Genomic DNA, 72,089 nt, shown 5'->3' on the forward strand with positions numbered 1-72,089 from the left:
ATAGTGACTATATTCACCAGGTCAAAAGTAAATTGACTTCTGGGAACAACAGGACAATATGTTTGACTTAGTATTTACAGAAAATTTATAAGTGAAAATTTAAATAAAATGAAAAATAAATAAATAAATAAAATTTATTATTAACACTTGTGCCAACTTGAATTTAGTCATGTTCCATGTACTGAGATCCTGTCTTCATGCTAAACCTTTAAAATACTGCACACATTTACTTTCTCTGTAGGCACAGAGCATTAAGGCAATAGCTAACGCTATGCTAATGCAATCTGTTGGGTACTTTCCATATACTACTCCCTTTGGCCTTCAGAACAAATCTTTTCACATAGGTTCTTTTTCAAACACATCCTGCAGGTGAGGAAACAGAGTTTTAAGAGAAGTGATTTCACTTGTTCAATTCTCTTAGATACGAGTCGACAGAACTGGAATTTGCCCCCAGGTCTTCCTCCAGAGTTTATACAGAGCACTGTACTTCACAGAGTGTGCTAATCATTAGGAAGAGAGGGTCCTGATTATTACTACACCTGGAGGGTTCCTGGGCTGAGAGGGACTCTTCCACTTTTAACATGGTTCAGAACACCAAACCAAATATCTTCAGTCACCTTGTGAACACGTGTTTGCAAAAATCCTAAAAATCTCCTTAAATTCTATGTTGAAATCCAAATTCATCTGCTTCCTGCACAGAAGCAGCTTCATGTACAGAGTTAAAAGTCAGAAAATTGGGTTCTAATTCAGTTTCACCAGCTACTTTTGTGGGTATTTCCCCAAAAAACTCTATTCCCTCAGTTCTAGAGTGAAAATAATGATGTTATAAGCTTCCTAAAGTTGTTCTAAGTATTAAATAAGAATAATACATGTGGGGCTGGGGTTGTGGCTCAGCGGTAGAGTGCTTGTCTACCTTGGCCAAGGCCCTGGGTTCGATCCTCAGCACCACATAAAAATAAAATAAAGGTATTGTGTTTAACTACAACTAAAATAAAATATTTTTTTAAAAAAAGAATAATACATGTGAAAAATGTTGGGCAAAGTTCTTCTTATTGTCATGCTTTCTATTTATTTGTATGATTTTATGATAAGATGCAGCCTTCTAGAATATTTTCATATTTCCATCTTTTTATGGCTAAGTAACAACCATAACTCAACATCGAAGGAATTTTTAAAAGTTAATTCTCATGGTTTGACAAACAGACAATAAAACTGCTTAAACCATATTGCTATACCACTTCACCTGTTCTAACAAGTACAGAGAACAATACATTTAGCTCAGACTGATTTCAGATTAACCTCTCTAACACACAACAGTTGATTTTTATAATGTATGCAGAGCGGGTAATAAGCACAAAGTATGTAATTGCTTTCTAAGAAATATTTGTTTTCAGTATAAGTTTCAGAGCAATACGGAGGACTAAATTATATTATTTTAAATGGGCTTAGGTAAATCTCTCAATATCAGTAATAGATTGGGAAATGGAAGCATAGGCATAGAAAAAAGAAAATTAATTTTTAGAATCATTGGACCTTAAACTCTATCATTGCTCCATAAACCACAGTGAAGACAACAGTCTATTATTGAAATAAGATTATCAATCACATTTTGCATTATTTTGTATACTACTAGATGTACTCTATTATTATATTTTTAAATGTGTTTTAATTCAATGTTTTCTTTTTTATAATCAAAAAACAAAATGCAGATGTATTCAAATCGATGCCAACTTAAAATGGAATATCTTTCATCCTGTATCTTTTTTTCTTTATATCTGAAAAAAAAAGTTTATGTTTAAGAAATACTGGTTAGTTTATACCTGCGAAACCCTTTCCTGCCCTACATGTCTGACACCATGTGTGGGATCCCACCTCATTTCCTCTTCCGTTACACTAATACTAAACTATAATTTTGGAATTTCCTTACTCCAAAGTCTGCTATTATTGCTTTGCCCTCTCCTGCCAGTCCTTATACTACTCTAGTTGCACCCCAGCTGTTCACCATGTATGTCCATCTCCCTGCAAACCAAACACCTCCCTTCACTGAGCTTTGGAAAGGCTTAGCAGACAGGATATCAGCAATCTTTATCCTCAAAAGAAAACTATGGCTTTAAAAATAGGCTCAGAATGTTCTTTATCTAAAAGCAGGGATGCTGGGTGGTCTTAGAGCAATCGTCTGTGTATGCATTAATTCATTCAGAGGTGGAGTAGCCAAGTGGTGAAAGCCTGTTCTCTAGAACAAAACTCCACTCTCTACATTGCCACTCACTCACTACAGCTGTATGATCTTGGTTGATTTATTTAGCCCTTCTGTGCCTATTTCCACATCTATAAAATATGGAAAATCATGGTGCCCATCTCATGGAGTTATTATGAGTAGCAATTGAGTTAGCAGGTGTCAAGTATTTGGAGTGACTGGCACATAGCATATGCCCCATGTGCTTTCTATCACTATTACTATCATTTGCTTATTATTCATTCATTAAATATTCACTGACCTCTGCTAGGGCTGTTATGCTAGGCATTATAAAACAGCACTGAGCAGAGCAAGCAATGAAGAAACAGCCTTTGTGGAAGCTACAAAGAGAAAAGCATTCATCAAAAAAGCTCACAAATGTATAATTATCAACGTAAGATAAATGCATAAGAGACAACTACTTCCCCTAAAAATCTCAGGCCTATCTACTAGATTTCTGCAGTGCCTCTGTTTTTCCCAGGTGGACAGAAAAGAGTCAGTTCAGTTCAGTCAATGAATTAGTCCTGACTCGCTAGACAGATGCCACTAGGCCTCGTCTCCAAGAAAAGGCCTGCTTCCCACTCTTTCCTCTCTTCTTTCTGAACAGCTCTGTTAAATAACACAACCCACATCTCAGGCATCAGCATTGCAGCACTGTCCGGCCTCGATTGCTTTAAATGAGCCATCCTCGTGGACTCCTGATATGTGGGTGGCAGTGGGGTTCTCTCTGGTATATTACTCCAGCTTCCTCTTCCCCTGTGGCCACCACAGTCCTGTTCCCTTCCGGGACATACAACTTAGAATAAATGTCTCTGGCTTCAAGTGATTCAAATGCAGCCTCTACTTCTCATAGCTGTGTGAGCTTTACCAAGTGACTCAGCCTCTCTCAGACTTTGTCCTCTGATCTGTCAAATGGAAAGTAAAATATATGCACCACAGAAATGAGTGGTTTAAACAAGATTAAAATCTCTTAAACTACTTAAAATGCCTTCACACTCATATGTCATTCACATAAGAATATTGGTCCCTGAACACTGAAGATATTTAGCCAACAAGTACCCCTTAACATAAGGCAAAAATCACATAATTTAATTTCTTCATTTATAAGGATTATGTTCTATTGGGAAAGGCAGCTAGAATATAAAATAATATAAATTGTTATGATAACTATAAAAGAAACAATAAAGATCACAAAATAAAAAAATTAAAGACTTACTATAGGTAAAATGCTCACAAAAGAAAAATAAAAAGAAGCATCCAGAGGAAAGAGGATGGGCAAAGGTCCTACAGTAGGAAAGATTAGCAAGTTTAGGAACCTGAAAGACCACCATGGTTAGAGCCTGGTGAGCCATGCATGACAAGACACATGGTGAATTTGGAGAGGTGAACTTTCTAGGCCTCCATTGTAAATCATTTGGAGCTTGCTTATAGTCTGAGTCCTCTCCCTCCTACCACTATCTCCAGACCCTGGTTTTAGTTTTGAATACCAGAAATTGCTGCTGTACAAGAGTCTGGTAAATCTCCGGTTTAGAAATTTATCCTGTCACTGTGAACCTAACTCTTTTTAGAAGAAAGAGGGGCAAGGGAGAAATATTCTTTTATTTTCTTCTATCTCTTCCATTGTTGGTGACCCTGAGGACTGAATCCTGGTGATGTTCCTTAGTCCCAGGGCTTTCAGTAGCATTTACACTACAATGACTCCCAGTTCCTATCTCACTGAGCACCTCCAATTTGATATGACTGGAAGAAAACCCTTCAGTGTTCCCTGAAAACTTCTTCCCTGTCCCTACCATCATCCAGCATTTTGTTCAAATCAAAATTGTACATACATGCCTTGATCCCTCCCTTTCTTTACCCAATTTATCAAGTATCATCAACAATACATCTAAAATAGATCCTTTATCCACCTACCTCTCTATCTCAACAGCCCCTGCCCACAACCACTACTAGAGAGCATGCTTTACCATTTGGCTACGTCACCTACTGGTTCAACTACTAAATCATCAATTTCCTCAAAAATCAATTGTTGGTGATGATTAGCCCCAACAATCAATGCATCAAACACCAGCCAAAGTGATCTGTTGAGCACATAAATGTAGGTCACATCATGTTACTCCCCTGCTTAAAACCTCTGGAGGCTTTCCCACTGCACATAGAATACAGTCCAAACCCTTGGCCCGGACACTTCCAGCCCCATTGCTGATACCCTCCAACCTCAACTTGCATCACACAGGTCTTCAAACATGCCAAGAGTTTCCACATTCCTAGATCATGGCAGGTAGGGCTTTGTTTCTCCCTCAGCTTTTGCTTTGAAATACTTCTCCCTCAGAGAAGTTTCCTGAGCTGCTGATTATACAAAATCCCCTCAATTCCCATCACCCTGTGCAGTGGCACTGTCCAACAGAACTTCCTGTGATGACAGAAATGTCCTATAATCAGTGCTGTTCACACAAGAACCACAAGTCAAGACACATGCGGCTATTGAACTCTCAAAATGTGCCTTTTTTGGCTGGGGAGCTGAATTTTTAATCTTATTTAATTTTTAATTAAATTTTAAATTCCCCTGTATTGATGGGAGTTGCAGATTGGAAACTTGTAGATCATCACCATATTTGATTCCCCTCAGAACACTAATAACTGCCTGAAGTTATTGTGATCATGCCTTGTGTAAGTCCCATTAGGGCAAGGACCTGGTCTACCTAGAAAAAGAGTGAGACACATAGAAGTTATTATGTAGATTATGTATTTCTGCATAACAAATTGCTACACATTTAGCAGCTATAAACACCACTCATTTCTTACCTCTCAGTTTCTATGCATTAGGAGTCCTGGGCAAGGCTTAGCTGGATGTTCAGCTTCACTGGGTCTCACAGTTCTAGGACCAATGTTTCCTCCAAGACTGGGGAAGGATCCACTTACAAGCTTATGTAGTTGTTGATAGGAATGAAGTCCTCCATTCCTAGCTGGCTGTTGGCTGGAAGCTGCCTTCAGTTCCTTGTGACTCCAACATAGCAGCTCATCTCATGGCAGCTTGTTTTATTTAAATGTGCAAGCCAAGAAGGAAATAATTTGTTAGCAGGACAGAAGTTACAGTCTTGCCTGGCACGGTGGCACACACCTGTCATCCTAGTGACTTAGGAAGCTGAGGCAGGAGGATCACAATTTCAAAGCCAGCCTCAGCAATTTAGCGAGGCCCTAACCAACTTAGTGAAACAGTATCTCAAAATAAAAAATAAAAAGGGCTGAGGACATGATTCAGTGGTTAAGCACCCTTGAGTTTGATCCCTGGTATGGAAAAAAAAATTACAATCTTCTGTAAACTACTCATGCAAATGAATCTGATCGCTGATTGCTTTTGCTGCATTCATATGAAATAGCAGCTCCTCCACACACTATAGAAGGAGCCCCAGACACCAGGTTCAAGAACAAATGATTCTCTAAAAGGCCCGTACCATTTTACATGCCTCGTAACAAGTATATTTGTTGTAAAACTGGATTCAAGAAATTTGTTTTATTCTATTGTAATATTCTATTTCCAGTATTTAAGACTGAAATTTTTCTCCAAAGTCTTTTTCCTGGAGACCATAAATTTCCCCTCATACTCTTTCTTGACCATATGCATCTATAGATTGCCTAGTATGTATGTATTTAACCAATTGATCATATTGCTTTAAAAAATACAGTCTTCCCTCCATATCTGCAGTTTCCACATCCACACATCCAAGCAACTCCTGCCTTAAAATATTTAGAGAGATTTTTTGTCTGTACTGAACATTACAGACTTTTTTCTTGTCATTAATCCCTAAACAACACCATTTAACAACTATTTACATAGCATTTACATTGCATTAGATCTTACAAGTAGTTATCCAGAGATGCAGAAGATGTGCCTATGGCATATGTAAATTCTATGACTTTTTGCATAGGAACTTGAGTATTTTGGCATCTGCAGGGGGTCCTAAAACAAATCTCCCACAGATGCTGAAACAACTATTATCTATGTGCAGCTAAGTAAAGTTGAAGCATACAATCTTCATTACTTAATTCAGTTTGATTCACTTTAAACGATGGTGCTTAACAAAGGGGTGATTTGGACCCTGTGGGGACATCTGACAATATCTGAAGACATTTTTGGTTGACACATTGAGAAGAGGCAATGCCACAGCATCCCTGGAATAAAGATTGAGGATATTGCTATTGCTACATATCCTACAAGACACAGGACAGCTCCTCACCACAAGAAGTTATCCTGCCTCAATGTCAATAATGCTGTGGTTAAGGGCTGGGGTTGTGGCTCAAGCAGTAGCGTGCTCGCTTGGCATGCATGCGGCCTGGGTTCGATTCTCAGCACCACATACAAACAAAGATGTTGTGTCCGCTGAAAACTAAAAAATAAATATTAAAATTCTCTCTCTCTCTCCCTCTCTCTTTAAAAAAAAAATAATAATAATGCTGTGGTTGAGAAACCCTTCTAGTTTTCCTTCTTCACTCCAGGGCTCCTCCCCTTCTTGATCTAAAGAGATCTCTTCTGACTCCTGAGTCTTTAAAGAAGCAAGATTCTGAGTGGCCACCCAAGACCTCCCATCCTCAATCCTAAACTGTGCAGATGAGTGCACCACTGATCTCTTATTCTGAAAACTCAGAACACTTTTACTCTTTCATGTGCATTGAAACCTGGGAATGTAACAACTCAGTCTGTGCCATTTTTTTCTGTACAGTATATAGTCTTAAAGCCAGGATGGACCTTCAACTTCTTCACCTAAATCCAAGTGGCTTGGGAAGTCTAGAACCTCTCCCTCTTCTTTCCACATCTGCAAAATGACATACTAGCAAAAGCAACTTCACAGAGTAGGTTTGTTATACAGATGAAATAATGGGAAAAAGTATCTGTCATCGATAAAACAAAAGAATGTTTGTTTTTACCATTATTCTTTTCCTCCCCAGCTCCTTTCAACACCCTATTCCCCTATGATTCATCTACCAAGGCCTCCATAACAAGGATGTCACATGTTTAAGCATTTGCTTTTAACTTCAAAAGCAGCATATTGTGACAAGTGTATTTACTTGACCTACCCCATAGACAATATGTCTGCACAGTCATATCTAGAAGGGTGGAGAAGGGCTTACACTGCAGGTGACCTATTCCTAAATTTATCAGAAAAAAATATAGGTGTTTCAGAATATTTTCTATACAGTGCCTAGAAATGAAATATAAAATGAGTCATCATTAAATATAGTATTTTCTCAAAAGAACAATCTTATGATGTGTGGTTGAACAAAATTTTACAACAAATAAATCAAATAAGAATAAACAAAAAAGAAGAAACTTGTGAAATCTTTAAAACAGAAACAGTATGCTCCAAACCATATACAATGAATATTAATGTGTTGTATACATTGGTACACATTTTTGTTAGTCTTAATATTTAGAAGACATTTTTATTGATGACTGGACAGTCTGTTTTATAAAAACACGACTCATGGAAGTTTGAATTGTTGTCTGATTTTTCCCTGAATAAATTTCTCTAAAGCTTGCAGAAATATTCAAACTTTTTCACTATCTAGTGAAACTTAAAGTCTTATTCATAGGAGTTCACTGCAGGATCTAAACATTTGAAGCTTTCTTGAGAAAAGGCTTATTACTACAATTACCTTTATCTTTCAGCATCAGATGGGAAAATAAACCACAGATGGAAAGCTAGGCAGAAATGAGTGGCATTAAGTACAATTACAATTCTTCAGCTTTGAGTAATGGAAGGTATTAATGAATTGACTGTTGGTGAAGCACAGAGCTGTGGAGACCCCCTCTTCTCATCACCTTGTTTTGTTCCCCTGGGTTACTTTCTTTCTGTGTGGTTTCAATGCCATTTGAGCACTGCAGCTATCCTTACCACATTTGAAAAGTTCGTCAGTAGTATTTTATAGGTCATTGTTTAAGTCAGCTTTTTTGCTGCTGTGACTAAAAGATCTAACCAGAATAATTTTAAAGGAGGAAAAGTTTATTTGAGTGCTCACAGTTTCAGAGGTCTTAGTCCATAGAAGGCCTGCTTCATTCCTTGAGGCTCCAGGTGAGGCAGGACATCATGGTGGAAGAGTGTGGCACAGGGAAGCAGCTCACATGGTGATCAGAAAATAGAGAGACCAACTCATGGCTATATATACCCCATAACCACGCCCCCAAAGAACCACTTCCTCCAGTCACACCCCACTGCCCTCTAGTTACCTCTCAGTTCATCCCATCAGGGATTAATCTGCTGATTAAGTTAAGGCTATAACCCAATCAATTTACCTCCAAACCTTCTTGCATTGTCTTACACCTGAGCTTTTGGGGAACACCACATCTAAACCATAACAGTCATACCCTTTTCTTCCTGTGAAAATCCCTACAACACATTCAGCAGGCCCACACCATGGTCAGAACTTGCCTGGACTCTTTGCCGAGTCCACCAGCCAAGTCCACCCAACCCGCAGTTCTCCCAGGCCCACGCCTGCTGGGGCCTTTGTCATTGCTGTTCCTTCTACCTGGAGAGTGCTGCCAGCAGAAGGCTGAGTGACTTGCTCCTCCTCATTCAAGTCTCAACTCAACAGTTCCCATCTCTGACAGGCTGCCTTTGACTGTCCCTCTTGCTAACATTGCCCCCACCAACATTTGTTCTGACCACACTCTCTTTAGTTTCTTCATAGCATTTAATACTATCTAAATTACTTTATTAATTTACTTGTTTATTAAGTAGCTCCCCGACTAGAATACTTACCTCCATGATAAGAGAGATCTTATCCTTAGTCAACACTTTCTTCTTGACCCCCAAAAGAGTGTTGGGCACTGAATAGAATTTATTGAATTGATTATTTGTTGTAAATGCATATTACTACATTGACTATTTAGTAGACCTGTGCCATCAATGCTCTTTCTTTTCCTCTACCTTTAGAACTTTTTTTATTGTAATGGCTTGAAACTCCTTCAACTGCATTGGACACAAGTTCTGCTCCACTTAGTTGGAAAATTAGAATTTGTTTATAGAAAACTAGGAAATTCAGAAAAGTGTAAGGAAGAAAGCAAGAAATCACCATGATTTCACAATTCAGAGAATACCATGATCAACACTTGATTCATTACTATATATATCCTGTATATATCTATACATATATGTATATAGCCTGTATATATGTATACATAAGACACCTATAAAACCCCTTGCCATGCTTTTCCTATCTCAAATCAGAAGTATGCACCATAGTTTACCAGTTTTGCTGAACAATGTTGGTGTTTATCTATTCGATCCTGTATGGAGGAGATTAGGAACTGCAGTAAAGTATGTTTTAACTTTTTACTCTATACACAATTAAGTTTTTAAAAAATTTTAAAAACAAGCATGCATTCATATTTTAATTTTTAATATGGAAATAACACCACTCCAGTTAAAACTCTCATGATCATCTTTATGATCATTCTTCTTATTTCTGTTTTGAAGTAAAGCTTAAAATTCTTTCTTTTGGAAGAATCTTTAGATCCTGTTTTCAGTGTTCTCTTTCCCTCCCACCATGCAAAGTAAGGTGATTGTCCACTCAGGCATGAATTTAATTAAAGACCTTAATTCTGCTAAGAAAACTCATCCTTTCAGTAATTCAAGAAATATTTATTGAACACCTACTGTGAGCCAGGTGTAATGATAAATACCTTGTATATAACTCATAGCAAGATAAAAAATTCTGGTCCTCATTAAACCTGTGTTATAAACTGCATGATTGCATCTCCCCAAAATTCACATTTTGAAATCCTAATCCCCAATATGATGGTATGTGGAGGTAGGGCTCCGAGAGGTAATTATGTCAGGAGGATGGAATCCTCCTGATAGCATTGGTGTCCTTATAAAAAACAAAAGAGCTTTCTCCTTCCCATCCTCCGTCTCCCCTCCTTTCCCATTCTCTCTCCCTCTTCACCCCTCCATTTCTCTCCCCATCCTCTCTATTCCTCTCTCTCCCCACTATGGGAAAAAAATCAAGAAATGGACATTCACCAAAACCCAACCATACTAGCTGCCTGACACCTTGATTGTGGTCTTCCAGGCCTCCAAAACTATAAAAAATAAATGCTTGCTGTTTTAGCCACCCAGCCTGTGATTTTCATCTAAATACCACATATTTGTACAAATACCAAGTAGTCAGCCAAGAAGACTATAACTTTCTTCTTCATAATGCAAGAGGCAGATGATAAATAATTATATTATCCAAGATAGGCTAGGTTATTTCACCATAAAATACAAACCCTGAAATTTTAGTGGTGTCAAACAAAAAACATTTATTTCTAAATGATGCTACATGCCTAGCACAGGTGGTAAGGGAATCTGCTTGCCAGTTACTCTACAGTCCAGGCTGAGGGCTACAACTCTACCAGAAAAGAAGGTATTGCAAACTCATAATGGCAGTCAAAGTTTAAATGTTTTGTTCATAACTCATTTGTCAGAACTAGTCATATATCCCTGCTCAAACACTAAGGAGCCAGAATGTGCCCTAATGATGACTTTTGCCTTCTGATCCTCATATAATGGGCTTACCCTTCTTCCCATGTGTACAACATGTACATACCATCTTCCAGGGAAATAACCAGAAAAGTTCTTTACTATCACAGTATAAATCTCAAAGTTAGGGCCTCACAGTATTGGTCTTTTCTAGATCTGAAAACACATAAACTAAATAAATGAAATATCCCTCCCTTCTACCTACCATATAACAGTAGAGCAGGAACATGATAACCATAATCATCACCCCCATTCAAAAAGAGGAAGAATGGCAGCAATCTTTAGTCTATCGCAATTCTGGAATCCTGCCCAGGCAGATAGTGCAGGATCCGCTCCTCCAGGGCAGGACACGTTCCTTGATTAAGCCCCAGTTCTGATCCATGGTACAGTCCTCCACTGCATACGGCTTCTGGAGGTCCTTAGCTACACTTTACAGAAGGGCACTTCTTTTCCACAGTCCTACTCGTCCTTATCTCAAGTAGGCACTGGAGAACATGTTCTTCTGGGAGTGTGAGCAGTTTTCTTGGGTTGCTTCCTATCTAAGGAGGTCCAGGGTTTTTTCAAAATTATCTACAGTTCCTATAAATATGACTGATTTTGGCATTGCTCTCAAAAATTTAGTCAGTTTCTTCTACATCTGATCCAAATAAGCTCCACGAGTCATAACCCAGCCACTATAATTTTTGAGGTCCTACTTTCTCATTTATTTTTTTCTCGTAGGTACCTTCAGCCTATCAGGCTTTAACATGGGAAAAACTGTACCATTTTGTCACACTGAAGAGTTTCACTGAACACCACCTTAATCGAGGATTTGGTCCTTGCCACAAGTCTGAATTCTAATCACCAATTGTTGCTCAGTTTAATTTTTTTAATGGCTGAGGATGAGAATCACTTGCATCTTCCACTTGGGCAAGTCTCCAAATTTCTGGAGGCTTTACAATCATTTTCATTTCTACTTGCAAGCTGGACAATTATTTCCCAGACTGATCTCTTCCTGTGTTATTTTATGTAATCAATAGTTACCAACACATGACACCAGCTTTCCATTTCTAGCCTCTTCCACTACAGCTTCAAGTTTATGGAGCACATTATTTGCCTCCCATGCTTCGCCATGCTAGCACAGGAGTTTCACCAAATGTTTAACACCTGGAAATATGAATCACCATCCTTATGCCTCCTCCTATTACTCTCTTTGTTTAGTGCTACCTGGCTCCTAAGCCAAGACAGTTTATTTACACTTTTTATTCTAGTAATATTCCCATCTGGGCAATAATTTCTATATGAGTCAAGATTGGCTCACCCGGAAATAATTGCCAAAATCTCTTAAAACAATAAAAGTTTCATATCAATCATGGGCTGGTGGAGCATCCTGAGAGAGCTCACTTAGGACCCAGACTGACTATGTATCTACTATCTTGAATATTGCTGGTTGCTGTAGCTGAAGGAAGAAACATACTCTGAAGGGTCTTGCATTAGCAAGCCTGGAAGTGACTCATATTACTGCTGCTCATAACTAACAGGACAAAATTAGTTACATGATGTTACTCAACAACAAAGAAGCCAGGAAGAGCAATTCTCTCTTGCATACAGAATTGCAGGCAAAAGGAAATATTTGTGGAACACCATGAATACCTATAAAAACAGATATTAAAAATAATGAAAACATTTGTGATAAGTACCATGTTGGGGGATGAAAACTGGCTATATGACAGAAGGAATGGAGGGACCTACCTTAGGTGGGTAGTCTCAGGAGTCCTCTCTGAAGAGGTAGCATTTTCACTGAGACCTGAAGGAGTGAGTGAGAATTAAATGAATATTTTAGACAGGAAACAATGGGCATAAACGCCCTAAGATAAAATGTGCCTGATTTTTCCTGAGACTGACAGAAGACAAGATATATGAGAATAGAAGCATCAATGCAGGGTGGGAGAAAATTTCATAAAATAGGGACACATCACAGAGGCCCCTAAAGGCCATAGCAAATAATTAGTATTTTAACCAAGTGCAATAGGAAGAAATTGAAAGGTCTTTGGGCAAGAAGCACATATTTATGTTTTAATATGGCAGCTCTCTATGTGAAGAATTACCTGGAAAAGGACAAGTTAAAATGAGGAGACCAGTGGGAAGGCTATGAATGCAGAAATGATAGTGGCTTGGTGGCAATTGGTGGGGGATGGTCAGTACTGAAGGTACCAGAAGTGAACTAGTTTAAGATACAATTCAAAGCATTTACTGGTGGAAAAGTTGGGAATAACAGAAGCTATTAGGACTACCATATTTCCGGTTTTAATGACAAGGTAGAGGTGGTGCCATTTACCAAAACAGAAAGTATATAGAGAGAAGCAGGTTTAGAATCTACAGGAGATCCCAAGTCTATTTTAAGTTCAAGACATTTGAATAGGTAAGAAGGTAAATATAAGAAAAGATCACATATGAGAAGTCTGGTTTAGAGATGTCAAGAGTGGTCATTGCAACAACCAGAGATCACACAGGTGGAAGTGTGAGCCAGGGAGGAGAAGAGGACTCCAGGGTTTACCTAACAAGTTCCTCCTTGAGATTTGCTTTTAGAAATGTATCATCACCAGGTATGTGGATTCATATTTCCAACTATTAGAAAGCAAAATAAATGGAATAACAAAATGCACAGCTGTTAAGTATTTAGAAAATTTTTCTGGATTTGAAATCTTTGCTATGACTAAATGACAGCAAAAATATACTTATTGAGCACCACTGTTTTCTCTATCTAGCACACATGGAAAACTAAAGCAGAGGGAAAGAAACTTGCCTGAGAAGACACAAAATTAGCAACAGTGGATCCCATGTTCAAAATCTAAGCAATCTGGCCCCAGAGAGTGTTTTCAACCTCTTTATTAAGTGGCAATAGTGGTATAGTAACCTAATTTATTTGTTTAGGGAGTTGTAATAAGTTTTATACATATATATAAAAGCTCTAATGAGAGTTTTATTGTATCTCTCTATGTTCATGCATGCATGTCTTGATCATTAGGGTTATGAGCTACAATTCACCTGGTGGATGTGCCCTGAGGCATTACAGCCAACCCTAGAAAGAATAGAACTGGCTTCATAAGAAAGGTCCTGAAGCACCAGACTATTAAGAAAACAATAACACAAAGTGTACAAGACAGGTTTGCTCTACCTTGTGTCATTAAACCTAATTTCTAATTCTGGATGTCATTTGATGGGCAAGAACATGAATTTTTTTCCCCCATCACACACTTAAGCTTTTCCCTTTACAGAACATTATACATAGTATTAACACACTAAATTCACATGGCTATCTTGTGTTGAAGTTTCCTTGAAGGCTGGAATACTTTATCTATCCTATCTTCTTGGTGCCTACCAGAGTCTGGCACGTAGTCGGAACCCAAATAATACTGCCTAGTGGAGGAAAAGGAGGAATGGAAGGAGGAAGAATGAATGGGAGAGAGAAGAGGGAAAGGGGGAATGAACGAACTAACAAATCTTCTGACCAGCAAATGATGTACAGGATTGGGAATTCAATTTGATGCCACAAGGCAGAGTAAACCTGTCTCGTGATACAGTTGTGTGAGTGTGTGAGTGTGTGTGTGTGTGTGCTTTAAAACTGGCTTGAGGCAAAAAGAAAGGCAAGAAAAAAGGCAAGCAATCCAAATCAAACACTTCTGGACATTTTTTAGGTGAGCAAGATGTCCTCCAAGATCTACATTTGCCCCCCCCCCCCACACACACACACAAAATAACAATAATAATAATAAAACTTTGCCTATTTATGGTGGTGCAGAAACGTCCTAATTCCACCCAAAATCCTCTAACTCCTAGGCCTCATCCCTGCCTAGCCTGACTTGGGCAGGATCCCCTACACTCAGCCTTCGGCCCCGCCTAATCGCCCTCGCTCCTCCCTCGGCACCGGCATCGGCCCGCGTGGCCACTGCGCCCGCGCACAAGGGGCAATCGCGCCACCTTGTAGGGGCGGGGTCCGGAGCGGGGCGTTCCGCCGTGGGGAAGAGGAAGAGGAAGTTCGGGGAGGGTCCTAGCTGGGAGTGAACCGGAAGTGTAAACGCTCCTGTTTCTTCTCGGCGAGGCGGAACCTCCTCTGCTGGGCCCGGTGGCCGCAAAAGAACTTTCTCCCGCCCCAACGGTGGCCGCGGCCAACTGCCTCGCCCGCCTGGCAGCCTCACTCGCCTTCTCTTCTCCTCCTCTCCGGCTTCGGGCGGCCCGTCTCCTTCTCGTGCGGCGGTATCCGCTTGCTGCCGCCACCGCCTCCCTCGTCTTCTGCCCGGCCAAGCGGCCCGCCCCGCTGCAGTGATGTGCGACAAGGAGTTCATGTGGGCCCTGAAAAACGGAGACTTGGATGAGGTGAAGGACTATGTGGCCAAGGTAAGCGGGGTGGACGTGAGGTTGAGGAAGCCGATGAGCGCTGCGCTGGCGGGGGCGGCAGTGTCGCCGGGGAGCGTCCAGGCGGAGACAAGGGTCTGGGTAACTTGGTGGCTTGTGCCAGGTGAATGCTGCGTCGGTACGGTCAGTCTCTTGTCTTCATAACGCCTTGGAGGAGGGGAGGTGGCAACTGGCTCTGAGCCTCCGCTGAGCACTGATCATTTGAACAGGGCCCTCTTCAACACCAGCGTTACTCAAATCTTTCTTTGAATGAAGTAATTCTCCATCTTGGACGTGCCCATTACTGAATGAAGTAACCTAGGTAATTGGGGTCATAGGAACCTTTTCTTTGACTTTGGGCCTGATAGGAATTTAAAGAACTCATTGACCGTGAAAAGGAGTACTGAAAATAGCAATAGTTAAAATTCTGAAACTTGGTATCACTTCACTGTGAAGTCTTAACTTTGGGTGTGGCCTTTTTCCTCTTCTCCCCCCCCCCCCACACGTGCCTCAGGTGGTAAGGTCATCAATTGGCATCTGGAGTGTGGAGGAAATCTGAATCGTTTTTCAACAAGCACGTTAACTTTGGTTACTCCATCTTCCTCCTTGATTCGTCTGAAGTGCTTACTTGTGTAATAGTCATGCAGTTTAGTCACAGTATATTTTGGGGGTAAGATCATGATTATGAAAGCCAAACTCAAAGCAAAGCCCAAGATGTCAACCTGAATCCACGTTGTGGTGGAGTGGTGAACTTTTTTAAGTTCCAAGTTAACCTGCCTTTGGATCCGCATTTTGTAATTATAAAAGAACCTAATATGATTGGTGGATGATAATTTGTTAACCATCTTCCAAAACAAAAGTGTAATTTTATGACATAAACAGAAAAAGTATCTTGTTCAACTTTATTTGGGTACAGGGGATTGAAGCCAGGGGCGCTTAACCTCGGAGTCACATCCCTCAGCCCTCCACCCCCTTCTTTCTTAAAATTTTATTCAGAAACAGGGTCTGGCTGTTTCTTAAGGCCTCGCCAAGTTGCTGAGGCTGGCTTTGAACTCAAGAACCTCCTACCTCAACCTCTCCATCTGCTGGATTACAGGGGTGCGCCACTGGGACCTGATCAACTTTAAAAGTGTGAGAACCAGGCCTAAGTTTCATTAGTATGACCACTGATATACTACTTTAGTGGTCTGTGTTAGGAAGTAAGCAAAACAGAGTTTCATAAAACTTGCCTGATTGTGCAAGGCAAATGCTGCATTACAGTTTAGACTTTTTGCATGTGTTTGATCTGCTTAATTGTTATTTGCAGTGGATTTTTAGAATAAGTTGCTTTCTGTTTACTGCTTTCATACCTAGTGGCAGGCTGAAACCTGAATTATTGCCTGTTTCAAAGTAAGGTTAAAAAAAGAGAAATTACTTGGAGCACTTCAGTCTATGAAAAATTTACCAGTGGTGGGCCACTGTAGTACTTTGGTTTCCTGTCAGGGTATTTGAAATACAGAAAGTTGATAAGTACTAACTGAATTTACAGCTACAGAAAATAACTCAGTTTATGTAGTGTCTTCCTGATTCACTTTACATCTTCCTTGTGAGTCTTGTGAAATAAGTCTATTAGTCCCATTTTACAGATAAAATTACTGAGTTAAAGGGTACTTACGAGAGGAATCCCGAATTATAGAGATCATGTATGATAAAACCAGAACTAAATTGCTGACTCCAGAACTGGTTCATACAGTCACGATCCAAACATAATTGTGACAGCATATAATACAAGCTTTCTAGTAGGACATCCCCAAGATCCATATTCAGGCAGATAAATTGTGCACTAAGAATGGTATCACACAAAAACTTTAATGTAAATATGTGACAATAAAAGTGGATGAATCTAACTTATTTCCAGGTCATTTTTAAAATTAGGTTGTTGTGTTCAGCTTGACCTCCCCCCACCCACATTACCACTTAAACTGCCTGCTATCTTAATAAAAGAGATGTGCATGAGAGGGAGGATAGACATTCAAATAAATGTAAAAAAGCATTGAGAACTGGTTTATCCATAAAGGTTTGACTTTAATTTAATCCTATGAACAGATCATTGAGCTTTTTGCTTTCTTAGTGTTGTTCATTGAGAAGTATAGGTCTTAATATCTTTTACTTTGTAAATAAGGAAAATTAATTTTAAAAATTTAACATTCTGGTTTTATACTGACTGAACTGCCTTATTGTGTCAATTCACACTCAAGTTCTTATTGCATGGCATCTTCTACTCGGCAACCACCTTCTGTATTTAGTCATCAACTCACCTTTTTCATCTACCAATTTGTGAACATTCATTATTTTCTTGGTTTATAGGATATACCTTTATCTAAGTGTGTATAAAGTATTAAAGAAACACTCAGACTGGGCTAGTTTTCATTATGAGTAGTAACTTTAAAATACTCTTGTAAGATCTTTTGCACTGTTAACATATGAGAACGAACTAAGTAGCATTTTAGTGTGTTTCCTTTTTTTATATAATACTTTGAAAATTCAGTAATTATACTTCCCTATCTGCTTCTGATTTTTCTACAGAACCTTGAAATAGAGTCTTAATTGTTGATGTTGAGTGAGCTTTTGAACTCTTGACTGTAGAGTTCCAAAACCACTGAAAATTGCATGTTTCCAAATGAAAGAAGCAGAGTGTAGAGAAAAATGTATATTTTGCTATCTTAAATGTTTATCTATAACATTAAAATGACATCTGAAGCAATTTAAAGTTTTTGAACACTGTGTTTTGCCTTCTCAGATGACCTAAAGACCATGTTTAGTTAATTTATCTACTTTTACTGGACACCAAACACTACTAGACCTAGGCTGGGCCTAGTAGCTAAAAAAATTGAGCTCAGTGCTCAGGGAAGTTAAACATCTATATTTAGTAGACTTATGTGAAAACACACTCAGGCTTTTTAAAGTAATATGCAAATTACAAGTAACATCTCACATAAAATTTGGTAGTCCAATGGAAAACAAGAGAAAGACAGAAAGTAAAAATAGCCTGAGCAGCTATAGTGGATACTCACAGCCCAGTTTTTGATCTACATGCTGCATCTGGGTGACAGCATTTTCGCCTCTGTCTTCTATTTCCGTCTTAATGTTAATTTCTCCCGCTGGAATTAATTTTGGCACTACCTGAATGCCAGGTTGCCTATTGGATACCTCTGTTCATATTCCAAATGAGCTTTTTTCCTCTCGAAAACTTTCTATTCCTGTTTTCTCCTTTTTGACTTGTGACCTCATAAACCAACCATTCACTTAAACTAGAAATTAGGAGATTTCTCTAATTTCTGAGGATTGTCAAGACTACCTTCTTCGTCTCTCATCTGCACCTCACTCTCCATTCTTAGCACTGCTATTTTAGGTCATTTGCTGCTTTCCAACCTGAATAGTATTTTCCTTGGGTATGGTCTCCCCTCCCCACATCTCCTTCCTGGTCAACTTACAGAGTTTACCTGAAAGAATCTCTTTATAATGTGAATCTAAGCACGTTATCTTTTTTATTCAGCCTCTTTCTCTTAAGATATCCTCGTGATTCCCACTGCTAATTTAAAAAGGGTGAACTCCTCCTTGGTTGGCATATTAGACCAGTATGATCTGACCCAGGCCTGCCCTGTGCTCCAGAACTTACCATAGTATTTCTTACAGAAAGCAGGATTACTTTCCATGTACTTTTCATTCTCCTTGACCAAATTGGCTCCACCTCAGTCTCTAGCCCCGAAGCTAGTGAACTCATTTATCTTCTTAGCATATTACCTCTTCCAGAAAAACATTTCAACTTCAAATGGAGCTCTGCTGTTTTTACTGTTTCATTTAACATTTTGCTGTGATTTTGCTTATATATATATAACTTTCATTAAGCTCTGAGAATCTGGATGGTAGATGCTGTACTTTTTTTCATCTTTGAATCTCCAATATAGTGTCATAAAACTTCACACAATAAAAGTTTATATTCCTGGGAATTCTTTTCATTCTTCACAATGATTTCAATAAACTATGTAATAGTAATTACCATTGACTGGTTAATTTATGTTGTAAAAAGCACTCTGAAAGTATTTTACTTGTTTTCATTTGCTTATACCATAGGGTTTCAATATTACCATTTTAAAAATGAGGAAATCAAAGCTTAGAGAAGTAATTTGACAAGGTCACACCCTAAGTAGCCTAACTGCGATTCAGACTCAAGGATGTCTGAGTTGAAAACCTATACGCACACACACACACTCACACACACTCTTGTTTAATTAACCACACTGGTCTGTTTTGAAATAAATTATCTAGTTTCTTTTCTTGAAACAGTTTATAAGCACTTTAAGAAAAATAGGAGAGGGGCTTGCAAGAGGCAGGACAAATTAGTTCTGACTATGAAGACATAGAAAATAGCTTTTTTAAAAAAAATTCTAAGTGTAACAATTTGGAAATAATTAGTACACAGACAATCATTTCTGTAAACTTAAATTTTCACCAAAAGCTGTCTTTGCTCAAGGTGTGTCTATAAATAGAATGATTGATAGGTTGTGAGAACTTTTTCTGTACTTACAGTCATAATTTTACTTTAAAATTTAGGTTCCTAATTGTAATCTTACACAGTCCAGAAAAGGTTAAAATTGTGACTCTTGGCCTTGGGACAAAACTAGTAACTAATTACTGAGATTTCTATTCAGAGCAGTTTAAATTTGAGCATTTGTGTTGCATTTTATGTATTATTTCATTTACTTTTCACGTAGACCCATGAATATAATTAATAAGTTCACACCATTTTAGAGATGAAGAACTGAGGCAAAGATTTAATAACTTGCCCAAAGTCATTAAAGTTTTTGGGTGGTGAAACTGAGACTTGAACCCAGTTCCATGGGTGCTGAAGGAGCTTCAGAACTCCTTGTTATTAGCCACTTCACCCTTCACCTTCTTGGGGCACACTATATTGTATATAAAAATATTAAATATTAAAGAATTGGGGGGGATCATAATGATCCATTGAGACTGCTTAAAGATAAGCTCTCTGATATGAAGATCCAACACTTTTTCAGGTGAATGCTTCAGGTGATGAGTAGCGCCTTAAAATCTCTAGCAGGATTGATATATGTACTCTCTTGTTTACATGTACTTCTGTTTCACTTGCTGTGAAATACTATACATCAGGTCTCTAACTTCCCTTTCTCTGTGGTTTCCTTTCCCTCTCCATCCCCCATTCTAATTACATCTGCCTTTGGGTCTCTGATGGGTTTAAAAAGCAACAATTGTGCACCATGTGAGAGAATAGGATCTCTTGAACCTGAGAAAGGTATCAACTCTAATCTTTACAAATTTCTAGACTTATTTGGATCATTTTTCGCTTTCCTAATATAATAGCCAATTTAGAAGAGAACTTGATTCAATCTGTCTTTTGATTGGCTTTAGGTTGCTTCCTGGTGTTTTGTTTGTGTTTTTTTTTTTTGACTCAGTTGTTAACATTTATCACTTTGTACTACTTTTCCTATAGCAGGGCTGGTGACTGAGTAAAAACTATTGAATAGTATAAAAAAAGTTTCATTGCATATTCCTCCTACTTGTGATTTCTTCCTTTAATATGGAAAACTTACAAAGTGTCTTAGGGACAGAAAAGGGTACAGAAAACAAAAATTAGCCCATAATTCTACATCTAGATAACTTATATTAACTTTAAGACATAGAATCTATTAATTCCAGTACAAATTAGAAAATGCAACAGTTAGGATAGAAAGGACCTCCTATCAACAGACCCTGGGAACAAGGTAATTAATTTTGAAAAAACATTAAAAATTTCTTACTCATCCATTTTCTCCATTTAGATTTTATAGCCATACCTGCACTTTGTTTTATTTAAATTACTTAATTTATCTTAAAGAAGTATATTGAAATTTATTGATTACCCTTTTTTGAAATGGGATACAATATTCCATTTTATGGGTATGTCATAATTTATTTCACTAATTCTTTATGATAAATATTTTGGTTCCAGTTTATTTTTGCAATTGAACAACCTTATAGTGGATCATCTTTGTGTGTGCGTATGTATGCACATGCACATATCTAGACAACTTTTAAGGATATATCTGTCATTGTTCTATGACAGTCTTGTGACATGGATATTGTGTCCATGTTACTTATTTTGAAGTAAAGCATGAAATAGGAATATAGTATATGAGATTATATACCATTCTGCCTATAATATGGTAAGTGGCAAGGTATATTAGCTATTAATGATAATAACTGTAAGTTTGTTTAGGAGCAAGACTACTTAAAATGTAGTCCACCTCTCTTATAGATAGGGAAAAATTGTATGTTAAAGACCTTGACCAGAGTCATACTGCTAATTGAGGTTGGGACTTTATTTCACTTTTCCTGATCTTAAAATGGGTATTTTCTTTCTACCACACAATTGTTTTCTAATGAAGTGCTTTATTTACTCTCTCTTGTAATATTATTTTTTGCTCCACTCTATCTGCTGTATTAGTCAACTTTTTCATTGCTATAATGAAATACCTGAAACACACTAACTTAATATTAAGAAAAGAGGCTTATTTAGTTCACAGTTCTGGAAGTTCAAGGGCATGGAGCTGGCATTGACTGAGTTCTGGTGAGTGCCTTCTTGGCTGTCACATCATGGCATATTATTATAGCTTTTTTAATAACCCTGTCAGAGAACCACTTTAATGCCTTCCCAAGGGCAGCACCCTCAGTTGATCCGAGGCCCTCCCTCTAAACCCTGCCTCTTAAAGGTTCTGTTAACTCCCACAACACCACATTGAGGACCAAGCTTTCAGCACATGTACCTGTGGGGAACAAACCACATCCAAACCATAGCACTGCTTGTTTTTAAAGGTTTTGTTCATGGCTATTTGGTTTTGCGTACCATTTCATAACCTCTCGTGCAGTTAATCCCTCATTTACACCATTGTGGTATATAATACAGATCTTTTTAACTGCTTATTCTTTATTGTAGAGGTATATAAACTTCAGAGTTTATGAGCTCCTGATTTGAGAAGTCAGTGACTTGAATATGAAAAACAGTGACTTGCTCTGTGGAATGTATCTTCAAGTTTAGAGCTTTCCAAAAGAGTTTTGTCTTAATGATTGGTTAAAAAACTATAGGTATAGGATCAATTATTACCATTTATTGCTTCTTGACAACTCAGTGACTCTCCCCTAAAAAATAATCTGCAAGTCATGATTTAAGATTCAGTGTTCATAGGAGAGCATTTATCTTGTGGGATAAGATAAATGGCTTCCCAACAATTGAAGCCCCATCCTGTCCTTGAGTTCTCTACTATGAATCTTGATGAGATGCAGCACCTGGCTCCCACCACAACACAGCCAAGAAGAACAAATAAATTGCTTTCTCCTGCCAACACAGGAAATGGGCTCATAACCCAAATATGACCATTTGAATGCTTATGTCTGGAGCCAAGTACAAAGACTCAGGCATAGTAAAAGATGTATGGCAGCAATAAAACATCTGATATTCAAAAACAGTAGTGGAATGCCAGTTGTGAAATCTCTCCTATGCCCAGGTAGTTCTTTCTATGACAGGTTTTTGTTTCTTACTTTTAAGTCTCTTGCTCATTTCTTTAGCTTTCCCAGCTATTCTGGGAGCTACTTTTAGTGTGTTTTAATGCATTACACTTCATTTAATTAGTCTGAATTGGTTTCTGTTGTTTGCAATTAAATACCCGTTATTTATTTTTACCTGACAGTCTTCCCGATATACCATGGATTTTTTTGAAGATAAAAATTATTTTTATATTCCAAATAATTATCACATTGCTTGTTATCAGCCTTATAGTTTAGTTAAATCTGGGTTGGATTGGTATTTGCAGAAATTAGTCCTTTGTTGTTTCCAAAGTTGCTTTACCATATACCTCTTTGTAACAGATATTCTTAGTATAAATGATGTTCTTTCATTTCCTCTCTTAGAAATAGTTCTAAGTTTTCAAATTCTTTGTTGTTTTAAACTCAGTGAACTCTGTCCAACTTTTCTACATTATTGTACACGCCAGCTTCATCATTTTAGAATTTCAATTAAGAGATTTTAAAACCACACAGTCTAAAAGTAAAGATAGATTTTGTGCTATTGTCTATGAAAAGTAAGAATCATTAGTGCATTTTTTCTTGATATCAGTGAAAAATATATTAAAACCTATGCTTAATGCCACATTACTTATAACAACATAAAAGCATGTGGCCTCTCTTTATCATTTGTTATTTTAAAGCTCTCTGTAAATTGTTTACTCTTTCGCCCTGCATTTCAGAGGAAAAGAGTTTTATTCCTGATCTTGACCAAGATATTTAATTTTATCAAGCCTCAGCTTTCTCACCTATAAATGGATTATAATAGTATCCAATTCATATATTTTGTAGTTTTAAGAGATGGTAAATGTAAATTCACAAAGTAATGCCTACACATTGCAACTGTGCAGTAGAAATTTTCTGTTTGTGGTGTTGTCTGTGTAGATCATTTCCTAAGTAAAAGTTCATAAGAGAAGCCAAGGCAGGGTTTGGCAAATGGTTTTGTAAAGGACAAGCTAGTAAATATAAACATGAGCATGTTGCTAGTATTCCAATAAAACTTTATTTACAAAACAGGCAGTAATCTAAATGTGGCCCACTAGTCGGATTGTTCACCCCTTCAAAATATTGAAATTAGAAAAACTAATTTGTCTAATAAACTAAATTTTACTTCTTCAACTTTTTGAGATCTAAAATTTAAATGTATAACAAAATGTAAGAAGTATTTTGGGGATGAGCATTTTAAAAAATCCAACTCAGAAATCCTTAGGTTGAAAGATGAATCATAAAGAAAAGTGAGGAATGGAGAGTCATGTGTAGATTTGGTAGAAGAGAAAGAGAACTTGAATGAAGCACTCTAAAAGGAAAGTGCAGAACCTAGATTGTAAATGAGATCTAGAATTATTCTGAAAATTAGGGGTCATTGTTTGTAAATATACAAATAGGAACTAATTGATTCATAAACTAAAAGGAAATTCTAAGGGTGTGGGTTCAATCCCTAGTGCCACAAAAAAAAAAAAAAAAAAAAAATTAAGTGATAGAAAGGAAATTCTACAAAATCTTTTCAACTGCCAAAATGTTTACCAAAAATATTCCAGAATCTTTTCCCCAAGCCTGGTACCAGTTCTGTGAACTGACTTGATTTCTAGCTCCCAACAGTGAAAGAGAAGGATAGTTAGCACCGTTTTCACTGTTTTGTGCATAATTCATTCAGCAGATATCATTTGAACATCTACAGTGCCTGGAATACACTAGGAAAGTACTTCTGAGGATGAGTTTTCTTTGGAAGTTCATTAAGAGTATGCAGGAAGGGCTGGGGATGTGGCTCAAGCAGTACCGTACTTGCCTGGCATGCACGGGACACTGGGTTCACTCCTCAACACCACATAAAAATAAAATAAAGATGTTGTGTCCACCGGGAAAAAAAAATTTTTTTTTAAAGTATGCAGGAAAACAGCAAGATCGTTATGGAGTCTGAATAAGTTATTTTCCTTATTTAATACATGAATTATGGACAAAACTTAGAAAGCAACTAACTATACATTTTATTGAAAACTTACAGCTATATAAAAAAGAACAGAAAGAGCCAAGATAAATTCATATTTGATTCCAGTATGAAAGAATCAGCACTAAAGAACATCAAATTCAATACATGTGCTTGGGGAAAATTTGGAAGGATGCATACCAAAATAATACCAATGTCTATTTTAGAGTGATAGGATTAAGAGTAAAAAATGTTTTCCTCTCTCTTCCAGCTTTTCATTTATAACGCAATTTAATATTATAGGACAATTCTAATAATGATTAAATATTTTTAGTTTTTTCAATTCATAACATATTGTTTTATTTGTCTTTTTGATTCTCTATAGTCTTATCTTAAATGTTACATCTCATTTGAAATACTCAATTACACTAAATATTAACAGTGACATTTTAGGTGACTTGAATTTATATATAAATATAGCTTTCACTTCTGCACATTACATTATTATCCTATTAACCATTATTTTAAAGATTTTGTTATTTACAACTGATTACTCCCAGTAAATATCCACCACCCCCCCCCCCGCCCGGCGGGGGTGTGGGGGAGAATGTGGAAAGAGGAAAAAAACAGATAATGGGAACAGAATGCCTTCTCTTTGAGAACACTCTATTCCAGGTACAGAGTACATAATTATAATTTAATTCTTGACAACTGAGCGGGTAGGCTTTATTCCCATTTTGTAGTCAGGAAAATGGAAATTAAGTAATTTGCCTGAAGTCCTACAGCTGATGTAGTAGAAGGACAAGATTTGAACTCTGATCCAAAAGAGTATTCCTATTCTCTTTTTGCATTGAAATATTTTAGAACTACAAAGAAAATTCATAGATGAAAAAAATTGAAGATGAGGTACTATAGTAGAGCATTGTGATTGAACCAGCAAAAAATGGGAAGAACATATACATTTGAACTAATAGATAGAAATTGAAATTTTCAAAACTGAAAAGATGACTCTGTTCAGTTTTGAGGGTATGTATATATATATATATATATATATATATATATATATATATTTTTTTTTTTTTTTTTTTCAGTATAGAGGATATATACTTCTTTGCAAAATTAGTAAACACAAGTGAGGAGCAAGCCATATCCTGCTAAAATTTTTAGGAAGTCTTTTTTTAAAAAATCTGTCATCCTATTGGTAGAATAATATTTGTTTCAAGGCAATAAATGAACTTGCCTTTAGGTTGTTTTCTAAAAATACAGGCTACCAAAAACAGTGAAGCAATTATGTCAGAAATACAGGGTATGAAAAAAATATATTGAGGTTATCATTCTGTATCATGGTTACAGAAAAACAATCTTAAGAAACCTTAACACTCTTCTCACTCAATAGATTTGTAACATTATACCTTGAAATTTAAGAGACTGAATTTTTATCTTCTTTCTCCTCTGTTGTCTGCCCCCTATCTTGCCCCTTTTTTATCCCTTCCTCTCACATTACAGGTTTATTTATAAATGTAGCTTTTTGGACATAAGCATTGAATCAAGATACTTGATATTTCCCAGCTTCATAAAATTTTAAGAATAAATTCCAACTATGGAGCCATGAATTCATGTCTTATAAACGAAGCTACTTTCTGATCATATCAGGTTTTTTTTCTGCAAACTTGAGATACCACCTTAATGTCTTGAAAGAAGTTTCTTAATTTTGGTAGTCTTTCTTAATATAAATATATGCATTTAATTATTAAAATTTTTATTTTATACCACAAATAAAAACTTTTCTTAAATACCATGATTTCAATTAGAAATAGAGAAAATTTCTCTTCCAAAGAAGAAATTAACCTATTCACATTTATTGTCATAATATATCATAAAAATTAAGTGTGCATTTACCTAGTAAATCAGCTTTATAAAACTAAAAAATCAAATTTTCCATAATGTAAATGACTTTAACAGTTATTTTGAGGGGAAAAAAAATCCTGTAAGTTATTTCAAGATAAGGTTTGAGGCCTTAACTATCACAGTTCCATTTTAAACATTTTTTTGTTGGTCAGAAAGGTAAATACTTAAGATATTTTATTAGTTAAAAACATTTGTCAAGTTATACATTACATTTGCACTCAAATTTTTTTCTGGTTCACATTTTTTTTCATCCCATTAGTTCTATATGATACTGGTAAGTAATAAAAATTAAAATGAACTTGTAATTGGAATATATATTTCCAGAATCTTGAATAGCGTTAGGATAACAATTTTTTACAGATAAAATCTATGATTTAGTTTTATTTTATAATTACCATTCTTAAACAAGATTTACATCTGTTTTATTTCTGTAAACAGTTTCTTTTCCTGCAAGAAAATTTTCTTTTCTGCATTCTCTGTCATTAAATTGTGCTTTGTAATAATTTCTCAGAGAAAATATCCCCCTCAGAACATGTCTGAGGTAACTGATATGTTAGATTACAAATGGTAATCATTCACTTTGGTCAGGATCTCCCTACTATGGATTTTACCAAGTAATAAAGAACTATTCTTTAAAACATTTAAATTATTTCAAGAGAATGCATTATGTATTTATTTAATCTTGAGATTTGTTATCATTTATTGTTTTGAGATGAGTTTTTAACATTGAGAGTTTGATGCATTTGGTTGGTGTACCCATTAAGTTTTTAGAAAATATGTAGAGTAAGAAAGCAAGTTGATTTTATATTTTTCAAACCGCCTCCACTGAGCTACATCCCCAGCATTTTTTTTTTTTTTTTTTTTTTTTTTAATTTTAAGACTGGGTCTTGCTAAGTTGCGTAGGGCCTCACAAGTTGCTGAGGCTAACCTGGAACTTGGAATCCTCTGACTCGGCCTCCTGAGTCTCTGAAATTATAGGCATGTGCCACCATACTTGGCTTGACCTTCTTCCTTTTTTGTTGTGTCATCTATTTTCCTGTACTTTGTAAAGTTCCAGATAAGTATTACCACCTTTTTTGTTTGCTTTGCCCCTAATTGGTAGATTTTACATTTGAACTCATTGCTATGCTGCAATTTATAATTTAATACTATTTTATACAATGTTATCACCAATAAATAATACATGATTCTTCTTTGCCAAGTTACATCCTGAGTAAGGACTTTTGAGGAGGAGACAGGGGATAAGGAACATACAAAAGGAGAGAGGTAGGAAAAGAAGGACCATAGCATTCATTTTAAAAAGATCTGTCATTTAAAAAAATACTAAACACTCCATTAGGGAATTCTGCATTCCAGGGACAGGTAGGTAATACTTAACTGACCTATCAAAGACAGACTGTATATACAATAGTGTTCCATAAGATTATGCCACCTATTGTATAAAATCTGAACTCTTCTTAAAAGAGAAGGAACAAATACTGAGTTTTGAAGCAGCATGGTGGTATAGAAAGAGAAAGAGTGTAGGTGTAGAACTCTACCATTACGGAGTCACCTCTTTTCAGCTTTAGATTTTTCATGTATTAGAAGTTCTCTATCCTATTAGGTTAGCTTGAAGATTAGAAATAATGCATATAGCACAGTACTAAATACATAGTAGCTGGTCAGTAGAAAAAATTATCATTGTTGTAAAAATCTATTAATCCTCAATGAATGGAAACTACTTTTTGAGGGCTTAAGTTCATTTTCTGACCCTATATCTCATCCATCACTAAGATTAAGTCATGGTCTTCTGATAAGTATTTGTATAGTCCTGGGTTTCTTTTTTTTATAGCACTTACATTTTGAAATGATATATTTCATTGTGTGGTTATTTTATTAATAACTCCTACACACGCACTTGATGTTAAGGTAAGCTCTATGCAGTTGGAAGCCATGTTTGATTTTGCTCACCTTTGTCTTTCGAGCACCAAGTTCAGTGTCTGCTGTCCAGTGGGACTTTAGTAAAAGTTGAAAGAATAAAATGAATTTTATTTTATTGAATTCCTAATAGCTAATACTTGGATAATGATAACTGCCTCCATCAAAAAATAGCATTGCTTTCTTTATAGAATTAAAGGGCATATTATATGAAATGTACAGAATCTCAGTACCTGAACTTCTTTTGTGGTCACATTGACATTATATTTTTTTAATTCCTTAGAGATGATGGGGCACAATAATATGTTTCATTACATTTAGTATTATTAATTGTGTGTTGTTTTCAGTTTAACTAATCATAATTTGAATTACTATAATTCTGTATGTAAACATGCAAAATTTCATTTTAGGTTTTTATTTCACTTTGTAATAAAGATAATTGTTTCATGAAACTTAAGCCTAAATTTAAGAAAGTAAAATTGTTCTTCATTTTCTTTCTTCGATCTTCTGTTAGAATAAACATTTTCATTTGGCTTCTCTTATAAGGGAGAAGATGTCAATCGGACACTAGAAGGTGGAAGGAAGCCTCTTCATTATGCAGCAGATTGTGGACAGCTTGAAATCCTGGAGTTTCTGCTGCTGAAAGGAGCAGATATTAATGTATGTAAAGAGTATACATTAATACATAACATATATAACGTATATTGTTCTAGGAAAAATTTTTACATATAATTTGGGTAATTGTTTTCTGTAGATTTGTAAAATAGTTACCCACAGAAACCTCTTCTAATAATACAGCTGAAATTATGCCAAATTTCCTGTAACTTCAAAATATAGTTGGAATTTTTAAAAAGTAAGCCAAACAAACTGACTTTTTTAAGCTTATAAACTAAGGGTTCATGTTTCCCCCTTGGCTGTTGCTTTTTAAGTTCTAAATCTTGAGGAGTTAGCACTGTCTATACGTAGCAAATGCTGTCATGTAGTGGAACATAGGACTCTAGTCATAGTCTACATTTAAACGGGATTGTGGGGCAAAGGTCAGTAATGAAGTAATCAGACAGAAGCAGTCATCTCTGGACTCTAGCCTGTTATAACTTCTGCATTTCAGACTTTAAGAAAGTTGTTTAAGTAACCATAACAGCAAGTAAGATGAGATTTTCACATTTCAGGGAAAGTGCTATGGTCTATCTATCTCTTCCTTCCTGGATCACATTGGCATTTCTACAGTAGTAGGAAACTTAGGCTCACAGAGGCTAAGTAACTAACCACACACAGTAAGTGGCAGATGTAAGATTTGAGCTGAGGTAAGAGCCCACTCCTTCCACTATGCAAACTTCCAAGACTACTTGTTACCATTCTAAGAGACTAAAAACTTATTCTGTGGAGGCAAATGACTGTTTATTAATTATGAATATTTTCAAGAATTCCCTTCCTCAGATGTAGAAAGAAGGAAGAAATGAAAAGAGGATAAGGTTCTCTCTTTATTTGTCATTTCATAGGCTCCAGATAAACATCATATCACCCCTCTTCTGTCTGCTGTCTATGAGGGTCATGTTTCCTGTGTGAAATTGCTTCTCTCAAAGGTGAGGTTATTTGCTCATTTTTATTCAATTTTCCCCCATTACTGTGCAACTATTTAAGCTAAGTATTTAATTTACTTAATTTCATATGCCTACAGGATAGAAAACTTAAGGTAGTATCCAAAATTGAGATCTACAATGGTTTTACTCAAAATAACTGGTCCACAAACTGTTATCAGTTCCAGGTGGGCATGTGGGAAAGGAGCTTGGACTAGTCTCTTCCTCAAGAAAATCTTATAAAAAAGTTAGCTGAAATAAGCGTTTATGACCTGGCACTGGATCACAGACCACACTTTGAGTAGCACTGGTTTGATATTAAGTTTCAATTTCCATAGTCCATACTAAGCAAGATCATTAGAGGCATTTTGCTGTAAGTAAGGACACTCTAAGTCATCTCGTTACTTGATATGATTGAGATCGTGGTAAATCTGGAGATTTCCAATGGTTTTTTTGTTTTGTTTTTTGTGTTTGCTATTAATATTAATGGGCTTCCAGAATCCATCCTTAGGAAGTAACCGATTAGTAGCAGACATTCTAGCTATATTAGATGTTGGAAGGTAAGAAATATTTATAAAATAAGACACCAATATTAATTCCAAGCTTGCCATTCTATGACCATTCTCTGAAAAATGCTATTCATAATATACTCATTTGGGATCTTAGAATAAGACCTGCTAAAAAAAAGTAAGGAAGAATAGAAATTAAATGAGTAAATGTATATAAAGCATTTTCCAGAGTACCTGACACCAAATAAGTGCTCAATAAATAGTAGCTTTTATCATAACTAAGACTGAAAGAGGGTTTTGTGTTCCTTTAACTAAATTTCAATAAGGTATGAAGAGAATTGGGAAAGAGGTGGCACTTTTATTTCTAACATTGTGTTGACAACTTTTTAAAGATATGGTTCTAAGTCAATTTATTCAGGTCTTCTATAACTAGAAAATTTTTTCTATGCTTAGCTTCCTATTAAACACAATTATTAGATTTCTTTAAATATGTGATTTTTGTTGTTTTGTTTTCTGGGTATATAATAACAGCAGTTTTTAGGTACTATATACCATGCTACAAATGGTATGGGTCCCCCAAAAAACAAAATAAATGGAAATGTTTTTCTTTGCTACTATGGTGGAACAGCTTCTGTGATAGGGTATGCTCACAAAGATTTCCAGTCACTATGTTTTCCAGCTTCATCCCTGGGGAAATATTTCTTGCTTACTATATCAAAAACATGTTTCCAGTAGTCAATCGAGCTATAAATACAGATTGATAATTCATGAAAGGCTGATATAATTCCAATAGTATATTAGTAAGGACTATCTGTATTGCAGATACCTAAACCCAGCATAGACAGACAAATTAAAGGGAGCTTATTGACTCATAACTGTACAGCTGAGGCCCAATGTGACCCTGGGTTTAAGCCACATGACCAAGATCTGAAGTCTGTCTCTCTGCTCCTCCTCAGTGTCACTTAATTCTCATGGCCTTTGCCTATTTGCTAGCTGAGCGTATACTAAAAGAACTGAATGGCTCCTCTTTCCCCTCTTCCTTTGACCTTTTCTGCTCACCCAAGGGTTTTTTCTGAAAATAAAAACTTCTGTGGGGTCCTTTTAACTTAGAGTTATTTACTACATGCATTACCCCTAAGCATGCTCTTTCCTTTTAGCTGTATCTGGATCTATATCAGAGTAAATACTCTTTTTCTGATAGTCATCTTTTTCCTCCTTGGTAAACATAATTATTATTGTACTTGAGAAGGGCCCAAATCATTGCTTTGTAGTCCTTAGTCTCCAAACACAGTGTTCTATCTTATTGAAACCTTGTGGTTGTAAGTTTTCATTGTTATGGAATCTTCTAAAATAAAGAATTCCTGAAAGTTCAGCTGATTTGTATGTACATTAGGCCCTTATATGTTATCTTTAAAAAGTTCTCTCTTCCTCTCTCCCTCCCTCCCTCCCTCTCTCTTCTCTCTCTCTCTCTCTCTCTCTCTCTCTCTCACACACACACACACACACACACACACACGTATGTACTGTGTTGCTAAATCATTATAACTTTTAAGGAGTTTGGTTTTTCTTTTGCTTATATCGTTCTTTAAGTTTGTGTTTGAGCCTTGTTTTTGTAGGCAAATAAAAGACATTCAGAGAAGGCTGTATTGATGGAAGATTGACTATAACCCTTTAGAACCATTATTTGTTTTACATGAATTCTTCAAACTTTTTGAAAGCAGCATAGAAATTTTTAGTTCTGCTTTCTCAAAATTAATTAATTTGATTTTATTGTGTGATCTTCTTTAATGGACATGCTATGGTTTTGTTAGCCAATTTTTTCTTTAAACCAATTGTTCTCTTTGAAAAATCCTTAATTGCTAAAATAGGGCTATTCCCCATCTTTTAAAAGTTATAATCAGGGCTAGGGTTGTGGCTCAGCAGTAGAGTATTCACCTAGCACATGTGAGACCCTGGGTTCAATCCTCAGCACCATATAAAAATAAGTAAAATAAAGGTATTGTGTCCAGCTACAACTAAAAAAAATTTTTTTTAAAAAAAAGTTACAATTAATATTTGTATTAAGTCCAGTTCTGCCTCTTGTCACAGTTGAGTTCTTACGGTTTCCAGAATCATTGACATTGCTAATATATTATCCAGCTGATATATATCATTGTTAGCATAGGAAAAAAGACAGAATAATAAACAGCAATTTATGCTGTGACTTCTGACTGAGCCTTTGCCAAATGGATACAGTATCTGTGTGCTCCCATCCAGTTTGTAAATGTGTTCCCCTTGACGGCTCTTCTCTTCTTGGATTACTTTGAAATAAAGCTTGCTTTTCCACAAAAGAAAAAATAAATAAATAAACAGCAATTTAGAAACAGTAGGATCACAACTAATGGAAGAGGATCACAAAACACAAACAAAAAATGCTAGAATATTTTAAATCAAACTGTAAATGATATACTATACCACTTATAATTTATTGTTAAGTCAAGTACATAGGTATATTATCTCCACTTTATGGATAAGGAAACTGTATATCTTTGAAAAATTTGACTGCCTGAAGGCCAAACAATATAATGAACTCAAGATTTGTTCTAAGATGTATGATTCAATAACCTATATTCTTTCTACTACTTGAGATTGCCTTTCAAAATTAGGGCAGTTATAAGAAATGGAGCCTGTACATATTTGCAGGTAAAATTTCATGCAGCATGATGTTTAATTGTTGAGTTGGGAAATTTAAAAAAAATGTAGAGATTAACAGATGAAGGAATTCCTCTTCTAGATTGATGTCTGAGCTCATGTTCTACTATCCCCTTTTTTGTCCCCAGTGACAGAAAAAGTGTTTTTAAAGTGAATGAATCAGTATCTGCTTTGGACCATAAGAGGGGATTCGTTAGACAAGAAACAGCAAATCCTTGAAAGATAGAAAGCAGGCAAAGACAGGGGCAAAGAAGAAACATTCCTAAATATGCACAAGAAAGCAAAAGGTAGGAGCTGATCCAGGACTTCTCTAGGGCTTCTCCAGGTCCAGAGGAGCTCAGTACTCCTGAGCACCAAGTGGAATGATAAGTTGGATGCACTTCAGGAAGAAGCAGATACAAGAAGGAATAATAAAAAGAAATTAATACCTGAATAAATCAAAACGAATATTAAAATATGAAATGAAAATTAACTGGCACTGAAGAATTGGTGAATAATAACATATAAGATAGAAGACAGACACTCAAAAGCTCCGGGTGTATGAGTATCCAGAGCATATGAGAAATATAACAAAACTGATGAGAAAAGACAAGGAAAAGGAGAAGCAGGTGAAACAGACTAAAATTGAATCTCAAGTAGCACCCTCGGAAGTGTAACAGCAGCAGAAGAATGAGAGCATAAGAAAGAAGCTGTACTGGGTGTGTAAAACAGACATCCTTGGTTGAGAAGTGGAACTTAGGAGCACAGCAGTGAGAATAAAGGCCAAGCCCAGTACACTTCAGCCTGTTTTTATCAAAACAAGAACAGACTGTGTAATCATGTGTCATTTAGAATTGTAATTATCTTAGTTGAATAAAGTACTCTTTTTTTGCCTTAAAAATGTTAACCAGGAAGGGTTGGGGTTTTTTGGGGGGGGCGGGGGAGCATTTAAAATACAGTTTAAAAATATCCTCTAGTACAGAGGTGGCCAAACTTTCTTGAAGAGTCACATATGCCTGGTATGGCAGGTATGACTTTGCCACAGCAGCTCCAGAGCTGCCATAGATAGTACATCAGTAAATGGGCACAGCTTTGTTCCAGTAAAACTTCATTTATAAAAACAAGCATCTAAGCCATAGTTTGCCAGCCAACCACTGCTGTTGCTCATATATAGTTTTAGAGTTTATATTATGCATCATTTTAAAACCTCAACCCTCAATGACAAAACAGTTCTTCCCAAGTGATTCAAGTTCAATTATGCAAGCACTTATTTCTCAAATAGTTTTATTAGTTTATACAGTCACGCACAAGCTTATAGGACAGTGCTCTAGGACTTTTGTCGTTCGTTCATTTCTAAACTGATTAAAATCACAAATACCTGGTTCATAGCAAGATGCAATGAGCACGTTATTTATAAAAGTAGTATTCTTGAACTATAATTATCTGATAGGCTTTCAGAAATTCAAAAATTCATTTATTTTCAAGTTACATGTGACCTTTTAGTCTACTTTTGTGCTTACAAAATAATTCTATAAGAAATAATTGTTTGTCTAAAGCATCAGTACATTATCATGTTGGACATTTCTTATATTAATAATATACATATTAATATGAATTAATATATTTATTGCATATTAAACTTTCTATAATATTAGTACTTACTAAAATTCCTTCTATGTAATCCTTTATAACACATAATTGATAATAAAGGATTTTTAAGGAGTCCAGTATTCTTGCTTCCTAATCCTAGAGAAAACCATTTCTAAATAATCCTCTCTAGGGGATTGTGGAGCAGTGTTTCTATTGTCAGTCCTTTAAAGATACTACATTTGCACAGTGGCTCATACCTGTAATCCCAGCAGCTCAGGAGGCTGAGGCAGGAGGATCGCAGATTCAAGGCCAGCCTGAGCAGCTTAGTGAGACCCTGTCTCAAAAAATAAAAAGGGCTAGAGGTGTAGCTCAGTGACAGAGAACATCTAGGTTCAATCCCCAGTGCCACATAAAGAAGGGAGAGTGGCAGAGAATGTTGTATCTTAACATCAAAAATCAAAATACCATAAATTGAAAATTTAATGAGAACTTTAAGCATTATAATTAGTTTTATTCTTAGATTACAAAAATAAACTGACAACACACTTAATTTTTTATTATATATCATCGTATCGTCATCCTGTTACTAGAGATATTTGATGTACTAAGCTATATCTGAGAGGAAGAAGTCTAAGAGAAACTTTGCTTTCTTGTTTTCATCTTTCTCTGCTTCACATTGTCAAAGAATTTATCTCCTTAGGAAGTCCACTCTGACCTTACAAGAAAAAATCTATGTATAACCCCTGATTATTGTGCAACACTAATTTTGGTAACTCACAGCTCTTTTATACCACTTGGTTTGGTTTGGTTATTTTGCAGTGCTGGGGATCAAACCCAGGGTCTTGCACAGAGTAGGCAAGTGTCTTACCACAGAGCTACATTGCCAGCCCTGTTTTAGACCACTCTTAAGTTAACTCTTTCTTATTTGCTAATATTTAAAAAAAAAAAAAAAATCAGTCTGCTTAGAAATACAGAAAACCATTTTATCTATTATTGTTGATGTTTTTAATAAATATATTTTCTTTTTTTAAAATCAAGCAACCACTTGAATATCTCTCTCAAGTACCAGTATTGTTGATTCACAATGAAGTATGTTACAATACACATTTCACTGCTGTTTAAGAATCAAATGTATATGATATAAGTGTTGAAAATCAGTCCTTTTGAACATATGCAAATAGATGTGCTTGTTGGTAAAGCCAATTTTTATTCAATTTACTCACTGCCCTGCTTCCATAAAATATAAGCAGCTTCACATATTCTCAAGCACACATTTATTATTATTTAAAACCACCAAAGTTCTGTTCCATATAATATGGTTAAGATTTGGACTACTGAGCCTTGCAGTATCTTTCTGAATTGCCTTAAGATGAGACTGCATCATAAAGGGCCTACCCAAATGATTACTACAAAATTTACTCTGTAATAACTGAAGAATCAATTGTTACTGTTTTGATAGGTTTTATACACCTCATACACAAGTGTGTCCATTGTAAGCTCATTGTTTTTACTCATGTAGTTCTTTTAGACTGGAGTACATCATTATTTTGTATAGTTTCAGTTAGTGGCACATTTGTGTGTCATGGTACCAAACAATCCTAAGTTTAGTGCTCAGTTCAGCTTCTTAATAGCTCTGTGACTTTGGCAAGTTCTTTAATGTCACAGCATAGCTTTTTTTCTGTAATAGGGGACCAGTACTTACCACATAGAGTTGATAAGTATAAGGTAGCTCACGATAAAATGATATTTCCAACATAATGTTGTCTACTTTAAGTGCTCGATATAAATAAACTCACCTTATCATCACAATAATCATATTAGGCATGATTTGTATTCCCCATTTTATCATTGGTAAAACAGGCACAGAGCACTTAGAATCACACAGCTTGACTAGGTGTCTTAGTTTATTTTCTGCTGTTTTAACAGAATACCTCAGATTGGGTAATTTAGAATGAACAAAAATTTGTCTCATGGCTCTGGAGACTGGGGAGTCCAAAGGCATGGTGCCAGTATCTGGCAAGGACCTTTGTGCAGCATCATCCTGTGATAGAAAGTAGAAGAGGAAAAGGAAAAAAGAGACAGGGTTGGACTTATATTTATAACAAATCCACTTTAACAATAATGAACTCACTCTCCAGGAACCACATTGATCTATTTGTGAGGGCAGAGCTCATCTGACCTGATCACCTCTTGATATGTCCTCCCTCCCTCCCAAGCTCTTGCACTGGGGATTAAGTTTTCCACACATGAACTTTGGGGGATCTCATCAAACCATAACAGAAAGGGAGTTAGAATTCAAATCCAGTCAGTTTGGCTTCAGAGCCTGCCTATAACTTCTACATTAAAGCAAAGTAGATAACTGAAAGAATGTGGATATAAGCCACTTGTTGCAAAGCCCCCAGTATATCATAAATTTTCAGTAGATGCTAAAACTAGTCAGGATGGATGTGCTTCTCAGAAAAGGGGAGACCCTCTTCAGGAACAGGGGTTCCCTGAAAAACATAAGCTTTATGAAAATAACTTTTCATAAAGTATAGACAAATTTCAAGTATAGACAGATTTTTTCAAGTATAGACAAATTTCCATCTAAAATTTATGATGTTCTACAACAGAAGTACTCCAACAGGTCAATACTGAGTGTCCTTAGAAGTCATTTGAAGACTCACTTATGTTTTACTCCATCCTCCTATTTCTATGATGAGTTTTTCTCTGAAAAGTCTAAATAATCTTTTTGTTCTTGCTAAAATATGGTTGTAATAGAAATGTTAAAATCATTTTTTTTTTTTACAGTGAGTAACATAAGAACAAATCCACAACCATTTTATCTGCAACTGAAAATGAACTGTGGTCACTGTGTCCAAATAAGAAGTTGAAACGTAAAATGTGTCTCATGGCTCATATGTGTGTGTGGGTTTCATTTGTTAGTTTCCGTTAAGTGAATAAGTTGCAGTGGTTAGTTGGAAAACTTTTGAAGTACCTACCTCTAAGAGTTAATTGAGGCTGCAAGAATTGTTTTGTAGTTTTGTTTAAGTGAAAGAGATCAGACAATAGCAACACTTGGCTGTTGTCAAGTGTAAAGTTCTCATCCAGTGCTGTAGTTAACCCTAACCCATTGTGTAGGGAGCAAGTCATTAGGCAGAATCCTACAGTTGAGGATCTTGACCATGAAGTTACAAAGCCTGGATTTAAAGCCTAGTCCTATAACCTGATAACCGGGAAGTCACTGATATCCGAACTCAGTGGGATTAATAGTGTTCATCAAAGAAGGTAAAGGGGGGTCTGTCCCTCTATTTTTAGTACAGTACTTGCCATACATTTGCATAAATGAACCCTTCCTCTGTCCTTGATAGATTGTGAAAATAGGAGTAGTCTGTTCTTTCTCCTTAATACCCTAAAACAGTGGTCAACAAACATCTTCTGTAAAGGGCCAGATAGTAAATGTTTTGAGTTTTTGTGCCATGTGGTCTGTCACAGCTACTGTTGCAGCCACCATAGCACAAAAGCAGCTCTAAACTACACGTAAATGAATGAGTGTGACTGTGAGTCAATAAAATTTTATTTAAAAAGACTACATCTGGTACTTAATAGAAATTCAGTAAATGCTTGTTGAATTGACTTGTGGACTGAATGTCTGCAGATATTCTCTATCCTCAAAGTGTTCCACAGATGAGATGGTATCTCGTGTATTTATTCCATTTTACAAAGGTATTCATTTTCCTGAAGAGAGACAAATAAGGTACAAATAACTAAAGGTAATAAATTTTTAAGTCTGGGACTCTTCCTCACATTTTTGGAACAAGAAGCTATAGATGATTTTCAACTAAAGATTTCATAGAACACAGGATTTAGAGTCAGTCTTATAATTTTGTTTGGTAGTAAATGTCTCATAAAGAGGCTGGAAAATGTAAATGTTTATTCTTCCCTTCAACAACCCATTGTCGGTCTGACTGACATTTAGCAAGTTTCTTAATCTCTGAACTAAAGAACCTGTCTACAAAGTAGAGTTAACAGTGCCTATTTTATGAGACTGCTGTTGGGGGCAAAAAATATATATATATATATATATAGTTAAGGTCACCTGCTACATGGAAGTTTTGAAACGTGTGGAACATGGCATTCACATTGCATATTTTGTATTATATTAGATACTCTGGGGTATCCAGAAACACTATTTTGTCTCCTCTATCACTGTGTAAGTTAATTATGAAATTAAATATGCTGTGAGATCCTGTACCACTAAATACAGTTATACAACATGTACAATTGTGGGTATTTGGATTTTTTTTTTTAATGTCACTAAATGCCAAATTCATTTTTAGTAGTCGCCAAAATTGAACTGTGTAAGTTCTTTGGCAATTGTAACATAGAAGTATAAATTCAAACAGTTGAAAGTTTTCAGATTCTCAATATTGTATCAATAGCACTGTGGAATTGCAAACAGACACCCCACAATCATGAAATAATGGAGTTGGGTGGTGGTTTATTGTTTTGTGGCTTCATTTTATTGAAGTTTTTTGGTGGTTTGTTGTTGTTGCTGTTTGTTTGTTTTTGGTTTTGGTTTTTTTGCACTGCTAGGTATCAAACACATGGGGTTTATGCATGCTGGGCAAGCACTCTTCCACTGATCCATACTTCCGGTCCAGTAACAGATTCTTTATGAACATAACACAGTTTCTCAGGACTGTTTTAATATGCAGTAAATTGATTGAAAATATCTTGCAGTATTCTTTTTAATATAGTGAGAAGTGGTGGTACATATTCAGGATGGTAGAAGACATACTTGTTCCTTTTAATTTGTGTGGTATTTGTGTGTGTGTGTTGTGTATTCACTGAGGGTAATATTTGTAACTCAGTATATATTTACACTGTGACCCAGACATGAATTTTTTTAAACAAATTCTTGTTGAGCCTGACTGAATACCAGGCATTAATCCAGCTATTAAAGTTACAGAGATGAATATAACAAGAACCCTATCCTTATGGAGTTCAGCCTAATTTGGGAAAGAGAAGTTTGTTTACGGATAATTGTAGACTCTATTAAGTGCTATAAGAGAAATTCAGCCACAATAAAAGCCCCTACTGTAGCAATCTAAACAAGAAAGTGGCTCATATCAAGATGTCTGAGATATGTAGTACAACTGGCTCCACTGTGTGCATCATCATCCTACCCTCACGCCTCCTTCCATCCCCTCTGGTCGTAGGTTACGAGATGATTACCTTACCTCTATGCCTTGGGTCTGTTTTTCAGAAAAGAAGGAGGAGTTAAGGAATAACCCACTATAAGAGAGGCCAAAAATTGTGTTAGATGGCCACATGTATTTTCCCATTTGTGGGAATTCCATTTCTTTTCAACTTTTGTAGTAGAGGAAAACAAGGAGGGAGGGAGGAGTCGAAGTGGGCATATTGGTATGATCAATAACAGGCTGTGGACTTAAAGGAGGAGCCAGCTGCCTGGGAAATTCCCAAAGGGCTTCAGAGAGAATGTAACAATTGAATAAGAGTTAATTGGATGGTTAAAGGGAAGAATAAAAATTTGCATTTTTCAGCCTCTTTATGAAACATTTACTACCAAACAAAATAAATACAGTCTATTCATTTAAATACTGGGGATATATGGATGAAGAAGATAAACAAGTCTGCTCCTCTTGGAGACCTCATTTTCTTAAAGGAGAAGATGGAATAAACAAGTATACAAAACGTACTTTCGATTGAATGTAATTTAATTTCAGGTAGTAACAAATACAGTGGAAAAGAGAAAAATGCCTTTATAAGAATAAAAACATTTTAGCTATTTTGGATAGGAAATTTCTTAAGGATATTAGGTACAGTTCTCTTATGTAGAATAAACTTGGTTAACCCTTTCCTTGAAGACTTATCAATATCAGACACTCTGGGCCTATTTTACTGTGTGGTTATTCATAACTCTAGTCCACTGTTAAGCTTTAGCAGTGATTCAGTCTCGGGGGTTTTGTTTGTTTGCTTGGGTTTTTTTGTTTTGTTTTTTTTGGTTTACACAAGTCATGTCAAAATTCTTTCAGATGTTTCTGCTGTTAGTGTAACCCTCTTCAGGAGACCTTCCCTGCTCTTCGGTTTTGTTTCTGATTTTATTTGGACTGAGAACAATACATGTTTGAAGTAGGAATTTCTAACTGAGGACTCTAGCATGCTTCCAGAATATAATGAAGAACTTAAATGTTTCTGATTTTATTTGGACTGAGAACAATACATGTTTGAAGTAGGAATTTCTAACTGAGGACTCTAGCATGCTTCCAGAATATAATGAAGAACTTAAACCCTGGAAAGCTGTTTCAACAGTTTTATAAAATTTTAGATTCAATTCCTAGTTCAAATGACATGAGATTCACTGGAATACTAGCCTGGAAAAGTATGTCATAAAGGGAAGAATAAAAATTTACATTTTTCAACCTCTTTATGAAACATTTACTACCAAACAAAATAAATACAGTCTATTCATTTCCTTTCACATGTCCCTTGAATTGGCTTTAATTCTCAGCTGCTGTCTCAGTCCTTTCAGGCATTCAGTTTGTGTTTGATTTTAAACTGCCTTCTCTCCACAAATGAATTAACTATTCTGAATTATGGTTGCTAAATTTTTTTCTGAAGAAATGGGTTATATTCTAAGGTTGTAAAACAGTCTTAACGAGAAATGTCCACTAATACTCTGTGTGTATGCACGCACACAAACGTGTGGGTGTATAGATAGGTAGGTCCATGTATATTTTTACCATATTAATGTGCATCGAAACAAAACTGGTTCGTATGCTAATAGTTGATCAGTATAACTGTAATCAGCATCTTTACCACAAAAGCCCTTTGTGAAAATAACATCACATTATTAATATAAGTTTAAGAGTTTCATTCTTAAATGTTACTAATTCATTCTAAAATGCTACTAATTCAATTTTCTTGACCTAGTTGTGCCTGTTAAGAATGGAATTAGGCTATCTGAGGAGGAAAGTAAAAAAAGGTAACAAGCAGGAGATATATTCTTCTTGTTTCATGCCTGTACAGATTATCTTTCCAACAAGGTTGTAAACTATTCATGAGCAGAGATAAGATGACTTAAAATTTTTTTTAACATTTCCTACATTCTACCATATACTACTAAATAATACTTGATATCAAAAAGTAGGACTTCTGAAAATCAATAAATCACTCATATTGCCTTAAAAGTTTTACTCTCTGGAACGATGGCCAGGCTGTTTGCTATGGCCACTTTAATTTGGCCATAGCAGCTTTTCCTACTTAAGAAAACTTTATCACCTTAATCAAGCTCTAAATATAGGCCAGATAGAAGCCACGATGAGAAAAGTCACAGGACAAAAAAGATCACAATGCAGTAGGGTATGGTAGAATTTTTTTCTGGTGCTTCAATGTAGGATAGAAGGAATTTAGCACTAAATATGATTAGAGAAGTAGGTAGTGAGCAAATGTGCCTTTTTGTGTCGTGTTATTTGTCTTCGTTCTATTTTGCAAGGGTGCCCATAGGCTTAGGAAGGTGAGCGGTGTGGTCGGCTATCGTTTGAGAAAGATTACCCAGACAGATGTGTGGGGTATGAATTGCATGATGTAAGAAAAGAAAGAAGAGAAAGGAAGCTATTGCATCAGAATATTTACATGAAGACCAAACTAAGAGAGCTATGGAGAAGCATAGACAGATGGGCAGTTTTAAGAAAAGTAACTTGGTGTCTTGTGGGACGACTCGGGGAGATCATCAAGAACAGCATAATGTCTACATGTTCTTGGAAGGTGGTAGTGTTCTTCACCATGATGGAGATTACTGAAAAAGGAGTGAGTTTTTAGGGAAAAGTTGTAGATTCATTTTAGGAGAGTTTGAATTTGAGGTATTTATGGGACTGAAAGTAGATGAAAACTCAAAGCCAATATGTATACATGAGCTTAAATTTCAAGGCAGCTAATTCCACATTAAGAGTGGAATTAGACTATCTGAGGGATAAGGATAAAGGTTTGACATATCTGAGAAGACTAATGAAAAACACCTTGAGCAAGTCACAAAGAGTTCCAAATAGAAGAACCATGAAGAATAGCAATATATATAGGACAGCCAGAGAGCAAGGAAAGAGGGGGCGAGGGTGAATTGAAAGAGTTGGTGCAGGGAGAAGGAAAGGCAGGGTAGACAGAATATGGACCTAGTGTCTTGAGCCTGAGGGCTGCACTGTTCAAATACCGCTGACAGTGATTGATCTTGGCATTAAGAGGACATCGATGACTTATTCCAAATTATTTTCAGAACATTAAGAGTCAGATTGTAGGCTGTCTGCCATATCTGTTTCTTCCTCATTCATTTAGGAAGAGAACCCCAGGTCTTAGTTGCACACATGGCAGCTGGTTAGTCCTTCTATCTCACCTTCCCTTGCAATAAATGTGTCTTTTGGGGCTACTCTGGGATGTGCATTCATGATATGTGCCACTTGCAAATCATCACCTAAAATGTGAAGCCAGTTGCTGTGGACTTACCCCACCACTCCTGATATAGAGGGCTGGAAGCAGGTATAGAGTTAAGCCAGCTTCAGCCATAGGAATGCAGAGGTACTCAAGGAATGGTAGAAGGAACCCAAGTCCTTAAATGACCTTGTATGACAGAGCCACTCTACTGATATTGATGCAGTTAGCACTAGACTGAGATGAAAGAGAAATAAACTGAGTTTAATCCAGTGCATTCTAGGTTCTACACATTATAATGGTTTATCCTGGAACTAACATATATGTTTAGAAATTTGTTATTTGTAAATAAATAAACAGTACTGTGAAAAACTCAGGCTGCTACTCTGGGATTCATCTCCCAGTTCTGTCACTTGTGAGGGCAGCAGTAGGTTGCAGTATTGGAGCAACAGAGAGAAAACTAATCATAGTATTCTGCTAAGTGCCACAGCAGATGGTGTTTACCTAGAAATAACTTAAACATTGTTCTTTTTTTTTTTTAACTATAAAAATAAACCAATAAGAAAACAGTTTTTACAAATCAGAATAGTTAATCTTAAAAAACAGAAATGCTGGCAAGTTAGAGAGTATGACAGGAAATTAAGAGAAAGTGCGTGTGTGAGAGATGAGATACTATCAAAATTGATAGAATAATATGAAGAAAGAAAATGGCATTTCAGACATAAAAAAAAGTCCCAGGAAAATGATGGTGGTGAACTGAAGCCTCTTCTACATAGCAGGAAGTCAGAGAGAAAAATCTAAAGCTAATAACTCAGCATGAATATATTACCTAAAGCTATGGCAGTAATCACTGAAACTAAAAGCAAACGATTAAAAATGTTTTTTCAGAGAAATGATAAATAACCAAATATATTTAAGTTCTATATAGCTGCATCAAGTACAAAAAAAAAAACTCGCTTGTAATACTCTTATCCATTTGACAAAACCAGTTCATTGTCTTTTTTTAGAACTTATTCCACTTTGTTAAATACATTAAGTACTTTATTAATTTCATTTAAAATGTGAATTATCAATTGCATCTGACTTGCAGGATTAAGAATATTGTTTTTCTGTGTATTCTGAGTTTTATTTCATAATTGGATATTATAATTGGGAGGAAAGGTGATTTTAAATTTTTAAAATATTTTATCAGCTAAATATTTTGGCTGCAAATAGCAGAAATTGACTACAACAGGTAAGAAAGGAATTTTTGACTAGTCATGAAATCACAGGGAAAGCTGGAGGATCAGGTTGAGAGAGAATGCAGCTGGGTGACACCAGGACTGTGAATAGTAGGAACTCCTCAGCTTGTCATCCAGGTGACACCACAATGATAAATAACCTCTAATTTCTTTTGGTCTCTCCACCTGAGGTTCTAAATTAAGAGAATCCTGTTTGACTTAAACAAATCTTCAACACTGGACAAGGGAAAAGTACATGGCTCCTTGATTTATATCCTAGGAGTCACACTGCAGATGACAAAAGAATCCTCAGAGTGCTATTATCAAAAGAAGGGAAATAAACTGATGGGTCGCCATATTATATAATTCTTTAATAATGCAGAATTATAGTTTCCAGTGCTAGTCACAAAAAACAGCCATCAAAACGAGTAAGAAATCATTTTTTTTAATGCAGTGGTCCCAGTTATTGTTATTTAACCTATGTTGCAGGAGCTTACCACATTGAATTGAAATTCTCACTGATTTCTCTCCCACTTGACTGAGTTCCATGTCTTCCATGAAGCAATTAATTTCAATTAGAAAATGAAAATATAGACCTAGTGATATTGAGGAAGACCTTGTGATAATTTAAGACTTCCCAGATATCTGTCACCTTGTCTCCCTGTTATACTTAATCAGCTTATTACTCACCAAGACTCAGCCCAAGCACTACTTCATCCAGGAAGGCTTTAGCCCTCATGCCCTCCCACAACATCCTCTTCTGATTTATGAGCCACTTCACCACCACCCCCAGGGAATGGTACTGCTGCTGTATTCACCCCACTGTGCCATGTTGACTTGTCAGTCTCCCATATCAGCCAGATTGACAGACTCTGTCTGGGTTTTCTTTGGTTCTCTAGTTCCTTACTTAGTAAGTACACATCAAACATTCAGCAGATTCTTGGTTGGATGGATGGATTTGCCAGAGGAAATGGGATAAGACATTCCATATGGAGTCCCACATGTATAAAGGCATGGCTCATGGAATGTTCATGAACTGGTGAGAAATTCTGTAGGATGGGAGCACATATGAATTAATGGGAAAAGAGGCAGATAAGTTTGACTAGAGTGGGACTCTGAGGTACCATTTACATTACATGTAGACAAATTTTTAGGGTTCAGAACTGACAGAAGAAGAAGAGATTGGCGAGGGGAGCTGGGCGGAGCTGAGCCTGGTGAATAACTATTGGTTGTGGCAGGGGTCCTTGAAGAGAACCCTCAGATGGTAGGATATTGTCTCTGGGAGCTAGAAGGTTCAAACCTAGCTTGGGAGCAAGTGCATTACCTACCATGGACCAGGCACTGACTTTTCTAGGTGCTGGGATGCAGTGGTGAGTCACACAGGATTCCTGTTCCCATGGACTTTTCATTCTAGAAAGGACTGACAAATAAGAACATAGAGCCACTACAGGACAGCACCTGCAGGTGAAGCACTCAGAGCAGTCGGCAGTCTGCACTGAAGATTTCCCTAGTTTAGAGAGCAGCCTCCTTACAGCCCACATCCCAATCATTTACCACTAAGTGTTCCTAAGTAAAATGATCAGTATCACATATGTTCTTAACATACATAACATTTAGCCACTGTAGAGAAAAATGTTGCAGAGAAGAAAAAAATAATTTTTATCACAGGAGTACTTTCTTTAGCAAAAAATGTTTTTCTTTTGTTTTCTACCACACAGAGGGATATTATTTTTTAAGCTTAATAGGGTAAATATGCAATAATAGTATGAACAAAAGCCAGTCATTGCTTGTGTTAATGCCAAGTTGTGTTTGTAGCTTATTATTTCTGGTGACTAAAAAGTAATATAGCATTTTTACAGTTTAATCCATAACCTCACCAAATTCTTTGTTGTTTCTTTTTCTGTAATCCAGTGAATTCCAGCAGGGGAATTTTTTAAATTCTCAGTGTAAACATTAGCCTATGCCACATAATCTACTCTTGTGTTTTCTTCACCCTCTTATGGGTTCACTTAATGCTGAAGACTCTTCCCTCTCTTTTCCAGGGTGCTGATAAGACTGTGAAAGGTCCAGATGGACTGACCGCCCTTGAAGCCACTGACAACCAGGCAATCAGAGCTCTTCTCCAGTGATGGATGGACGGACTGATAACTTGGGAAGAATGACTCTCCTGTGGCCTCACACTGCTGCCTGTCTGTCTGTCACTCTCTATCTGCCAGCTTCTTCAGCTAAATACTTTCAGAGGGGTGAGGGGAGAGAGAAATTCATAACAAATCAGACTACCAGAAAAAAACAATGTTTTGGAGGAGGGGAAAAGCCAGGATCAGGATTTTACCAGGATTCCTGATCAAGCCAGCCTCCTTCCATTTCTAATAAAATACACAGCTTATACCCAAGGGAGAGCAAAGACACAACGTACCAGGAACATTTGACCTTTCCAGCTTCCTAGCTAATTCATTAATTAGATTGTGTTGAAGGTCTGATTATACAAAGGCCAACTCTTATTTGGCAGCCCTACCTGCGAGCAGTAGTGGCCGCTGCGATGTAAACCTAGGGTGCTGAGATAAGCAATTAGCTACAGCCTTCTGCCTTAAGAATGCACTCTCCTGGGGATTTCCTGGCACAGTTAAGAGCGCTGCCTGTGGTTGGTGACCAAATCTTCCCTCAGTGACTTTAAGCTTTATGTGAAAGCTCAGTTAAGGTGAGGAGGGGCACACTCCTAAATTGCTGGATGACTGAACTTTGGATTTTCTCTCCCCTTTCATGTGGATTTCATGTCTCTTTAGATAAAACTGACTAGTTTTATTTATAAAATCTTAAATTTTAGAAATCTAAAGGAGAAACCATTCCAGTATGCGTATTTTTTTTCTCCTATAGAGTCAGACATTTACGTAACATTGAAACACTTTCAAACTCCTGCTGGTAGTAAAAGGGGGTTTAAAAATAGAATCATAGCCATAAGCGTGTTAGTATCACACAAAGAGAGAAAGGTTTTCTTAGTACCTATGGATTTTCTTCATTTGCTGTTTGAATTAATTGACCTCAGTTATGTTTAGAGAATCAAGGAACATTCTTTGGAATGCCTCTCTCAGACCCATCTTGGATGCTGATTACTTAGTGCACCAAAGCTATCACTGGGGTTAGATTACTATTTGGACAAATTTAACCCCATCCCTACAGAGATTTGCTTGTTACCAGGTTCCCTGAGTTGTGGACAGGCTTCTGCTGAACATGCCAACCCACCTGCATAATGTGTTTTTCTTTCTTTTCTTTTATAAGTCATGCATTGCATAAAGTGTAACAACTTAATAATCTATTCTGTGTTCTTAGAATACAGTGCCCTGAAATGGCATTCTTATGAATTGCAGAAAATTTAAGACACATCTCCAAATGTTTATTTCATGAGCAGTAAAATTAAACATGTAACCTTAAATTTGATATCTTGCATTTAAAATATTGAGATTTCTTTGACTTGCCATTCATATAGGCTTACTAAAATATTAGGGTCTTTCCTTAGCCGAGTCATGCAATAATTGAATGTACCTCAAATTTTTAAAGGGGGAAGGGTGGGTTAGGGACTTATATTCAGATTGTGGATAATATAGAACTAATGATTTTTTTAAGGCAATGTAGCATTCTACAGCAGGGTTAAACTATTATCAAGAACAGTCAGCTCCTGGCTAATAACAAATTTTATTAATCAGTTGCTGATTGGTTGGTTGGTTGGTGTGTGTGTGTGTGTGTGTGTGTGTGTGTGTGTGTGTTCATGAACCCTTTTTTTATCCTGTGGCTTTTTCACTTTCAACTAGCCTAACCCTGTAATTTTCCTATGTCCAAGAAAACAATCACAAAATGGTGGTTTAAAATACTTTATATTTGGCAAATTCTGCTGTCTTAATGCAGCCTATTAGAAGTTGGACATCCTGATTGGAAATGGAGGGCACTCTGTCAGTCTATAACTATCAGCATAATACAAAGGGTGGTTTCACCTCTTGGCGTAATGCTATTTTTAAGGCTTGAATTTTGCCCTTCACACAATTTTCACCTTTACTTTGCAAGTGTTGTATTGTTGTTGGCTGTTGCAGAGAGTGCACCATCCTATCATTCCTAAATTTGGTCTGCTTTCTGCAGTCATTATGGGCTTCTTTGTACGGTTTATCCTGATGTTCCTTGTAATGCAGTAGAGGCTATCTCGCCTTCCCTCTTCTTTCTCAGCCATTTTGTAAACCCCATAATTATGAAGCAATTGCTTGAGAAAATAACATATAAACATAGAATAGAATAGACTGACCAAGATGGTTTACACTTTCTTTTTTTTTTTTAACTAGGTTATTTATAATGTATTTCTGAACCACTTGGCAGAGAAATTCACAACACTTATGTTCATAATTTTGAGTAAAGCTAAAACCATGTCTGTTTTTTTGGTACTACATGCATTAGCAAAAGGTTAAGTAAGTTTTGTTCTCCACTGAAGTACTATTTAACATCTCAGAAAAAATCTTGCATGTTCAGTAGTTTTGTATTAAATCAGTCATTTCGTATGCACTATAACAAGTAAAAACAGGTTGTTTGCCTGTTTACAGTAGGATACTAACAAATTCCCCCTGCAGCTGCAGACTGGTGTTTATAGACTTAGAGTTTATACACAGCACCTGAGTCTCCACATAGTTCTTTTTTGCACAGCTCACCATTCTAAACCCAGCTGGGCACAGCAATGTAGTAGGTAGGTGCAGTGTGTGGAAGCTACAAACGAGTAGGCCCTTTATTCACTGATTTCTTTCCCCAAATAATGGATTTTAAATCTATGTGTACCTATTTGTTTGTTTTTGTTTTTTCCCTGAAACTTCAACTGAGCTGCTGTTTTCTTCCATGCAATATTGTATACTCAATTGTGTATAGAAGAAGCTGGTAAGAGTGCCCTCCTACATAAATAAGCAATTGCAGTGTTTGCATGCAAAATTTTAAAAATTTAAATTGTCCTGATTCTATTTTGTAAATGGAGAAACAATCATATCTTTCTAAGCAGTAATGGAGGAAGACTAGTGCTTTGTGCATTTTGATATATTTGAGTTCATTTTTCCACAATGTCATACTTTTGACACAATTGGGTTTCTCATAAGTATCCTAGTTCATGTACATCCGAATGCTAAATAATACTGTGTTTCAGTTTTGTGTTGCAAGAACAAATGGAATAAACTTGAATTGTGCTACAGCTAATGTCAGCAGTGTTTTTCTCCCTCAGTTACTATTGCCTTCCTTTTCAAGTCTTCTCTACAACTATACCAGAACCTTGATTGACTCAAGGTTGGGTTGGTTGATTGACTTGGGTTCAGTAAATCCCACTCTTAATGGATCTAAATTATTTTATTTTACAGAAGAAAAAAAAATTTCTACTTCCAGAAGAAAAAAAAAAAAAAGTGGGAGAAAATATTCCTAGTCATTGCACTTTTTTTTTTTTTTTTTTTTTTTTTTGCACCAGTCACTCATTGCAGTAATTTGTAAATGTTTAACAACCCTCTTGGCCAACTGGGAACTAGATACAGCTGACAACATCAAACTTGTCATTGGACTTGAAGAAAACAGTCACAGTCCGCCTCATCCATGCATTAATTGCACATTTAAGTTCCTGCACATTTTTTGGAGATATACATTCCAAATTCATGATCACCTGCTCTTTTAGGGTGTTCTTTTTAGGATGAAATGATCACTTTGAATCACAAACTGAGCAAGATTATATGTGAAATCAGCAAGATTATATGTGAAATATATTTGATTCTATTGTAAGCTTGTCAGCACCAGAAGACTGCTGCTTAGTTTATTTTTGAAGTGGCTCATTAATGATAGAAAAATTCTGTGCCAGTCCGAAGATACAGCAAAAGCTGTCTCAGAACATCCATGTTGTTGGCCAGCGTACAAACAGGGTGCCTATGTGTCTTTACGAGGATATGATCACAGAAAATGTTTCAAAAATTCCCATTTTAATTGGGTTCTAGAAAGAAGGTGTTTAAATATGCTTAACTATGTTATTTTAAAATATTTTTTAGTTATAGTTGAACACAATACCTTTATTTCACTTACTCATTTTCATGTGGTGCTGAGGATCAAATCCAGGATCTCGCACTTGCTAGGCAAGTGCTCTACCACTGAGCCAAAACCCCAGCCCGCTTCACTTATGTTTTAAAGGGAACAGAACCCCTTTCTACATAGACTGAAGAGAATTAAAAGCACACATCTGGAGGAAGGAGCAAGCTAGAGTGGAATTCTTCTGTGATTAGAGAACAGCTAGCACAGAATGTTCACACAGCAGTGTACCAGACTGCCATATATATATATATATATATAGTTTTGATTTTTCCTTTCTGTAAGATCGGTTATTCCAAAACTGGTCTTGAACCAGCAGCATCACCATAACCTGGAAACTTGCTAGAAATGTACATTTTTTTAACCCAGCAAACGCTACTGAATCAACTCTGGAGCTAGGCCCAACAGTCCTTTGGAACAAGCTCTCCGGGTGATTGTGATGCACACTAAAGAAGAAGAACCACTGTACAAGAACAAAGGAGAGAAAAAGCTGAAAGCCTTTAAAGAGGACATCATCAGGCATGGCTTCCTAGAAAGAGAGAAAGTGGAAGACGTCAATATGTGGCAGCAGAAGTGGCTAAATCTTAACCATTTTCTCCTCTAATGTGCATCAGTTGTTGTAGCAGTATTTCCATAGCTGAATTCCTCAGTCTTGAGCCCTACCTAAAGTCCTTTCTCTGAATTTCCAAAGAAAAGGGGGACAAAAGATTCCTGGGAGAGGTCATGAGCCCATCTCCTAACAGTATTGTGGGTTCTTGAAGTCACTAAGTTGTGTGCCTGACAATCCTGCAGCAGCAGGAAGGCCCCCCCAGGGGACTGAGTGCTGCCCCGAGTCTGCTGAGGGGCTGGACACCCTTGTAGTGGTTGCACCTGTGGCTCAGAAGCAGCAGCCTTGTGCCAGGTGCTCTGGAATGGAATGTCCCCCTTTCCCCCACTGTGAGCTGGCCACTTCCTCCTGTTTTTGTTGTCCTTGTGGGTGTCACTCTCTCAGCCAGTTCCTTCCCCAGATGCTAAGCAAATGGTCATAAATCAGCCACAGAGGGGTTTTCTCTTAAGGCTTTTACTTAAATAGCTACAGAAGATGTTTTTTGAGCAACTTGAATAGCACCTGACACATGGTAGATATTCACGGTAGTTGTCCTGAACTGCTACTGAACCCTTACACCGAAAAATGTCGGAGCAGCTGGGTTCAGTAAATCCCACCCAAGATGACCTATTAGAACTAGGCTACCTGAGTAGTCAGTGTCCCCAGCCACTGGGCAGAGAACTTCATAAGTACTACTGGTAGTGCAAACTCAGATGAATGAGGTGAAGACAAATGCAGTTCATGAAGGAAATGCTGACCATGGGGTCAAATGTAGGTCACTTTGAGCCACTGCGGCATATACTAAAGCACAGCTGTAAATGGCAGAGCAAAACCAAGCATTGTCTGGCCACCCTAGCAGCTTCTATGCATTCAGCCACTGCAGCAGCAAGGACAGTCTTATTTACAAGTGGTTAGGGCAGAACAATGGGTCACGTGTCTGGCAACTCATAGCAGAAGCATCTTGTCATACAATGGAAAATAATACATAGACAATTCCTAGTCTCTGGATGCCAGTTCTAAGGCTACTACTACATAGTAAAATAAAAATTTTTTAAAGAATTTATCTTTTCTAACAAATCTGAAAGTGTATTGGACACTGCACATTCTCCTCCTATCTAATAACGTTCCATATGTTTTCGTGTGTCTCCTGCGGCAAATCTATGCCACGACTCCCTGTGGCTTGCTTGTTGCATTTTAGTAGACTTGAAAGTACTCAGATCTAAGTTAATTTGTTGATTTTTCAATGAAAAGTTCTTGATACATGAACCTGTAAACAATCATGTCTATTGATTTTCTTTTAGTTTTATGACATTTTGATGCTTGTACCATTTTAATAACATTTACTATAATCTGGGTAACACTCTCAAGTATTTTATGTAGACTAACTCACTTGGTCTCCATAATAACCTCATGAAGTAGAGCTGTCATCAATCCTATTTTCAAATGAGGAGACAAGAACTCAGAGCCTCGGTAACTTTGTCTATGGTCACACAACTAGTCAGTGGCAGAGCCAAAGAGTCTTGGCTCCAGAGTCTGTGCTCTCCACATCTCTATTATATTGTCCCTCTGACTCACTGAACCAGCTCATTACATTTTATTCTATGAACACAACTTTTGTTGAAACTCTTAAAAAGATATTTAGAAAAGATTATATGGATTTGTTTATGGTTTTAAACAATTAGATTTTAAAATGTTATGTAACATGAAAATACACTGATCAGTTTCTTCCCAGGATTCACAAAAATGACATTTAAGTTTCATGGCATTTAAATTTCAAGTTTGAGAAGTCGCAATATTTGAATATAATATATAATATTTTTGACAATCTAGAAAATCACAATCAAGAATTGACAAACTAGCAAGGCGCAGTGGCTACCTGTAATCAGTGGCTCAGGAGGCTGAGGCAGGAGGATTGTGAGTTCAAAGCCAGTCTCAGCAAAAGTGAGGTGCTAAGCAACTCAGTGAGACCCTATCTCTAAATAAAATACAGAATAGAGCTGGAGATGTGGCTCAGTAGTCAAATGCCCCTGAGTTCAATACCCAGTACCCACCCTTAAAAAAAAAAAAAAAAAAAAAGAATTGGCAAGCTAAGGACCACAGGCCAAATCTGTTTTATAAATAAAGTTTTATTGGAATGCAGCCATTGCCCATTCACTTACGTATTATCTCTGGTTACTAGTGCGCTAGTAACTTGGTTTTGTGAAACCTAAGATTTTTATTATCTGCCCCTTAACAGAAAAAGTTTGCCAACTCCAGATAAAGACGTTAGGTGGCACGGGTAGAGAAATCCTCTGTAGAATTGGCCTGCTCCTGTTTATAGAGCGATTAGCAAGGTTATGAGCAAATGTAATGGCTTAGTGAAAGCAAATAAAAAGCCCAGATAATGTGCCTCTCTTTATGCCACACAGTGATCCCAGTGAGTCCTGCCCACCAGCACCCACGTCCTTGTGTAATCCTTCGCCACACTGAGTCTTGAGTTTAGTCCCGGGGCTTGCTTGGCCATAACTGAGACATCAAATATGAAACAAGCAGAAGCTTGACAAGTGCTTCCTCCTTGGGACTTGCCTCTTGGATCTCAGCATGAAAAATCTAGGGTCATAAGTCAGGAGAATGGAGGTGTCCCTGCCAACAGCCCCAGGTCACTGTCATGTGAGTGGGGCCCCCTTTCTCCACAGAAAAGTCTTACCTGGGCTTCTCCAGAAATCTTCACCATGGCTGATTTTAGGACTGTCAGCAAGAGTCTCTACAAAAGAGTTCAATGTAGATAAACTTCCTATTTTCGTGTTGCCTTATTTTACTTGGCCACTGGCCGGGAAGAAATTGGCACTCCAGGTGCTGGACAGCCCCTTACTAGTTCTTCACAAACATGTATCCAGTATAGTAGTTTGTAGAAATGTGTAAACAAGGCCTCTGGCCTTGAGCTGGGTTTCACAGAGATGTTTACATTTATTTCTAAGATAAGAGAAGTTAACAGTTGGGCTCCATGGTAACAGCTGGAGGGGGAAGAAAGAGGGGTAAGAAGCTCTCCCCTTCTAAGGTGTTGTCCTTGAAGGGTTAACTGGCCCAAAACAGTGAAAGGAAAAGCTGCTTTAATGTGAACTTCTGGGCCCCTCCCCTTCCACGCTGGGTATAAAACTCTGAAACTCCCTGAACTTGGGGTTCCGGGGATTAATTGATTACAGCAAAAGCTGTGCCCTCTGAACCTGGCTGCAGCCAAATAAAACTGTTTCCTGCTGTCTTGGGTGCCTTGCCTCCTCTGACCTTACAACATCATGAGTGCGTCCAGCGAGAGCAGCAGGAGCTGAGCCCTGTCCAAACTGCCAAGTCGGTGAACAAAGAAAACTGCTGGTTTTTAAGCCACCAGGTTTTGGGGTGGGTTTATTTTGGTTTGGTTTTGGGGGTGGGGGGTGCTGGGGATTCCTTCCACTCGCACTCAGGGTCATTGGCTGGGTGGGGTGTGGTAGGTGGGGGGCCATTCCTCTGCAAGGGCTGTTCACCTACTCTGGTCTTGGTGCTATTGCTCTTGGCCATCTTTCTTCCTGTGTGCTGGCCTGTGTCACCATTACAACCCCGTAAACTAAAATGTGGCAAAGGTCTCAATACAGGAACTTGGGCTCCTGACACTTGAACTTTGCATTCATAAAACAAACACCACGAGCCCCACACCTGAGTGAGGCATGGGCGCTCACCCAGCCAGAGCAAGCCGCTCCTGTGGGCCACCCCAGTGTGTCTTCTCCAGTCTGGATTCTCTCTTTCCCTCCAGCACACATCAGGACTTTTAGCTACTTTATTTATGAGTGGATTCCTCACTCTCCCACCAGGCAATACGCCCCTCGGAGATACACATTTTCCGAATTCATGACCACCAGCTCTTTTAGGATGTTCTTTTCAGGATAAAATGATCACTTTGAATCACAAAACTAAGCAAGATTCTATGTGAAATTAGTTTGATTCTACTGTAAGCTTGTCAGCAACAGAAGACTGCTGCATAGTTTACTTTTGAAGTGGCCCATTAATAATAGGAAAAAAAAATCACTTAACCAGGTCACTTAACCACTGAGCCACATCCCCAGCCCTTTGTGTTTTTTATTTTGAGACAGTCTTGCTAAGTTGCTTAGGGCCTCACTAAGTTGCTAAGGCTGTTGCAATCCTCTTGCCTCAGCCTCCCAAGACATGGGATTATAGGCGAGCACCCCACCTTTCTGGGATGGTCTTTTGCTGCAACAATAATAGATACATGTTCCTGATGAGACATCAGGAGCATCCCTTAGAGATAAGAAAACATATCTAAATATTAAAAGGAAAAGAAAAAAAAAACTGTAAGAAACCAAGGATTTTATTTTTTAAAAAACACTCTTAAAGGAAAGAAAAATAGTTTAAAAAAAAAAAAAAAAAACCCTTTCCCTTCCATCTAGGAAGATTAAGTACTGTAAATAATAAACTCCTGCATTTCTACAGAAGCCTTTTGTAAGAGATAGAGAAGAAAAGTCTCTCACATCTTATAGGTTTCTTCTTTTTTTCCGTAGAGGGATTCACAGCCTAGCAGGGATTTGCTGATGGGTGCCAAGCTGGTGACTTCAAAATATGAGAGGAAAAATTGTGACTTCACATAGCATATCCCCCCTATTCCACGAAAGGAGGACTCGGGTTGAGATTCTCACCTGGGCATCCTCCCTCACCGCAGGGCTAGCCAGTGTGGGCCTCCTTCCTGCAGGCTTTGTCTGGGCCCAGCAGGGTGTGGGCGTGGTGGCAGCTGCGGCACAAGGTCCTTCACGCTTTACCCCAGCACCAGGTCATTACAGACATTTCAAAGCAGCCTCCTTGAGACCCACACCAGCCCACGGGAGCTCCAGACACCTCCAGGTACAGGGAAAAGAGGGGAGAAGAAAGTTAAGGTTCGGGGAGCCAAAATATCTACTAGATGCCCCAAGAATACAGCTACAATCAAACTTGGGTCATTTCAGCTTCTCATGGATTTAACAGAGGGGAACGGCGAGTTCTAGAATTTGTGAACTTCAGTTAACAATAAATATCTATTGGGTTCTGAATACATGGTGGGCATCGTAGACAGAACAAGAAACACTACTCACAGACTCCTCACCAAAGGGTGTGTTGCCTGGTGGGAGAGTGGGGAAATCCACTCATAAATAAAGTAGCTAAAAGTCCTGATGTGTGCTGGAGGGAAAGAGAGAATCCAGGCTGGAGAAGAAACGCTGGGATGGCCCACAGGAGCGGCTTGCTCTGGCTGGGTGAGCGCCCACGCCTCACTCAGGTGTGGGGCTCGTGGTGTTTGTTTTATAAATGCAAAGTTCAAGTGTCAGGAGCCCAAGTTCCTGTGTTGAGACCTTCTGATTTACAGGGTTGTAATGGTGACACAGGCCAGCACACAAGAAGAAAGATGGCCAAGAGCAATAGCACCAAGACCAGAGTAGGTAAACAGCCCTTGCAGAGGAATGGCCCCCCACCTACCACACCCCACCCAGCCAATGACCCTAGTGCCGCGTGGAAGGAAAGGAGGCTCGGTTAAGGGGCAGCAGCAAGTCCCCACGCCAATGGGTTCTGCTCCAGAGCTCTCCAACAAGATCGCCCTAAGGGGGCCCACAGGGGACCTAATGGTGCCACCAGAGAGGATGACTAGGGTTTGGCTTGCCTCACAGAATGGGACCGTGGTTCCCGGGCTTCATGGCACCAAGGAGGCTGTGTTCTCCAGTAAGCACAGAGGGCATGACATTGATTGGGTTTTCGTCTTTTTCTTATTCCTTCCTTTTCTTTTTGAATATACCATTGCATAAATCCTGTAGTTCATCTTGTTTCGGGTTATTATTTATTAGTAATTCTTCCCACAAGGATAATAATCAATAAAGACACCATTAAAACCCAGACAACTGCCACCTGTTGCCTGAGGCAGCTGGACCATTCCCGCAGAACTTATTGCTGGGTTGGAGGCACTGAGGAGTCCCTCTCTGTGGATGACCAAACCGAATGCACAAGGTTTGGGCTGTGTGACCCAACTAGGTCACTTTTTAAGAGTTCAAACTTCTTTTTTGCCAGGCATGGTAGTGCACGCCCATAATCCCAGCAGCTCAGTCGGCCGAGGAAGGAGGATCGCAAGTTCAAAGCCCACCTCAGCAACAGTGAGGCGCTGACCAACTGAATGGGACCCTGACTCAAAATAAAACACAAAATAGGGCTGGGGATGAGGCTCAGTGGCTGAGTGCCCCTGAGTTCAACAAAAGTTTAAACTTCTTCATTTCAAAAGGCTCAGAGAGTCTGACTTCAAAAGAAGGTCTAACTGGTTAAATACTAGGGAAGTTTGGTTGGTGCTTTTATTTTTTTTTTTTATTTTTCATTTTTTTGATCTAATATCTCTGTCCTGGAACAATTTTATCTAATGGAATTTATTTTCATTTTTCTGAGATGGTCACCATTTTTACAATGGGAGTCAAAGGTATGAGTTGGAAAGTTTTGAACAAAAGGAAGGTGGTTTTGTTGATAATTATTTTTTCTGGCCACAGTTGTTTATTTGGGTTAGAGATTGCCTTGTCTTCCTGACAGATGATATTTAAAGTTTGGCCATGCCGTGAATCAACTTCACAATCTTTTTGCCAAAAAAATCACATTTGTATTTTGGCCCCCACTCTTTCTCTTTGAAATTGCTTGCTTGTGAAGGAGAAAGAAATATGTTTTCATCAGCCTCAGGCTAATTATGTCACAGAGTAGGGTGTGGAAGCAGATTTCAAATACAGGATGCTGGGCTTCTGAGGCTGAGCTCTGGGGGACCACAGTGCAGGGGTGCTTCTCCTTGTTAGGATGTGCTATATTGTCCCTCTCGGACATTAAGACAGTCCTTGGCACACAGACAAATTTGCATGCTGGATGAACTTGTCTAGCTTTTCTGTACCCACACTCAACTGAGTTAAAGAGGCAAAAGAGTTTCCAGGAAGCCCAGAGACAAGTAACAAGCTCCTTGTATCCATAAGCATATCTATCCATTGCAAATTGAACAGAAAGGACCTTATCGCCTAGCCCTGCTCCCTCCCCTGATGAAGCTTCATAGGCCTAACAAGGTACAGTTAAAACCATCCAGAATAATCCAACAGAATAATCCACAGAATAATCCAACAGCTCCATGAGAAGCATTGATGAGCCCAACTTCAACTAAATTTACTAAGGGAGTCAAAAATGAGGGTGGTCAAACAAGAAGAAAGTGCTGAGAATCTGGTATCACACCACTTGGGAGCATGGAGAGGATATGAAATGATCTCAAGATGTTTACAATCTGTTTTGAGAACACAGTTGTGTCCAAGGGTAAGAGATGTAAAAGCACTTTCTGACCAAGACAGGCTTCCAACAGAGAGGAGACATGAACAAGAATGCCCTGGGATCAACAAGGTTAGGCCAGCCCCAACTAGTCTGTCTGCATTCCAACTCCTAGGGCACTTCTACCTTGTCCTCAAGGGGACAATGCACACAGAAAAAGCCCTGTGGCACCACCAGTGAACACCAAGTACAGCTCCTTAGGGTAGGAGTCTCGCCCCACTGGAGAAAAGTTGTGCACAACCAGTTGAGTTCCTAACACTAAAGATTGACATCAAAGCCAGAAACAGAGCCAGGCCAGAGCACAGGAAGTAGCTCAACAGTTCCTGACTGACCTGAACCATCATCTCTAGGGAAGACCCCCAAATCCCCATCTTTCTTGAAATCTCTCCCAAATTCTGGGCCCTCACCTCCAACAATCTTGTGCATCCTTTCTTCAATGCCCCATTCACACACACACAAAGAAATCATTTCTTTCCTTCCAAATGGAGTGCTGGTTAAAAATGATATGTGTATGTCACAATATTCTTTTATTCACATAGATTTAAAAACCCTTATGTTGTGGGGTGCAGTGAAACAGACTGACAATTGCAGTAACTCAGGAGGTGGAAGCAGGAGGGTTGCAAATTCAAGGCCAGCCTGGGCAACTTAGCGAGACCCTGTCTAAAAATAAAAAATAAAAAAGGATTGGGTATGCAGTTTAGTGAGAGAGCACCTCTGGGTTGAGTGCCCAGCATTGCAAAAAATAAAAATAAAAACCACTATTATTATTTTACCTGTGATTCTATGACTACTCTTAGTTTCCTCTTCTGCAATCACTTTTTTTTCCCATTAAAATTCCCCATGGTCAGGCTCAAAGTTCCACTCACCCTGTTGCCCAAGGATGCAATGCTGTCAACCCCCAGCAGGAAGTCCCTCCCATTTCACTTCATTAGCATACGGCATTTAGACTCTCACTACCAACATTTCACGTTCACCAGCTCACCCCTTGTGGGTTAAATTGTACCCCCAGGAAAGTTACAGACCTCAGAAGGTGCCCTTATTTGGAGATGGGGCCATTGAAGATGTGATTAGCAAAAATGAGGTCACCCTGGAGCAGGCAGACCCTTGGCCAGACGGAATGCCACGTGCACCTGCAGACAGACTGGAACAACGGAGATGCTGGCCTAGGAATATCAAGGACTGACAGCCACCAAGAGAACCCAGGAGGAGGCCAGGAGGGTTCTACCCAGAGTCTCAGCAGGAGCCTGGCTCTGCGACTCCTTGATCTCTGACTGTAGCCTCCAGCACTGGGAGATAACAAAACTGCACTGTGTTAGGCCACCCAGGTTGTGACTCCTGCTCCCACAGCCCTAGGAAGCTGACCAGACCCCCTTCTTTCTAAAACTCTCAGTGGTTTCTGGTTCCCCATCACCTCAAGTTCACCTCTGGCCTGCTCTGGAAGCCCTGCACTTCCCCATCTAAGCCTCCCGCTGTTTCCTCCTGACTTTCCCCAAAGTCCAGCCCACGCTTCCCTCTCCCTTCTCAATGTCTTGCTGCTGGGCTCCCCCCAGCGCCTCTCACCAGACTCACTGTGCTTATTTCTGCGGCTCTCTCAGGCCATAAGCCCCTTGAGGAATGGAATGTGACCAACTTTTCTTCCCAAGCTCCCCTGAACACAAGACTCTAAAAGTCCTTGGAGATGAATTGATTTACCAGCCATTGCATTAACCGCCCTGGACCCAGAACACCCCAGAAGACTACGAACTACACTCCAGGGACCATTGTTCTTTCTAATCTTTGTGTGGATGCCTAACACAGTATCTGGCATTTCATAGGAACTCAATGAATATTTCACTTAATTCGTTTAAACAATCCAGCATGAAACCCATCCTCTGGGTCCATCACAGGCAAACCACTGTCAGCCTTCTTGGAAAGAACTTGCTAATGAAACACATTTGAGTTCTTCAAACAAAGGCGGCAGAAGGCGGGGGAGACCATTTTCTTTCTCCAGGAGCCTGGCTAATAGGTCATTAGAAGGGCCCTGGCCTGGAGCCCCAGGGAGCCTATTAGTCCCTGGTGACCCATCCTAGAGGAGAACCTCCTCCCAGGCTTCCTGTTTATTAATACATGACAGGCTTGTTCCTCCACCCCCATTGTTACCTGTGCTTCCAGAGCCCTTTGAAAGCATAAATAAATGATAGCTGGCTGGTCCTTACCCTAGGACTTTGTCAGTGCTGAGCATCCTGACAGCTCTCTAAGACATAATTTGCCACTACAAATGCCAAGTGGGGCAGCCCCTGTCCTCTCCGTGCATAGAGATGCTTGATGATTCAAAGTGCCAACTCCTTCCAACAGAGTCAGACAGACTGATGTACTGTCACAGGTCTCAGGTGAGAGAGCTGTGCAGTGCACTTTTCAAATAGCCCAAGCCTTCACTGGACAGAGGACCTTTGCACAGCAGATAAGTCATTAAGATCTGCAAGATGCCAGCACTCAGATAGCCTGCAGGGGCCACAGAGTGACTCTGGAACATCAGAGTCAGGCAAGGAGCCCAGAAGATAGGTATTATTGTTCCAATTCTATTTGCCAATGTCTCTTTTTCTCTATCCAAAGCTAGGAATGAGCTTCCCTAATAGACTTATGGGTATTTCCTTGACCTTGAACTTGACCTTGTCCTTGACCTTTACCTTCAGAATGCAACTGCTCTTACCATCCTCTGGATGTTTTGAGGGTTAGGATGGAGAAAGAGATTCAGTGTAGAGGAGTCTAACCTTGGAAAGTGGTTAAACACCAAAGAAAGGGAGTATAGACTATCAGAAGAATGTACTGTTGATCAAATACACTTGAGAGAGAAAAGTAGAGACCTATTAAAAGACCAGGTTATAGGAGTAGGTCAAGTCTGGGACAGATTTTTCAGGGGAACACATTTTAGAAAGTGAATGTTTAGATCTATGTTGGCTCAAAATAACTCATCAAAGGACTCCCTAGACATTTTTGCCAATATTCTGTCCTCAGCAAACTCCTGACCCAAAATACTCAGAACACTTTACACATTCCTGGAAGACAGAATGAAGGAATGTGTCTTGAGAATGTGAAAAGTGAGATGAAGGGTAGATCTGGCCTTACGAAAATGTGTGGGGAAGCCCTAACAGCTGCCAGTGGCCACTGGCTTCCCCTTCTGAGTCCCTCTCCTGCCCCCGAGGCCATGGCTCACAGGGCCATGGCTGCTTCTGGGCCTCCTACACAGAGAACCTGCAGACATCTAGTGTCATGTCATCACATCACCCCTTTGCCCAGGGAAGTTCGCATTGAATGAGTGACTGTGAAGCCTTCCAGACCTCAGAGTTCATCTCTGAGGTTACTGGACTACAGCACAGTGACTTGATTTTCATCACACAGGTTTCTAGGAGTCCCAGAATTCGAGCCACTATCATATGTGGGAGCAAAGAAAAAACTTTTGTGGGGGGGTGGGGAGGGTGGGGTTGTTTTAGGGATCAAACCCAGGGCTTTGTACATGCTAGAGAAGTATTCTAACCCACAACCTTCAAACTAGAAAAAAATTTTCTTTTCTTTCTTTCTTTCTCTCTCTCTCTCTCTCTCTTTTTTTTTTTTTTTTTTTTTTTGGTACCAGGGATTGAACTCAGGAGCACTAGACCACTCAGTCACACCCCCAGCCTTATTTGGTATTTTATTTAGAGACAGAGTCTTACTGAGTTCCTTAGTGCCTCGCTTTTGCTGAGGCTGGCTTTGAACTCGCAGTCCTTCTGCCTCCGTCTCCCAAACTGCTAGGACTGCAGATGTGCACCACCACACCCAGCTGCTAGAAAAATATTTTTTAAGGAAAAATATCCCTTTATCAGTGCTTCCCACCCCAGCCTACCCTATAGCAACAACACACCTTGGATCCAGTTGCCATTCTCCAATACCAAGAACCAGGGTTCTTTGAAGAAGTGGTGGCTGCAGGTCTGAGCAAGAAAACCACACCATGATCCTGTGGTATTTTCTGCCGAAAAGTAAGAAAAAGTATAAAATTTCCTTGCAAGGGTATACAAACCATCTGGAAGAGCTCACAACGGCCAATTTTAACAACTCAGCAAAAAATAAGATTGAATTATAATTCATAGAATAAAAAAAGTATAGTCTATTCTGATATGATAAATATATAAATTACCAATAAGACCTAGCAGTCCTTACCAAAGAAGCCAAATTAATATGTGGGGGAAAAAAGGAAGTATGAATTCATCATTAGAACCCCACTGTAATTGTTGGTGGACAAGATCTGTCTACCCATGGATGCAAAATTAGTGGGCAAAAATTTTGAGGAAAAACAATATCTGCATGATATAAACGCATGTCTCCAAAGACACTTATTAATTACAAAAGGAAACATAATAATTTTGCATCAGAGATACCTTAACCCAGTGATCAGGGAAAAAGGACCAGTAATGAGACCCATGGACATCATGGACCGCAGGTCAAGGCACTCAGGACACATCACTTCTGAGATATCATATCAAAGATCTGTAGTCAAAACTAATCATGGGGGAAGAAAAGCTAGACAAACTCAAATTGAAGACTAGTCTACAAAACAACTGACCATTAATTACTCTTCCAAAGTGCTAAGGTCAGGAAAGAGAAGACTTAGGAACGGTCACAGATTGAAGACTAGAAGGCATGATGACTCAACACAACATGGGAACTGGAATTGAATCCTGTGACGGGAGAAGGAAAACTGGCGACTTTCAAAGTCCACTGATAGTTATTAGGACTGTGTCAATGTCAATCTCTTGGTTTTGACCATTGCACTATGGCTCAATAAGATGATCAACATTAGGGTGGCTGGCTTAAGGGTATAGGAAAATGTGTTATTTCTGCAACTTTTCTCTAAGTCTAAAATTATTTCAAAATAAAAAGATTTTTTAAATCATGAAACATAATTTCTTTGGGGAGGTGTTGGGGAGAAGTGGCACTGGGGAGACGGTACAGAAGGGAATAGCTACAGTTTCTCTACCCTCCAGGGAAAAAAAAGATGAGGGAGTCTCAGAAATTGGGAATATTCCAAGTGAAGGACAGATGTTCAACGCTGGTGTCATGGAGACAGAGGTGGAGCAACAAGGGAGGTAGAGGCTGGCCTCTTTCCAGCCATCCAGCTCAGAGGCAGGCAAAGCGCCTTTATTTTAAGACTGTCAGCTGTTTGTGTCCACAAAAGAGAGAGATCTCGGCTTCAACACAAATAGCTCAGTGGACATCTACCCCGGGCTGCTGTCCCTCCCAGCTGGTTGATTCTGTGGCTCTGGCAGCTTTGAGGCTGATTATGGTAGGGATTAGCGCCCAACAGTCTGGGAAGCCCAGATAACTCCTTTTATTTAGGAAGACCTACCATAAAATGAACGGCTCCCACCTCCATAACCACGCCACTCTCCCTGCCACCTTTAATCTTTTCTCTAAGCGCTTTTTGGTTGTTTGGTTTCGTTATTACACAAGAGTTTTTGAGCATCCATGTTGTTTAAGGCATAAGTAAGCCCCAAAAGACAGAAAATAAGTCTTGGATAACAATGAAGCACTAGGAGCTGAGAGCACAGCTCAGTGCACACACTCAGCAGGCCCAAGGCCCTGGGCTCAATCCCTAGTGAAAAAAAAAAAAAAAAAAAAAAAAAATATATATATATATATTAGACTCTCAATAAACTTGAGAATCTAATGGACTTGAGTGCCCTTCCTACTTACAGGAAGCCTTTCTATACTTAGATTATATTAGATTATGATATTTAAGGCCACCATCTCTCATAAGCACAGTGACCCAGATAAAATATAAATGATGGGGGCTGAAAAGTAGCTACGAAAATTGTTAAAGGCATAGTTTTTTAATGGAATGAGTCCTCGATACAAGATGTACCAAGAAACCTAGATGAAGAGTATAAATAAAAATAATAATAATAGATTCCAAGTGTTTGCTCTTTGTCACGTATTTAACACCCATAACCACATACAAAGTAGGAACTATTCTGATCTCCTGATGGCAGATAGCAGGCAAGTGGCCCAGCCTGGACGTAACCAGGTACCCAGGATGGATTCCTGCTCTTGACCTCTCACTCCACTTCCTTCCACATTCCTTACTCCTGGTCCGGCTTTACCATGGGATTTGGGGCAAGTTTTTACAATTCTCTGAACCCCGATTACCTGCCTATTCTATGGAGATAATAATCTCCTCTTGCCTTTTTTCAAACACTCATTTATCAGGACAACATTTGCAGAAGTTGAACATATCCATAGATCACAAAAGAAGAAATCCCCTGAAAATTCAGAGACGACAGAAAGATCACATCTTTGGCCATAATGCAATTACTTCAGAAAACAGCCATTAAAAGACAGTTGAAATTTGTTTTAAACTTAATGTGCTCATAAATAAGTCATGAGCTAAAGAAATTAAGTCTCATTGAAACAAAAACTATTTTTTTGAAGATATAAACCCACAAAATCTGAATGCTAAGCCACAGTTATTAGATATGGAAAATGACAAACCCCAAAATACTGAGGCCGGGGGAAAGGGAGTGAGAAAGAAAGCCATACATTGAGAGCATTGATCCTCTCCCAATGCTAAAACAAACCCTGGGGAGGAGGTATCCATTAATCCTAGAAATGCAGTCTCTGGGAAGAGCCAAACATTGATCCTTCTCTCTAAACAAATCCTTTCCCAGATGCTAGCCACTGACCCCAGGCACTCCATCCAGTCCAGTAAGATAAATCCCAGATACTGACCGCTTACCCCAGACTCCCTCCCATTTCACTCAGTAAAAAATTCCTGAGTGCCCAAGCTGATATGCTCATTGAGTCACCTCTCAGCAAAACCTATATAATCCCAGTCCCCTCCTTTGTACAGTGGCTCATATTTCACCAGGAAGGTGGATCCATCCACCAGGAAGGTCTTCCAGTCACTTCTTTGTTCTATTGTGGTAAAACATATATAATACAAAATATTCCATGTAAACATTTTTATGTTTACAATTCAGCGGCATGAAGTACATTCACGATGCGATGCAGAGGCATGACTCCATTCCTAAATAAAGACTTTTGGCTGATGCATGAAGTTTGCGTCCCACCCAGACCTTTTGTGCTAACAACAATGAGGTGAGGCCAGCTGAGAGTCACTATGTTGTTTACTTTGGGTCTCCCCAAAGATCCAGAGTTGAAGGAACCAGGAAGTGGGGATACAGAAAGGTCTGAAAACAAGAGGAAGGGTTGGAAATCAGTTTAGAAGGCCCTCGGGCCTGGATGTGCTTTCTGAGGACAGAAGACAGAAGGTCTCTTGACCAGGTAACACCATGCATGGTAGAACTGTTAGGTTCAGTAGAAATTTGACCTGAATATTGAATCCCCTCTCCTCTCAGCCCTTACCCCAGCTCACTATCAAAACATTAGCAGCCAGGATTCTATGCTTCAGGCAAGACCTTAAAGGAGGCTTCACAGGGAATCTCAGTGTAAGGATTCTGAAACCCAAGTTCCCTGAGGAACTGGCCTGGCCAGAACTCTCAGTCAACAAGCCCTACCCTAGGGCTTAGGTCTTCCAGTCACTTCTTTGTTCTATTGTGATAAAACATATATAATCCAAAATATGCAATGTATTGCAATTCAGCAGCATGAAGTACATTCACCTCCATTTCCACAACTTTTCATCACCCCAAACAGAAACTCTGTAACCATGAAGTAATATTTCCCACCTCTGCCTCCCGCCAGGCCCTGGTCACCTCTAACGTATTTTCTGCCTACCTGAATCTTCCTATCCTGGATACCTCATATAAAAGAAAGGTCTGAACATACTTAAAATAACACTTGTCCTGAAGTGTCTTATTTCACTAGCTTAATATTTCCAGATTTGTGCATTCGTAGCATGGATTGGAATTCTGTCCCTTTCATGACTGAGTAATATCCCGTTTTATGTAGATACTCCAATTTGTTCATCTATTCATCAGTTGATGGACACGTGAGTGATTTCCACCTTGTGGCTACTGTGGATAATAAATACAAGGAACACCTTCATGCAAGTATATGAGTTCTCCTTTTCAATTTTTTAAAAATATTCTAAATCATTTTTTAATTCCTAACAATCATGATGTTAAAGACAAAAATCACCAGACACCTGAGAAAAGCATTTTAATGAAAGATAAAACACAAACAAAAAAAGAAAAAGAAAGGAAATCAACTTTCAGGAAATAAAGACCATCTTGAAAGAAGAAAAAAAATAACACATATTCTAAGAAAGGTTAAAAAAAATTGCATCTATGAAATGCATGCTCTAAAAAAAAAAAAAAAAAAAAGGAACTTTCACAGGATGGGAAAAAGTGAATTTTTAACTGTAGGAGAACAAAAATGAAAACTCAACAGATAAAACTTAAAGTTGAGGAAATCACCCAGAAAAGAGAAAGTATGACAAAGAAAAATGGGAAGGAAAAACTAAGAAAAATAGAAAAGCTGAAGAGAATAACTAGCATCTGAACAGAGTGAAGCTCTTTAGATAACAGAGAAAACGGAAAATAATACCAATAAAACTAATGCCAGAATAAATAATAATAATAGAAAATAAATTTTTCCTAGGTTCAAGAACATTTCGCAGAGCTGAAGTTCATGAGAAAGGCCCAGACACTGTCCAGCATGACTGATGGACGTGGGCCCACGTAAGGCACTTGTGCAACTTCAGAGCACTGAGGATTAGCAGAAGGTTCTACAAGCTTCCAAAAAGAGGGAACGATATTGCAGGTAAAGGGTCAGGAGTGAGGTGACTTCTGACTTCTCCCCACAACTCTGGAAGGTAGAAAACAATGGAGCAATATCTTCAAACTCCCTAGGGACAATATCTCCAAACTAGAAATCTCTGTTATTAAAGGCACCTCCTGTGTCACCTCTACACACCCGGATGTGACACTTCACCTGAACAGTTTGTCTAACACTTCAGTATTCCTTACTGCCATCAGGGTTTTGCCAAATGCATGGAACACTTGTTCTAATTTTTATAATTTTTTTCCTAAAACTATGTCACCTTTTTTTTTCACTTAAATTACCAATAGAATTCAGTATGAAAAAAAAATCAGCTATCACTTGTGATTAGAAAGTAACTGTGAAAGTAAAATAGAAAATGAAGCCAAGTTGACATCAAGTTCTTGTTGGCTCCTGTTGGCTTCCAAAATCTCAGAGCCCAGAGCCCACTTTCTCTCTATAATAAAGGAAAATGAACATGGTTTAAAAAGGTGTTAAAGACCAACACTGCCTGATATGCTTTTTGATGTGATCAAGAAGATTGAAGAAATCTGAAAGGACTAATTGTGTGACTCAACGTTATGTAATGTCTCCTCGGCACACCACCTCCACCTCCACGCCCCCACCATTCCACCAGCTCCTAGTCTTGGCAGCACTGTACTGAAGGGACACACTGAGGCCATGTCCCACACGCTGGCAAGTCTCAGGAATGACAAGGTGGCCCGTGTCTTTGTATGGAAAAGCACTGGAGCCCGTGGACCTCACCCGACTCAACAACTAACATCAGAGAGGACACCAAACCCTGTATTGGCTTATAAAACCCATCTCTCTCTGCTCTTCAAAGCCCTTGAACTTTCCTGCAGAAGGGCAGGTTTCCCCTTGTGGATCAAACCCAGGGCTTGCTTCATCCAAGCCTCCACCTGCATCTCTGAGTTTATTCAAGTCATCTCAGTATGACATCTCAGAGAGTGGCCTCTGCAGGCCCTCTCCAGGCAGGGGTGGGAAACAGGTAATGGCAGCTTCATGACACTCTCTAGGCTTCTAGAAACATTTGTGGTTTTCCTTTGTGTTAACACAGCCACTGGAGCTGGTATCCAGACTGAAGTCTTGCAGGTCCCCGGCTGAGATACACAATTTCATAACTGTTAACTTTGCACACAGCATGGTCTCTGGAGAGGCTAAGCCAAGTCTTGTCAGAGTCCAAGACTATGTCACCTGTCCTCTGGACCCTCCATGACCCATTCAAGCCATAAGATCAGTGTGAGCAAGGTCTGGTGGCCAGGAGACCAAAGAGAGAAGCTAGGAGAGAGGGTTAGGTCAAGTCAACGAGGCACCAATCACGCCTGGCCTGGCCAACAATGAACAGCTGGTGCTTATAAACTGAATCCCCAAAGGAGGGTGACCTCTGGAGCCCTCCATAACCTGGATTTTTTCTATAAATGTTGGAGAACCATGAACCTTGTCCGACAATCTCTCTCATCTGTTCTTTTACACACTCTCCTTTGCCACCTCATCGAGTATGTTGATGGCCCCCAAACTTCCATCTCCACCCCCAAACTTCCCACTCAAAATCCAGACTTCAATGCGCACCTGCATACTCCATCCCAACAGCTGGAGTTCTAACAGGCACCGCAAACTTGACATGCCCCAAACTGAACTCCTGATCATGCCCCATAAATCTTTCTCCTTCAGGCTTCCCATCTCGATAAATGCTATTCCTTAGTTCCATTTGCTCAGACCAAAGCCTCACAGCCATCACTGAGAGTATTTTTGTTTTTGTTTTCACTTCACCCTCACCTGGTTCTGCAAATCCTATCAGTTTTACCTCCAAAACATATCTAGAGTCTGATCATTGGCAATATCTGGCTAAACTCAAAAGTGTCATGGTGAGAGGTGACAGTCACCAAAACACAGACAGCTTTTGGGAGCTAGTGAGGCCTGTTGTTCGACAGTCCTCTGTGTGGGGTCAATAGTGAGAATGAGTCATGGCTGAGAGCAGGAAGCAACCCAAAGCATCAAATGAGTCTCTGATGTCTCTTAAAGCTTAGCTGGGAACTAAGGTTCAATGGGGCTGACATACATCAGCACCTTTCCAGTACACATGATCTTCCTAACCCAGGGAGGTAGCCACTGATGGTTCACTGTGCAAATGAGAAAATCGAGGCTCAGAGAACTGGCAAGTGGTGAGACCGAGATCAACCTGAGTCTATCTCCTAAGCACAGACGTGAACTTCCCACTATAAAAATAAGCTTTATGGGGAGAGAAGAGCCCCTTTAGCATTAGGAGAAACTCTTGTCTCAGGGAAGTCAAATGTTTCAAAGTAGATGTGTCCATAATGTGATCCACATACCAAAACAACTCTCCTACCTGGAGAAGAGGAGTGAATGGTGGAGAGCACCACACTTGGAGCAGAATGGCCAGGTGGGGTGTGCACGGGTTGTTCTCTCACCCTGTGGTGTCAGCAAAACCCCTTCCCACTCTCCAAAGACGCTCCTGATGTCTTCTCTGCACCTCAGGGGTGCTCTTTAGAATGTGTGAGATTTTGATGACTGAAAGTCTCTACAAAATTCCCACGTTAGACTCACCCCATGTCCAACAGGGATTGAGGCATCTGGTACCTCACAGTTGTAGCTGCTGGCCAAACACAAGTCAGCTTCAGGAATGGAGGAACATGAGCTGAGATCGAAAGCAATCGCCAAGGCTGGACCTTTCCTCCTACGTGGATCTGCCTGTTACGCCTCTGCCATCCATCCATGAGTCACATTTGCTTCTCCGTTAATGCTATCAACAAAGACTCCATCTGTGAAATGGGGATAGCATACGAATCCCCAGATGGAAGAAGCCTCCAGCAGCAATGTGGCTTGTCCCCTGCTCCAGGACTGCCACCACCGCTCTCCATGAGTGCTCCATAGGATCTTCTTGAAAGTGGTTTCTCCATTCTTCCATAAGTGCTTTCAGGAATCTAATCATCACATCAAGAAACTCTTCCTTCCTTACATCTGATTTCAATTCCTCCAGGGAAATTCCAGCTCATTTTGTTCTGCATGAAGATCTTTTCACAAAAGGATTTTAAAAAATTCAAAGCACACTACAAAATTGAGAAAGGAAAGAGTCACTCATAATCCCATTAGCCGACCTTAATTTGCATTTCCCCCTTTTCCCTTCCAAATTTTAACCATGTGTATACATATTTACAATAGTTATAATCCTAACAGAGGCACCATTTAGTGGTATCCCTTCTCATTTTCACACACAAGTTCATTTTCATTGCCATCTTTCAGGCTAATCCTCATTCACACGCTCTCTTTCCTGGGCAGATTATTCCTGGAGTCCTCACCTCTCTTCAGAGGAGAAACCATGAGTATTTGTGTTTGGGGTTGCGGGTGACGGTTGAGTTCATGGGTCAACTAGACTGGATCTTGCGGTGCCTAAATTAAACATTGTTTCTGAGCATGTTTATGAGCTTAAATCCATGGACTAAATAAGGCAGATAGATCTCCCCAAGGTGCGTGGGCCTCATTCCGCCCATTCCATGAATAAAACGCCGCAAAGGAAGGAGGAATTTACCACCACCGCCTCCTCACCCGCTGACTCATGACTTGAGCTGGGACTTCTTGCCCTCTTCATAATAAATCTCTCTCTCTCTCTCTCTCTCTCTCTCTCTCTCTCTCTCTCTCTGTGTGTGTGTGTGTGTGTGTGTGTGTGTGTGTCTGTGTGTGTGTCTGTGTACATGCAAAGACACTTGAATGGATGGATAGATAGACACATCATACTGGTGCTTTATCTCTGGAGAATGCTGAATAATACAGAGAGTTGCCTAAATTGTTTTGGGGGCATTTGAAGGTTGATTTTTTCCCTATCTCAAACCAGGTGAGAAACCACTAACCCTTCACTTGGGCACACACAAGAGAGAAGGGCCCAAGTGACTAGAGGGTCCTTATATCCATGCTTGAATTAAACAAAGAGCAAAGGGAGGAGCATGAGTGCCCATCCACCAAGATGAGGAATACACTCAGCCAGCTCCCCGGGTCTTGAGCCCAACAAACTCAGGTATAAGGTGGATGCTTGGGATGACGACAAGTTTTCCTTACCCTTGAGCCTTGTATTACTGGACAAGGCCCATTTCCCCCAATGCCAATCATTAAAGTGGTTAGTTTTGCAGTAAAGAAAGAATTTAGGGCTGGGGATGTGGCTCAAGCAGTGGCGTGCTCACCTGGCATGCATGCGGCCCGGGTTCGATCCTCAGCACCACATACAAACAAAGATGTTGTGTCAGCCAAGAACTAAAAAAAAAAAAAAATTAAAATTCCCTCTCTCTCTCTCACTTTCTCTTTAAAAAAAAAAAAAAAAGAAAGAAAGAAAAGAAAAGAAAAAAAAAGAATTTATTCATAAGACAGCCAAACGAGGAGGTGGGAGCTCCAAGTCTCAAATTTGCCTCCTCAAGAATAGAGTTTAGGGAGTACTTATGGGACAAAGCAGCAGGATGGTCTGAGGCATAGTAAAAGGTGATTGGAGGCAGGAGAAGGTGAAGTCACCAATAGTCTGCACATGTGTCATCAAGCTTCCACGATTCTGCACATAAAGAGTGTTCAGAAAATGGCAGCATTAATGTGATCTGAGGGGTGGGAGTTTGAGACCCTCTGGTGACAAAGGGTCATCTATTGGACATTTGTGCAGACCCAAGTGAAGAGCCAGTGGTTTCAGCAGGTTTGAGATAGACAATTTCTGAATGACTGAAAAACAACTTAGGGCACTGTTAGCACCGTGACCATGTGTCATAGGTGTCATCTATAGCAAAGCTCGTGGAAGTGCTTGGCTTAGTGGGTGACTCCAGGATTGGTGACAAAAACAAGTAACTAAAAGCAAAGTGAAGCTAAAGCTTTATTCAGGCT

The 72,089-nt window shown here is 38.6% G+C and overlaps 1 protein-coding gene across 1 annotated transcript; it reads left to right on the forward strand.

Annotated features, from left to right (window-relative positions):
- The first annotated feature begins 14,790 nt into the window (after positions 1–14,790).
- Positions 14,791–49,691, forward strand: Mtpn (myotrophin). Its single transcript, XM_076832812.2, has 4 exons — positions 14,791–15,132; positions 29,039–29,152; positions 29,992–30,075; positions 46,525–49,691. The coding sequence occupies exons 1-4, from the start codon at positions 15,061–15,063 to the stop codon at positions 46,609–46,611; spliced, it is 357 nt and encodes a 118-aa protein (XP_076688927.1). The 5' UTR covers positions 14,791–15,060; the 3' UTR covers positions 46,612–49,691.
- The last annotated feature ends 22,398 nt before the right edge of the window (positions 49,692–72,089 follow it).

Source organism: Callospermophilus lateralis, chromosome 1 (assembly GCF_048772815.1).
Source record: "Callospermophilus lateralis isolate mCalLat2 chromosome 1, mCalLat2.hap1, whole genome shotgun sequence".
Classification (NCBI taxonomy): domain Eukaryota; kingdom Metazoa; phylum Chordata; class Mammalia; order Rodentia; family Sciuridae; genus Callospermophilus; species Callospermophilus lateralis.

Excerpts from the sequence above, each read along its gene's own strand:
- Mtpn (XM_076832812.2), top strand. The coding sequence starts at position 15,061 with ATGTGCGACAAGGAGTTCATGTGGGCCCTGAAAAACGGAGACTTGGAT. Across the intron at positions 15,133-29,038 it reads TGAAGGACTATGTGGCCAAG|GGAGAAGATGTCAATCGGAC; the intron begins GTAAGCGGGGTG and ends TTCTCTTATAAG. Across the intron at positions 30,076-46,524 it reads TGAAATTGCTTCTCTCAAAG|GGTGCTGATAAGACTGTGAA; the intron begins GTGAGGTTATTT and ends TCTCTTTTCCAG.